The sequence below is a fragment of the Bidens hawaiensis genome, unplaced genomic scaffold (genome assembly GCF_021521415.1).
Source record: "Bidens hawaiensis isolate Kalapana, Puna unplaced genomic scaffold, B.hawaiensis_p1.1 tig00052942_1, whole genome shotgun sequence".
Lineage (NCBI taxonomy): Eukaryota > Viridiplantae > Streptophyta > Magnoliopsida > Asterales > Asteraceae > Bidens > Bidens hawaiensis.
The window spans coordinates 20,991-93,079 of NW_027506236.1; the positions used below are offsets into that span (position 1 = coordinate 20,991).

At 38.8% G+C, this 72,089-nt stretch overlaps 3 protein-coding genes, 1 non-coding gene and 2 pseudogenes across 4 annotated transcripts; 2 read left to right on the forward strand and 4 right to left on the reverse strand.

The window, feature by feature from the left end:
• The first annotated feature begins 8,256 nt into the window (after window positions 1-8,256).
• On the forward strand, window positions 8,257-10,132 carry LOC143617182 (CBL-interacting serine/threonine-protein kinase 4-like; annotated as a pseudogene).
• A 20,859-nt stretch (window positions 10,133-30,991) lies between these two features.
• LOC143617188 (U6 spliceosomal RNA) lies at window positions 30,992-31,084 on the reverse strand (annotated as a pseudogene).
• A 1,212-nt stretch (window positions 31,085-32,296) lies between these two features.
• Window positions 32,297-32,399, reverse strand: LOC143617187 (U6 spliceosomal RNA). Its single transcript, XR_013150788.1, has one exon. It is a non-coding gene; the product is annotated as a U6 spliceosomal RNA (small nuclear RNA).
• A 749-nt stretch (window positions 32,400-33,148) lies between these two features.
• Window positions 33,149-35,401, reverse strand: LOC143617186 (protein GAMETE EXPRESSED 1-like). The gene is made up of 6 exons (XM_077089824.1): window positions 34,935-35,401; window positions 34,265-34,852; window positions 34,063-34,189; window positions 33,790-33,976; window positions 33,563-33,707; window positions 33,149-33,485 (listed from the first exon to the last, which is right to left on the reverse strand). The coding sequence occupies exons 1-6, from the start codon at window positions 35,399-35,401 to the stop codon at window positions 33,233-33,235; spliced, it is 1,767 nt and encodes a 588-aa protein (XP_076945939.1). The 3' UTR covers window positions 33,149-33,232.
• A 9,184-nt stretch (window positions 35,402-44,585) lies between these two features.
• On the forward strand, window positions 44,586-48,451 carry LOC143617185 (serine/threonine receptor-like kinase NFP). Its single transcript, XM_077089823.1, has 2 exons — window positions 44,586-45,836; window positions 47,681-48,451. Exons 1-2 carry the CDS (start codon window positions 44,754-44,756, stop codon window positions 48,413-48,415), a joined length of 1,818 nt encoding a protein of 605 aa, XP_076945938.1. The 5' UTR covers window positions 44,586-44,753; the 3' UTR covers window positions 48,416-48,451.
• A 2,456-nt stretch (window positions 48,452-50,907) lies between these two features.
• LOC143617184 (protein FAR-RED ELONGATED HYPOCOTYL 3-like) lies at window positions 50,908-52,817 on the reverse strand. The gene is made up of 5 exons (XM_077089821.1): window positions 52,725-52,817; window positions 52,552-52,650; window positions 52,332-52,406; window positions 51,575-52,077; window positions 50,908-51,523 (listed from the first exon to the last, which is right to left on the reverse strand). Exons 1-5 carry the CDS (start codon window positions 52,815-52,817, stop codon window positions 50,908-50,910), a joined length of 1,386 nt encoding a protein of 461 aa, XP_076945936.1.
• Between the last annotated feature and the right edge of the window lie 19,272 nt (window positions 52,818-72,089).

Genomic DNA, 72,089 nt, shown 5'->3' on the forward strand with positions numbered 1-72,089 from the left:
CATAAATCGGTGAGGTCACCATAGAACCTCACCGATTTCTTTCCTCTCCTCCCTTTCATTGCTGTCGGTTTCTCTCCATCTTTCGTTTTAACGCCTCTCATTCCAACCTTTCTTCTCACTGCTACCCTTCAGGTTGTTTCTGTCAGTTACAAAACATCCCTATCTTGTATGATTTGTGCACGATGGTACGCACTTGTCAACAAGAGGGTTAGTAGCATTTTCAAACAATAATAACCGCTTAACACGGTTCCCACACTTAATGCCCAAAAATCCCTCAGCACAATCAATTACTGCATGTGTTGTGGCAAGGAACGGCCTGCACAGTATGACTTCATATTGTTTAATATTACCCTTAGCATAATCAAGTACCAGGAAGTTAACTGGGTAGCTAAAATCATCCAATTGAACCATTACATTAGTGACCATGCCTCGGGGGTGTGTATGAGTTTGATTCGCCAACACCACGGTGGTGTTTACACTCTCTAACGGGCCAATCTCATACTGATCATATAAACTGCCGGGCATGACACTAACACATGCTCCAAGATTTAGAAGTGCCCGATCAGTTTTGAAATCTCCAATTTAAATTGATAAAAGTGGCACTCCCGGGTCTTGGAGTTTACTTGAGGTGGTATTATCCTCCATCTCCTCATCATCCGTGTTGGTCAATTCAAAATTTAAACATTTTTCACAAATGCAATTTTCACAAAAAGTTGATTCATTAGAGTTCGATTTCAATTCATTTTGAGAAATTGTTTCCTTTTGACCAACACATTCATTATCATCATTAACATCATTCACCACCGCCTCTACAAACTGCGGTGGTGACTCAACTTCAACACAAGTAATTTCAAAATGAGGTACAAGACTTACCGCGTTGATGTGGACACTGTTACTCTTCTTCGAGCTTGAGCTGGCATGTTGCGGGTTTACTGTGGTATCGCTTGGTAGCTGACCCGCGTTCTTCTGAAATCTCGCCACGTTTGCTGCGAGCTGACCAATCTGCTTTGACATCGCTTCTGCTGACTTGTCTCTCAACTCGAACTGTCTCTGCGTTTCCTTCTGATTATCAGTCACGAGCTTCAACAACGCATCGAGTTTTGAATGAATTGACTCGTCTGAATTTCCTGAACTACCCTTCTATTGGTCTTGATTCTGATTACCCGACGAACTGTTACCCCGGTAACCGTCTCTGTTATACCCCCGACTGTTATACTGACTGTTCGAACCACCCTGTCGGTAGCTGCTCTGCTGTCAGTTCTGACTGGACCCCTGAAAGTTCGGGTTCGACGCGTTCCCGTATTTGAAATTCGGGTGATTCTTTAGGCCCGAGTGATAAGTGTTCGAATTGAAACCTTGGCCCTTGGACTCCCCGTACGCGTAACTGACTTCCTCTTCATCGGTATACTCGTCATCATCAAACCCGGGGCAATCTTCAACCTTATGCCCCAATCCACCACAATCTGAACAAACCGGGAATTTCACCCCGACTTTACCAACCTCCTTCTTTTTCTCTTTCCGATAACCCGTGAGTTCCCGTTCCAACTCTGCAATTCTGTCTAACTTGATCGAAGCTGATTTAACTGTTCGGGTGACCCCGACTTTTCGTCTTCGTTCAGCTGCTGCTTCTGACTTGGAATCCTCACACATAAACTCAAGGAAATCCCAATCATCCTCTTATGGTTGGTTCAATAACATTCCATTACATGACGATTTCAAATACTTTCGGTCCTCGTAAGTCAACCCGTCAACGAAACATTTCATTAACTCCCACAACTCAATCTGGTGGTGCGGGTATTTCCTGATCATCTCCTTATAACGAATAAATGCCTCATGAAATAACTCACCCGGTGACTGTGCAAAATGTCGAATCTCCATCCGGGCTTCATTAGTCTTCGACTGCGAATAATACTCGTTAAGGAAAACCTGCTGCATCTCCGCCCAGCTCTCAATACTGTGCATCGGTAGCGAGTTGAACCAGTGTTTTGCTTTGTCTTTTAATGAAAACTGGAACAACCACAACCGAACCTCATCTTGATCATAAGTACCATCACCAATAGACCCGCAAATAGCTGAAAAATCTGACAAGTGTGAATACGGGTCTTTTAATCCCAGTCCGTCAAAATGGGAAACTATGTTGATGTAGGACGAACGAGATTTAAATGTCGGTTGTCCCTGAACACGTACCTGAGGGACAATCGGTGATGCACCATCTGAAATAGCCGGTCTGAACCGACTGTTAACACCCTGAACCGAAGGCCTATAATTCCTTTGTCTGGCCCTTGGTTCCTCAAAACCTCCCCGATTAACCTGAATCGGCTGTCTCTGTTCCTCCCGATATCTTCCTTTACCACCTCGATCAAGATTCCTGTTCCTCCACCTGTTACCTCTCACCCTAACTAGTTCCTCAACCTCATCAACCTCTTCAACACGCAAACTCGCATTTTCATTTCTCGGGCCAAATTCCTCATCATCTCCCTCTTCTTCGTCTTCAGTGTGAATACTGACATGGTCAAAATCTTGAATAACCGGCTGTCGGTGACGAGGGGTATTGTTCGGGGCTGATGGCCCAGGTCTGTCATGGTTTCGGTTTCAGTTTTTGGAGTGTTGAGCTGAATTTTGGGGTTGTTGATTAGTGTGTATTGGTGGTGGTAGGTCATTATTTGGTGGGTTTTGATTATTCGGTGGGTTTGGTTCGGGTTGGAAAACATTAATTTCGGGTGGTGGGTCTTGGTTTTGGTTTTGGTTCTGGTTCTGACCTTCCATATCTGGCTGTCTGATCTGAGCTCGGTTCTGCCGAGCTAACCGTTCGATTTTTGGCTCGTAAATCAGTGGAGACCGTCTCCCTGAATAGCAGGTGTGCATAAACCTGCTACCTGCACAAATAACACACCCCACGTAAAATGGGAAAATAAAACTAAACTAAAATTAAAAACAAAAACTAAATTAAACTAAGAAATCAATTAACACAAAACACTAAGCGCACTAACTCCCTGGCAACGGCGCCATTTTGATGCTAGACTGTCGCTATCTAGTCAAAAACAATAATCAAGGTCCTAATCACCTAAGCAAGCTAGGGTAAGTAGAGTGTCGAACCACGAGGAGTATGTGGTCAGTGTAAAGTGTAAACGATTCCTAACATTGTGAAGTAATTCAATTAAAGTGCTGATCACACTAGCAAACAATTTGGTTTTATAATAGCTAAACAAATAATCAAAGATTCAATCAATCAACAAAGCAAATCACACCCGGGAATCCAAGTACGTAACCTAACAGTAAACTCATGCAACTTAACAGATAAACTATCTTATGTCAACTACAGAATGACTAACCGGTTAAACCTTAGGCATCCACGCTCGCTAACACACGACACTGGTTATCAAACGGTCCCTGCCAGTGTGACTCAACTAAGGGCAAACGTATGCTTTCTTGCAATTAACAAGTCAAAACAATCCTACAAGCAATTATCATAGCAACTGGCACACTAATCGTTCCGATCGAAATAAAACTAAACTGACGTTGTGCACAATAATACTAGACATCAATACTCATAGATTAATATCAAAGATAGTTACAATCAATTTGTTCTTAATACATGAGAAAAACTGAAAGGTACAATACTCTACATCCCGGGTATGACTCGAAGGAACTAGTCGCGCATCGGCATCTCTCGGGCCTCGGTTATGATCTGGTAGGCCATGTATGATGCTTAGAGGTGATTGGAAGTGATGGGGACTCTCTCTTCTGCTCTGAAAATCGCCTCGAAGGTGAAGAATGCCGTTCGTCAAAACGTAATATAAAAACAAACCCTAACTTTCATGATTCTGGGGACCATCGCGTAGCGCGTGGTCTTCTCTCCTGGTCCATCGCGCTACGCGATGGACCAAAGTCAACACAGTCATTTATACGCGATGCCCCACCTTCAACACCCATCGCGCTACGCGATGGGTCACTTCAATAAGCAAGTTCACATGATTGCCTCGGTAAGCGTGCTGGACATCCCGGGTCTTCATTCCATGCTCGTACAGGTCCAAATTAAGCGTGTTAAGTACCTGTGACCTGAAACACAATAAACATGTATGAAGTACCATAGTTCTTAAACTAAACGAGTAAAACGAGTAAGTTAACACACATAAATATGTACAAATAAACCAAACATCAATAGCTGTCAAGAAGTTAGGGACTATATGAAGTAAGTGCTCATCTCTTTAACTCTTTATAATCTGTTAAGTATTTTCTCTTTCCTTATTGGGTTGTCAAGAAGTTAGGGACTACATTCAAGAACCTTGTCGAGGAAACCAAAATAATAACTACCGATGGGTTGTCTAGAATGTTAATCATCGAAAAATTTGGGATCTACCTACATTAAATGATGGCCGCGTTGAAAATGCTCAAAATGTTGACAATGACTTAGTAGAAGATTTTGACGTTGTTCATAACAATTCGTCATCTAATTGTTTACTTTCCATTGACTTTACTCAATACTTGTTAAACACGTCTTCTCATGTCACTGTGGGTGAGAAGTCAAGTGAAGTTAATCTGCCAACGGTTACTGCTAGTACATTGTCTGATGACGAGAGTGATAATGATGAGGATGATTTTAAGTACAACACGGAGGGATTGGAGGCAGACACTGAAGAATCCAAGGGAGAGTTTGATTAAAATAATAGTTGTAATTTGTATTTGTATGTGGTTATAAGAAAATTTTGTATTTTTATATAGCAATAGAAAACTTGAATCGTATTATATATTTGTATTGCATATCTTATAACTTTTCAGATCATGGCGGACGTCATGCCTCGAGGACATGGCGGCGATGGTGCCAAGGATCCGCCACCTCCAGGTGGTTTTCGACGAGGTGTTCACAAGGAGGATGGTAAGGGTTACTATAATTTATTTATTTACTATATTTTATTCATTTATTATAAATAGATATATTGTTATAAATATATATGTTGTGACTAATAAATTTTAATTTTATCTGTAGCATTACCTGCTCGACGTAAGGGACGAGGTCCTGCCAAAAATAAGAAATTGGCAGCTGCATACAAGAAAAATGGGGGGCCTTTGTCTCTCATATTTGACAGGAGTGCTACATTCATTCCGATTGGTGAGGTTGCCGACATGTTTATTCGCGAGATACATGGGGAGGAACATCGCCTTTGACAAGGAAAGTTGGGCGAATGTGTCTGAAGCGGAGAAAAATGCTTTGTTCGAGCATCTTGTTGTTAGTGATTTGTTAATTTGAATATTCTTCATTTAATTATTTGTCGTTTACTTAATTAACTAGTTTCTTTTAATTGCTTCCTAGCGATACTTCAATTTACAAGAGATAGAGCAAGATCCACAAAAAAATCTGTTAAAGGGTGGCATTGACTTTGTGATTTCAAAGCGATATAGAGATCGAAAAAGCAAAGCAAAAAGCCATTATAAGGCTGTGGGTGGAAAGACTAATATAGACTTAACAAAGAGCAAACCCCCCACAGAGATGAGTGAAGAAAACTGGAAGAAATCTGTCGACCTTTCCCAGATCATGTCACATGAAAACCGGTCGTCTGTCAACACGGCAAACCGACAAAAGCAGCAATACACAAACCGGGGGGGGGGGGGGACGGCATCCTATATCAGCTATGGCTACAAAAATTTAATGATTTGTATTTTTACACACATACAAAAATTATATATATATATATATATATATTTATTGTTTGCATATTAATATTTAATGTTATACAGCACCTGAACGAGCTCCAAGTTTTAGAGAAAGCTCATTGTCGACGTGATGACACTTTTGATAGTGAGGTGACGGAGCGTCAATATGTATATATTTATTAAAGTATATTTTTCACATATATTTATTAAAGTATATTTTTCAATTATATTAATCATCTTTTGTGTTGTTGTAAAATATAGAATGAATTAAAGAAAGAGATCGAGGAGCAAACTGAGCCTAATAGCGAAGGCGAATTTGAAGAAACTGATGAGCCGATTTCAAATGCGGTCGGAATATTTGAAACGGTGTTGGGTCGTCGACGCGGGTGTACGAGAGGTATCGGGCCTAAACCTTCTATAGCCGCATCTTCGAGTGTCGCGAATCAATGTGATAAGGAGCCGACACCACAGACATTCTTTACACCGGTAAAAATATATATATATTTTTAATATTGGTAATTTGATTTTTGGTAATTTTGACCCATACATGTTAGTAATTAATTATTCTTTTTTACTTATAGGCTCAACTAGATCGAATTTTTAGCGACCCGGAGTTTCTAGCTCGTATGTTAGAACATAATGCCTCGGCTTCATCGAACAAGGTATCAAGGAATCATGATGATCTATTCGACCAAGACGACATGGATGAGGAAGAGTGAGAGTATTTTGGACGATGTTTTATTTAGACGATTGTAATGTTTAATACGGTTGTTTTCGTGTTTTATCTTAACTACTTAGACGATGTTTTATGTTTATGATATATGCGTATGAAATTTTTTGGATTTGTGTTGTTTTGAAAATCTGAAAATTATCATGAAATGCAGGAAAACGAATTAGGAAAGGAACCGAAAATAGAGCAGTGCTGGACCGCATGCCTGCTACTATTAGCGGCGACATATGTCGCCGCTAAAACCTTACTTATTAGCGACGAAAGAGTATTAGCGGCGACTGGCACTTATCAGCGGCGACATGTGACTATTAGCGACAAAAATTATCAGCGGCAACTTATTAGCGGCGACATGTCGTCGCCAATACTATAGCGGCGATTTTTACTACTATTAGTGGCGACATATGTCGCCGCTAATACGCAGTTTTCTTGTAGTGATACGACAAAAGGTTGATCTGCTATATGAGATAACAGATCGAGGAACTCATAGGAATCTAACACATACAACAAAAAGTGGACTACATCAACATCCACACACTCTCACAAAAAGTGGATCTGATATAGCAGATCCTACATCAACATCCACACGCTCCCATCGCTTACATGACATGCCACTTGGATAAATTGCTGAGTTGGAATTGAGATCAGCTATCTCAGATAGCAGGATACATAATTTTCAAAGCACAACATGTTAGAACCTAGAAACTATTCATTTTCTTTGAACCACCTAAAACAAAAAAAAAAGGATCTTTTTTGTTTTGGGTTACCGTTAATTTAAAGTGTATTTCATATTGGTTTATGTTCTAGTATGACTTAATAAGTCCTAATTAAGAATAGGATGTAAATTAATGACTCTTTTGATCTCTTTTAATTGGGTTATTTTTGACCAGTTTTAATGGCCTTTTTTTTATCACAACTAACAAAAAAAATCCTTAATTTGTCACTGTCAGAGTCGTCATATTATTGATATTAATTATTTGCCTATGGTTTAATTGTGAATTAAATAGTTAATTAAATTTATTATTTATCAATTTTAAAATCAATGCCACAATTCTTATGTAAATAGCTAAATAGTAACTAAATTTTTATTATCGAATAACTATTTGTTTCTCAAAAACATCTGGTTTTCAGATAACCATACTAGGATACAATATATCCATATGCCTATAGTTAGAGCGACTAGCCACCTACAATGGTAAGACGAAACCGGTCCACCAGGCCAAACCCCCAACCCCTCCTTTCTCTCTCATCCTCACACCTCTTGCTTGTCCAACAGAACGGCCTGACTTCTCACCCTCTCTCTTTCGCTCCATGGATGAGTAAAGCACCGGCTATTGTCGGTGCTCTTCATGTATTAACCCGTTATAAATTTAATTAATGATTAGATTACATGAGTCAATAGTTAGGATCATGTGAGAGTAACTTTATGATTTTATAAATTTATGACTTTATATATATGTATGCAAATATGTATGTATGTATATGTATGCATGATTGTATTTGTAGATCATGTGAGATTTTTCACGAATCCAAGAAACTTGTATCAAATTAAGGTGTAAGGCATGATGTGATTGAGTTCTCACCATCATCACTTTAAGATCATATTCTTCTCACACTAATAATTTCTATTAATATATTTTGTGACTCTGAAATTAACATACCTCTATGCTTAAACTATCTAAAACATCCAACAAAATGACAAATCATAACATATAACTCTTAAGAAAAACATGTCGATCGAGGGCAAAAATGTAAATCCACACCACCAAAAATATCTGAGATTATATTGTAGCACCAACTATGCTTAGTGTGTAATGATCACACTATAAAGCATTATTAAACAACTTCCCCTTACCACTAAATTAAACCTACTTTAATTCTCCAAATACTTTCTTATTATTCGCCGGCCGGTTAATATGTCACCGTCAACCACCACCATCAACCGAACCACCAGCGACGGCGGAACCATCATCCTCAACAAATACCAACTCACACACCTCTTGGGCCGTGGCAGTTTCGCCAAAGTCTACCACGGCCGCTCTCTCATCGACAACTCCTCCGTGGCCATCAAAGTCATCGACAAACCCTCAACCGCCGATCCCACACTCGAACCACGACTCATCCGTGAAGTCAATGCCATGCGCAGACTCAACCACAAAAACATCCTTAAACTCCACGAAGTCATGGCCACAAAAACCAAAATTTACCTGGTCATGGAACTCGCAGCCGGCGGCGAACTGTTCACCCAGCTCATCCGTCGCCGACGGATGAAAGAACCCACCGCCCGTTTCTACTTCCAACAACTCGTATCGGCTCTCAACTTCTGCCACGAAAACGGTGTCACGCATCGCGATCTGAAGCCTCAAAACATATTACTTGACAAAGACGGAAGCCTTAAGCTCTCTGACTTCGGACTCTCCGCTTTGCCGGAGTCGAGAACTAACGGTCTCCTCCACACCGCTTGTGGAACTCCGGCGTTCACCGCGCCGGAGATTGTTTGGGGGAAAGGGTACGACGGTGCAAAGGCGGATGCATGGTCGTGTGGGGTTATATTATTTAACCTCCTCTCTGGATATTTACCGTTCGACGACAGTAACTTACCCAACATGTACCGTAAAATTTACAGCCGTGAAGTTAACTTTCCCGAATGGATCACAAAGCAACCCCGGATTATAATTAAAAAACTACTTGACCCGAATCCGGAAACCCGGATGAGCATTGAGAAGTTGATGGATCTTGCATGGTATAAGAAATCGTTGAAACCCGATCCGGCGGTTGACTTACACATGGATAAATTTAAGTACGAGGTAAAATTTTTGAACGGCTTAAGTTTTATTATTCTAAAAAAGGCTAGAGTAAGCCTGTAAACGAATTAAATTGTCAGTGAACCGTCCGTTAAAAGTTCGTTTATGTTCATTCATTTAATGAACGAATGAACTTGAACAAAAAATTTGTGTTTATTTAATTAAACAAAAGAGTAGGAACACATGTTTCGTTCGTTTATTTATGTTCCTAAATGTTCGTTTATGTTCGCTTGTGTTCATTTATCTTTGTTTTGTTTGCTAAATTTATGTATGTTCATATTATATCTTTATTTATGTTCGTTTATCTTTGTTTTATTATGGTCAATTATGTTTGTTTATGTTCATGAATTGTCCTTTTAGAATTTAGAATTTAAATGAACGAATATGAACACAAATATTTGTCCAATTAAGTGATCATGTTCGTTTAAAGTTAAATAAACGAACACGAACATGCTCTTGTTCGTGCTCGTTCAGTTTGTTACATACAGCAGCACAGCTTGTTCCATGCTTACCTTCATTTCGATGTAAACACTACTCCTTAATGAGAATTATGCAATTAATTGCATGCTTCAGGTAAATTACAAAACGAAAAACTCGATGAATGCATTTGATATAATATCAATGTCATCCGGGTTAAACTTGTCGGGTATTTTTGAAGAGAAGGGGACGAAGAAAGAGCGGCGGTTTACGTCAACGGCGAAGGCGGAGGAGATCAAGAAGACGGTGGTGGAAGTTGGGGAGAGGTTAGGGTTTGGGTTGAAAAAGATGAAGGATGATGGTGTTGTTGGGTTGGTGAAAGGGAAGGTTTTTGTGTTGGCTACGGTGATGGAGGTGGTGCCGGAGTTGTTGCTGGTGGAGATGACGGTGGTTGATGGTGGAGATGGGTTTAGTGAGGTTGAATGGGATGCGTTGAAAGTGGGTTCTTTCATGGCATAGTGATGTACAGTGAACCACCTTTTTTGTATTTGGGATAATTAATTAGCAAATGCTTAAAGTTGTTACCATTAGTTTTTTTTATTACTTTTTTTATTTTTTTATTTTTGTATAACGACGACTTTGTTATATATAGGCTATCGTACTTTTTAAATTTGGAAAGTCTCGATTACTTATTCTGGTCAGACTATTTTGTTTTAACCAGGACTCACACTGGCTTCAGAGTTTGGCTTAAGCGTTCCCCCAGAAAACCATACCACCGACGGCCACTTAACCATTGGCGAAGCTTTATTGGGGCCGGGACACTGGCTTCAGAGTTTGGCTTAAGCGTTCCCCCAGAAAACCATACCACCGACGGCCACTTAACCATTGGCGAAGCTTTATTGGGGCCGGGGGAGGCCTCGGCCCCCCCGGTTTTTTCGCGTAGTAGTGTAAATTTACCTGTTTTCGTCAGAAATTTTTTATGTGTAGTGTAAATTTAGGCGTTTTCGGCCGAAAATTTGAGTCCGGCCCCCCATCGTTTGTGAATTTTTGTATACATTTTGAGCCCCCCCTGGTGTCTTAATCCAAGCTTCGCCACTGCACTTGACAGTCGTTGTGCCACCACAAGAGCAGAAGTCTCTGGCATAACACATGGTAGGATGAAAACCCGGGTGAGCTCAGCGTTCGAACTGACAACCTTTGCACAAGGCCTAGCTCAAATCTTTTATTACCAATATCCATCTAAAAGTGACACCAGTGGGATTCAAACTTGAGTCTCCACTGGTTAACCAATTCTCCTACCACTAAGTCACAAGTGACCTTCTAGTTAGTCTTTAAAGTATTCATGAATCATGAAAATAAATAAAATCCGATGCAGATATTATGCTATTTTATGGTTGTTATTAGGGTGTTTTTTATTTGGTTGAAATAAAAAACCGAATCAAATCAGATGTTTAAAATTACCGAACTGAAAGCAGGATGTGAAGTTAGTTGAGTTTGAGTTTCGATCAAATAAACCAAGTAAAGTTTCTTTTTATCATTACTCGTTAATATTGAACCGGATATAATAAGATTAAACTTAAATCATAAATTATTAAGGTAAACTAAGAAATTCGAATAACCATTATTTGTTAGGTTGTTAATGTGATTTGTTCGGTTGAATCGAATTCAGATTTTTATAATGTACCGAAACCTTATCCAGCTTCAAACATTGAATATGTAATTCATTATGGCTTCAAACAACTTTGTTTCTCGGTTTAATTGATTTGAAGTTGGATAATGGACACAACCATATTTGAACAAACTTAAAAATTAATACACCACCACAATTAGGTATGATTAGTTATCACGTAAACAGTTAGGTAAATCACTCAAATCATTTACAAAATTTGAAAAGACGTTGTCTAGCCATATTTGTACAATTTATGATTTGTGGGATTTGAAAAAAAAATGAAAAACGATTATTGAAGAGGTAGGTCCCAGCAGAGACCAGTTGGTCCCGCAAGACTCACCTTGAACAGGGTTGTCTGCGCAAAGGCCATCTGCTCCCGCAGGACCCACCATGCTCATAGAATCTTACGCGCAGTACGCAAGCTGTACACGCAGGGAAAGCCTCCCAATGGTGAAGTACCCCGCCTGTTCCCGCAGTTGCGGATACAAGCCATCAGGGAAGGCTACCCGCAGACAGCAGGGCTACACGTACAAGACTAGCTACTTCAGCAGTCACATGAAGGCATGAGCAAGGCGGGAACAATCCCGCCCAAATGAGCCAGTCTGATTCTGAAAGATCTTTTGTACCATACCTACCAAGGTATGGATAGGACAGACGATCTGACCAGAACAGCCCATGAGCCAATCACAGGGTGACAGCTCACCGACAACAGTGCGAGGAGGAGCACCCTCTAGTACTGTTTGTCACTATTAGCCGCTGCCTACTCACCAACCCTCACTGTGGAGCAGGCGCAGCCTACAGTTGGTGGAATAGTATTACTGTTGGCCGTAACCTATTCACCAACCAGCATGGCCTGCGTACAATCCACAGTCAGTGGGACGTGCATGGTCTACAGTTGGTGGAATAGTGCAGCCGACTTTATTACTGTTGGCTGTAACCTACCCACCAACCAGTATGGCCTGTGCGTAATCCACTGTTGGTTGAACAGGAATACTATTCAGCCGGCTGTACCTTCTAGAAAACCTACCTTCGGCTATAAATACTCCAATATCTTGGAATGGTAAGATCATCTACTATCTCGTATAACTTACTTGATAATTGCTCTAATAGTATTCATATACTTTTATATTCAAAGAGCAATATAGACTGATTCTCACGCCGGAGGGTGGTCACAAGGAGGAACCCCCCCCTTCTCAGTGACGAGCTTACGGTGTCTGTTTTGCAGGTTCCCTAAAGTACAACTTACTCTGCTGGACCTAACCTTCGTGGGAAACATTATCTAGCCCCCAGATTATCCATAATCTGCCCGGGGTCACTTAGTGTTTCTTCATTGGCGCCATCCGTGCATAAAGCTAGAACTACATCTTTCTCCAGTTTTTCAAAACTTCCAAGATGACTAGAGAAATTCCGGTAACCACAACCCCAGCCACTGGGGTTAACACCGGCAACACAATGTTTACAAACACTACCCCAGCCACCCAAGCTGGGGCAAGTGAAATACATTTTACGAACACTACCCCAGTCACTCATGTAGGGGCAAGTGGAGTAAATATTCCACTGGGATTCACTGATGCCCAGCTGGAAAAACGACCTCGAGCCCCTCGCCAAACACTTGATCAAGTGAAGGCATGGGCCGAGGCACGTCAAAGAGAATTTCAGGCTGAGTTGGACGAACGCTTGCGTTCAGTCCAACAAGCTGAGGAATTCGGTAGTACTCGCCAGCACCTCAACATGAGTAGTGAGTACGAGTACTCAGACGGCGAGGGGGAAGACTCCGACACCGACGCGAACCCTCGCCATAGGGCGAAAGGGAAGCGTAAGGAAACGGATCCCCAGCCAAAAAGGAACTTTGGGGAAGCATTCCAACCAGTCACGGAAAAAAGCTCTCGCGACTTCTCCAAGGCCTTTAGACCTACTGCTACAAACGCAGGAAGGTCAAAATTTGCAAGGGACATTGCAGAAGCAATCGCCCCGAGGAGTGCCAAACAAATGTCCAACGTTGGCACATACGATGGTCTATCCGACCCAGATGACCATCTGAACAGGTTCATTGCGGGGGCAACCGTCAGTAACTGGACGGAACCCACGTGGTGCTACATGTTCCAGATGACTCTGGTAGGAGCAGCCAGAGCATGGTTCGACCGTTTACCGGTCCACCACATTTATGACTGGGCAGACTTCCAGAACAAGTTCAGTCAACAGTTTAGTCAACAGAGGAAACACACTGAGGAGCAGTGGACGATCCTCAACTGTGTCAGAGAAGAGGATGAATCCTTACTAGACTTCATCACCCGCTTCAACTCCAAGAAGGTGAGTCTGGGCAACATCAGTGAAGACCTCGTTCGCGCCGCTTTCATTCAGGGCGCTGAATACCCAGAACTCATCCGCACTCTGACGGGTAAAGACGGTATGCCATCCACGTGGGATGCCATAATGACGGCAGCCAAGCGCTTTGCCGAAACAGAGAAACAGCTGGGAAGAGATCTCCCCCACAATACAAACCTCTACACGCAGAGGACAAGGGAGAATAATGTAAGAACCGCCCGGCTAAACAAAAAGAGGCGGCAAGGTATTTGGCAGTCAAGGATAAACTTTGACGCCCCCTCAAGCTCTCGCCCTCTGGTTGGCGGAAGGGACAAAACGCACCCTTTGAACCGAAAAAACCGCTGGACGCCACTCACCAAGAGCGTCACGGAGATATTTGCCACGGAAAAACTGCCATGGCCAAAAGCTCCAGTGATCCGACAGAAACCCAATGCGGATCAAAGCAAGTCTTGTGACTTCCATGGGACAAAGGGCCATAGCACTGAGGAGTGCACATCCTTGAGGGACATCGTCGAGACATTCGTCAAGGATGGGAGGCTCGCACACCTCGTGGCATCTATCAAGAAGGGAGGAAGGAACGACAACAGGTACAGGGGGTAACGGACGGAAGCCCGTCGACATTAGCATCAACATGGTCCATGGTAAGGTCAGAGGAAGAAAGAGACCAATGACCGAACCATGCGCATGGAAGGAAGCAGAAGTGCGCTTCCCGCGAGTGCCGGGAGGCCCAAACAAAGAAGGCCCCATTGTCATTAAAAGCCAGCTGGGGGCACTACATCACCTCCCGCACCCTCGTTGACAATGGCGCATCGTCGACAGTGATGTACAGGCAGTTCTTCGACAAGCTCGATGATGAAGACAAGGAACGCCTGGAGACGGTCTACGCTTCAATGGAAGGGTTTGACGGCAGCATGAACACTCCCTTGGGCATCCTATCTTTCCCCGTCACTCTCACTGATGGGAATTATTCACGCACGGAGGATGTGGATTTTGTTGTGATGAAAAAACCACATCATACGTATGACATCCTATTCGGGAGAGACGGGATGGCAAGATTCAACGCTGTGGTATCCTCAGTCCACGGCATGATGGGATGGCCAACAACTGAAGGCGTAGCGATGATCACGGGCATTCCCCAGGTATGCATCGCATCTGTCTCCTCTAAACCCAAACCGAAGATGGCCAAACAAACCATCACTGAGCCTGAACAGTGGGCATTCAATGGGAAATATCCCGATCAGGCCGTTACCATTGGCCCGACAATTGTTGATCCAACACGCACCTTACTCAAGCGCTTACTGCAGCGAAACGCAGACATCTTCGCGTGGACACCAGCCGACATGACTGGTGTACCCCGGGGAAAGGCAGAGCATAAGCTCAAATGCGATCCGGCCGTAACGCCGATCGTACAAAAGCGCAGAGTAATGGGGCCCGAGCAAACCAACGCGTGCAGAACCCAAGTCAAGGAACTCCTTGATGCGGGCATCGTGCGCGTTAGCAAATATCAAACATGGGTTGCAAATCCCGTAATGGTACCGAAGAATAACAAACAATGGCGCATGTGCATAGATTTCAAAGATTTGAATAAAGCATGCCCCAAAGATTGTTATCCGTTGCCAGAAATTGATCTCAAGGTGGATTCGGTGGCACCATTTCGCCTTAAATGCTTCTTGGATGCGTATAAGGGGTACCATCAAATCCACATGGCTGTGGATGACCAGGACAAAACCGCCTTTCGGACGCCCGATGGCACATTTTGTTATAAAATGATGCCGTTCGGACTTAAGAACGCGGGGTCCACGTACCAACGACTAATGGACAAAGAGTTTCACGCCCAAATTGGGAGAAACTTGGAAGTCTATATGGATGATTTGGTCATCAAAAGCCCCGAGCCAGAGACGATGTTGAAAGACATTGAGGAAACTTTCAACACGCTCAGAAAGATAAACATGAAGCTCAACCCGAGCAAGTGTTCATTTGGGGTGGAAGAAGGGAAGTTCTTAGGGGTCATTATTACTAAAGATGGCTTCAGAGCGAACCCTGAAAAGGTCGAAGCCATTGTCAAAATGGAATCACCTACCACCATAAAACAGGCTCAAACACTTAATGGACGACTAGTCGCGCTTAACCGCTTTTTGGCAAACCATGCGGATAGGTCGTTCCCTTTTGTGTCAACACTAAGAAATTGTTTAAAGAAAACGCACTTCCGCTGGACACCAGAAGCGGAAGCAGCTTTCCAGGAGATTCGATCACGCCTGATCGAACTCCCAACACTCACAGCACCACAAGCGGGAGAGGAGTTAATCCTATACCTCTCCGCAACAGATAGAGCAACCGGGGCAGTCCTGCTTGTAGAACGAAAAGGCATCCAGATGCCAATCTATTATGTTAGCCGCGTGCTGGCAGACGCGGAAACCCGGTACTCTACCCTGGAAAAACTGGTCTTGGCACTTATACACGCTTCACGCAGGTTGAGACGATATTTCCAGGGTCACCCAATCACTATTCTCACCAACTTCAAACTCTCAAATGTTCTAGGCAAACCCGAGTTATCGGGACGCCTAGCCAAATGGGCAATTGAATTGGGAGAATATGCGATTCAATACAAGCCGAGACCAGCCATTAAAGGCCAGGTCCTGGCTGATTTTATTGCCGAAGTCCCCGCTGCGCGGGAGAAAGAGTGCCAGGAGGAGGTTCAACCCTCCCCAGCACACGAAATCGATGAGGTCTGGCGACTCTATACTGATGGAGCAGCTAGTAACGAGGGTTCAGGCGCAGGGTTAAAATTAACAAACCCAGCAGGCCAGGAATATACTTATGCTATTCGGCTGGATTTCCCAAGTACGAATAACGAAGCTGAATATGAAGCATTCCTGGCCGGATTGAGGATTGCGCGTAAAATGGGTGTAAAAAATTTGGAAGCCCATGTAGATTCCATGCTAGTGGCAAACCAAATAAACGGGACGTACACGGCTGTAAATGACACAATGGCCCTGTACCTTGCCCAGGCCAAAGCCATCATGCGCGATTTTAATGATTGTAAAGTGATACATGTCAAGCGCAGCGAAAACAAATCTGCGGATGCGTTAAGCAAGCTTGCATCACTGGCCTTCACCCACTTGGGTAAGGACATCCGCGTGGAACTCCTCGAAACACCATCAGTCCCGCACAAGGAAATTTGTGTCATCCAAACCGGTACAGAAACATGGATGACCCCAATAATAAAATACCTTGAAGCAGGAACGTTACCAGAGTCGAAGTCACAGGCAAGAAAACTACGCTGTAAAGCACTGAATTATCAGCTGGTCAATGACACCCTTTACAGACGTAACTTTCTTGGCCCATTGTTAAGATGCGTGGACAACCAAGATGCTGACTACCTCCTAAGGGAGGTTCACGAAGGCATCTGTGGAGTACACGCAGGCCCCCGCGCTGTGGTAGCCAAGCTAAACAACGCGGGATACTTCTGGCCGGGTATGCATATGGACGCGTTGGCATACATCAGAAAATGCAGATCTTGTCAGCTTTACGCACCCAACACGCATCGCCCGAAAAATGAACTTGTTCCTGTCACTTCCTCATGGCCATTTCAGAAGTGGGCCATTGACGTGACAGGCCCATTTCCAACAGCAGCTGGGAATGTTCAGTTCCTAGTGGTGGCCATTGACTACTTCACCAAATGGATAGAAGCGAAACCTTTAGCCCAAACAACCGCAAAGCATATCAAAAAATTTATTTGGGAATTTATTATTTGTCGTTTTGGACTTCCACAGAATTTGGTAAGCGACAATGGCACCAACTTTGCTGACAAGAAGCTACAGCAGTGGCTGAAAGAACTTCAAATCACCCACACCTTTACCTCAGTGGCACACCCGCAAGGTAACGGTGAGGTAGAAAGAGCAAACAAGAGCATCGTCGAAGGCATCAAGAAAAGACTCTTGGAACACAGATCCGGCTGGGTGGACGAGCTTCCGCACGTCCTTTGGGCAAACAGAACGCTGAAGAAGACCAGTACGGGAGAAACCCCGTTCAGTCTCACTTATGGCACTGAAGCCATGATCCCAGTCGAAATCGGTTTACCCTCACCAAGGGTCTTAATCCAACCAGAAGACAATGATGCGGAAAGACGGTTAGACCTTATGCTAACCGAAGAGCGCAGAGACTTAGCCGCCGTGCGTGAAGAAAACTACAAACGACAAATGCAAAAGTACTACAACACGCGGGTAAAACTCTGCAACTTCAAGGAAGGAGACTACATACTGCGTAACAACGAGGCTTCGAACCAACAACGCCCAGGAAAGTTGGCCCCGATTTGGGAAGGGCCATACATCATCAAAGAAGTTCTGGGAAAGGGCGCGTACCGGCTCGAAAGGCTCGATGGCACTCCCATCCCTAGAACATGGAATGGAGCTCAATTACGCAAATGTTATATGTAGATCAATTCCAACTTGTAAAGAAAAGGCCTAGAGCCACTTCTAATGGAAATGATTCTCCTTTCACGATGTATTGATAGCTTGTAACCTATGAACTTCCCTTACGGGAAGAAGTAGTTGCGTGTGGAAGGCGGCAATACCCGCATAAACACAACGCCAAAATGTTAAAAAAGTTCCTAAGGAAAACCTACACGCAGGTCAGATGTAGGTAAAGTTTAGCCATCCTTGGAAGTGCAAGTGACGGTCTTACCCGCACAATCACGAACAAGGAAGCCAAACTTAACTTACCGTCTACCACGTTATAAGGTTAACTTATGAACACTTAAAAAAAAGGACAAGAAAAACCTACACGCAGGTCAGATATAGGTCTAAAGTTAAAGCCATCCTAGTAAGTGCAAGTGACGGTTACACCCGCACAATCACGAAAGAGGGAGCGAAAACTTTAGTCCATTATCAACCACGTTCAAAGGTTTAACTTAATGCCTTAGAAATTTTGAAAAACCTACACGCAGGTCAGATAAAGGGTAAAGATTAGCCATCCTACCAAGTGCAAGTGACGGTTTTACCCGCACAATCACGAAGGAGGAGGCGAAACTTTAACCCATTATCAACCACGTTCAAAGGTTCTTATTCTAAGCACTTGGGAAATTGCTAATTTAAACTAAGTATGCAAGTCATAAGTTTATAAAGCAAAGAACCCAAGGAAATAACAATCTTATACGCAAAGAGATTAATATTTCACAATCAATTACAAGAAGGGCTGGGTAACTACCCGCCTAAAAGAAATCTATACAAAGCTAAGTCTATCCTAGCAGCGGGAAGGGATCTTCAGGATCAGGCTTCAGGGCCACCTCCGCTTGGGCCAGCACCATCAGAGCGCGGCTGCCCAAGGAAAGCCTTAAGGATGTTTAGCCCATCATCAGCAGCAGCGACTTCATTCACCTTCTCCACCACTGGATGCGGGAAGGCAGCATACTGATTCACAGCTTGGTCATAAGCAGCTTCAGTATTAACATTGAATAAAGGGAAGTTGGAGGGCGGAAAGCCTCTCTCAGCAAACCCTAGACCAAGCAGGAAGCCAGTCTTCTGCCCATCCTCATGAGAAGCGTTGAGGGCTGCGCTCATTGCATCGTCGTAAGAGGTCTCTGAGAGGACCTGACGCACAACCTACAAAAGAATACTTAGAACATTTTCTAATTACGAGCAGAAAGCGTAAAGAAAAAGAGGATACCTGAGGCAACGCTTCTCGAAGCAACCATTGGAGGGTAGCTTGACTTTCTTTACAAGCACGTTCGGCTCCGCTTTTATCAAGGTTGGCAAGTTGAACTTCCTTGGCGGCAGCTTCTTCGACGCTTTTGAGTTTCCTTTCAGTACGGTCAAGCACCCCCCTCTGGTCTAGGATCTCCTGCAGCTTCTTGGCATCTTCCATTGCCAAGGCGTCATGAGCATGCTGAAGAGCCTTTAATTTGCATTTAAGCTGCTCATTCTCTTCGCGAAGTGGCTCAGCAACAGCTTCAGCCTTGGCAGCCCTCTCAGTTGAGTTTCGCGCAGTCTCCTTGGCCAGCCGAAGCTGTTCATTCACAGCTTGGGCAGCCTTGGAGCGGGCCTCGAGTCGCGCCTGGACTTCAACCTCAAGGGCCTTGAATGCCTTCTCCTTCTCGGCTGCGGCAGCGGCCAACTGCCGGTTCTCCTCCCGAAGAGCCCGCGCTTCAGATATATCTTTGGCGCGAGCTGCTTTTAACTTGTCGTTTTCACGACAAAGCAGCTCGACGCGGGGCTGCGTTCGGGCCTGGAGAACCCGAAGCTCATTGGTTAGCCTACCCTCTTGGTAGCTAGCCATGGCTTCCCCCAACGCACCATGAGGAGCAGCGTGGCGAGCCCAGTCCACGCACTCCACAGGGGTGCGAAGGGTTGTTCCTCGGCGTATGTTCCATCTTGGAACATACACTTCATTGGAATCCGACACTGCAAAAGAAACAAAGGCAGTTAGGAAAAGATGATAAAAATATGTAAAGGAAAAAGAACCCTACGTACCTGTAGGGTCAATAACAGGCCGATAGCCGCCAAACCCATCACCTGAACCTAAAGGAAATCCATCCAACAGGTCAGGCAGACGGGAAGGTGGCATAGATCGGCGGGAAGCCTGGCGCATACCTGAAGGTCCGGCCGTCGGTGCCGGTGGCGCAGGTATAGTGGCAGCCGCTGTGGTAGCCATGGTTGGCGCCACCTCCTCAGCAACAGTAACCGCCGGCTCCGTGAAAGATGCTGTAAAAATTGCACTCACGGCCGGCGGAGACACCTTCTCAGCTGGAACAGCCTCAGGAAGGCTGGAACCAGCGGAAGCAGGCGTAGACGCCTGGGTCGATGCCTCGGGAAGGCTGACCGAGCCTACCGTCATTGGCGGGGGAATACTTGCTCCAACTCCACCCTGGAATGCGTCAACATCCACACCTACACAAGCAAAAGTGTTAGAAAAATTTATTTTAAACAACAAATCTAGACAAGAATTATGGGGGGTACTTACGGGGTTTCTTGAGCTTGAACGCACGGACGAGCGGGGGCGAACCCGATGGAGCCGGCCTCTTGCCACCGGTAACCGTCGTTGCCGCTGCCTCCTCGGAGGTGACACCTGCAGCCTCCGGAGCGGTGGTCTCTTCACCACCGGGCTTCCCCGCCACCTCTGCATTATCTGACTCCGAGTCAGATAGGACTACCGGGTCGGCCGTAGAGGCCACCTTCTCCTTGCCCTTCGCGACGGCAGCCTTTCTCTTCCGCACCAGTGGAGGACCTTCTGCGGATTCCTCAGAAGAAGAAATGTCATGAACTCCAGCAGCAGGCACAGCTTTGAGAGGTTCAGGGTAGAAGATAGGCTTACCTGGCCGACGGTGGCTCAGGATCTCTTGGCCTGGCGGGTAAACCTCCACAAACCGACCCGCAGTCTGCTCGAGGATGGGCAACTCGTTCTCGTCCAGAGCACGAGTACCCATCCGCGCAGGACCATCTTCCTCCCGCGGATTCAGGAGCGACTGAAGATCGTTACCCTCTGAAATCAACAAGAAAGTTAGAAAAAATCGTAGTCAGCAAAAAAGAAACAAGACATACCATAAGGGGTAGAGTTCGAACCATATTCAAGGACGATCGGAACCTTATCCGCATTCGCCGCCTTCCACACCCGGCTCATCCCCAGCATCACCATCGCCGACTCCGGAAAACGGAAAACCGGGGACTGGACCCGGGATATCTTCGAAAACCATTCCGCCTCCTCGTAGTTAAGGGCGGGAAGGTTCGGAAGCGCCTGGCCATTCTTAAACTTCATGGCGATGGGGACGGCGCGAGCGGATATGAAGAAGAACTCTCTTCTCCATGAGCGAAGACTCCGCTCGGTGGTACAAATCTTTAAACCCTTTATACGGGTTGTAAGAGTGTACCACCCCTGGATGCACCTCCAAGTGTAGAAGGTCATCAGACGGTCAACAAAGGGCTCAAGGCCCAGTATCCGGCACACCCACTCAAAGTGCCGGACCTTGGCAATGGCCATGGGGTGCACCTCTGTCAGGTGCACACCGTGCCTCTCCAGGACACGGTACACAAACTTTGTCAACGGAAACCTAAGGTTTCCGTAGACAAAGAATGCAGCATAAACCCCGATCTTGCCACTAGGGGCATCGTACACAGTATGGTGGGGTTCAGGAAACTCAGGCTCGAGAGACTCGAGCATGAACTTCCTGACGATATACTGGTACAGATCGACAGGAAGAGAACACTGGCATTCGCCAGCAGTCTTCTGATCATCAGTATCATGAGAAGACATGGTGGAAAAAAGAAAAAGATTTCAGAGTAAGGCTTTACTGAACAGAAAAATTTGCCGGAAATTACTTGAGAAGAAGAAGAAAGGTGAAAGTGTGAATTACAGATAACTCTCTTCCCCTTTATATAGTAATCGCAATTAATGCGGTGAATTTAATGCGGAGGAGAGAGAAATCAAAGGTGCAATGAAACTATGACACGTGGCAAAAAGCAGGCTGGCAACAGCTGTTGAAAGGACGTGTGCCAGTAATTTCGCGGCCACGCGCCAGAAAAATCACGCCCACGCGCCTGAAAAAGCGACTGGAATGACCATGTTCTGTCACGTCACCATAACTTCCTGCACGTCCTGACAGTCAGAAGAAACTGTCGCGCGACGTTTCAGAGGTTTGGACTGTTCTTATCTTTTCACCAACTCTTCGAATTTCAAAATTCAAAATTCGAAAATATTAAAAAGTAAGCGGGAAAATCCCCCCTTACCTTGGCAAACAAGTAACCGTAAGACGGATGCGGGTACAGTGTTAAGGCGAAACCCTTCACACACCTAGCACCCGCAGGGAATTGAAGCCAAGAAAACCTTGGCAAACAAGTAACCATAAGACGGATGCGGGTACAGTGTTAAGGCGAAACCCTTCACATACCTAGCACCCGCAGGGAATTGAAGCCAAGTATTCCTCGGCAACCAAGTAACTATAAGACGGGTGCGGGTACAGTGTAAAGGCAAAATCCTTCACATACCTAGCACCCGCAGGGAATTAACGCCAGGAATACCTTGGAAGTAAAGTAACCGTAAGACGAGCGCAGGTACAGTGTTAAGGCAAAACCCTTCACATACCTAGCGCTCCGCTGGGAATTGAAACCAAGAAGGATCTTCTGGGCAATGCTTGCGGAAACGGAAATAACATCCCCGCATAGCGGGAGCGTCGAGAACTACGTTGTTTGAAGCTCCAAGATGGAATTGGTGGTCTTAACATAATTGATCACTATGTTCGAAACTACCAAAACCTCATGGAAAATACATACAACTGGGACTCAATGCTCCTGACTTGCGAGGAGGTTACAGACCTACCCGCATCATACCCAAAGACCAAGCAGGAAACTCGGGCATTTCTGCAAGTGACAAGGACTTCCCATGGAAAACCTTACAAAACCCTTTTCAAAACCCTTTGCTTAAGTCCAAAAGTTCACCTCACTTTATTAAACACGCATGAGAAGAACATTGGACTGGGGGGACTTGAAGAGGTAGGTCCCAGCAGAGACCAGTTGGTCCCGCAAGACTCACCTTGAACAGGGTTGTCTGCGCAAAGGCCATCTGCTCCCGCAGGACCCACCATGCTCATAGAATCTTACGCGCAGTACGCAAGCTGTACACGCAGGGAAAGCCTCCCAATGGTGAAGTACCCCGCCTGTTCCCGCAGTTGCGGATACAAGCCATCAGGGAAGGCTACCCGCAGACAGCAGGGCTACACGTACAAGACTAGCTACTTCAGCAGTCACATGAAGGCATGAGCAAGGCGGGAACAATCCCGCCCAAATGAGCCAGTCTGATTCTGAAAGATCTTTTGTACCATACCTACCAAGGTATGGATAGGACAGACGATCTGACCAGAACAGCCCATGAGCCAATCACAGGGTGACAGCTCACCGACAACAGTGCGAGGAGGAGCACCCTCTAGTACTGTTTGTCACTATTAGCCGCTGCCTACTCACCAACCCTCACTGTGGAGCAGGCGCAGCCTACAGTTGGTGGAATAGTATTACTGTTGGCCGTAACCTATTCACCAACCAGCATGGCCTGCGTACAATCCACAGTCAGTGGGACGTGCATGGTCTACAGTTGGTGGAATAGTGCAGCCGACTTTATTACTGTTGGCTGTAACCTACCCACCAACCAGTATGGCCTGTGCGTAATCCACTGTTGGTTGAACAGGAATACTATTCAGCCGGCTGTACCTTCTAGAAAACCTACCTTCGGCTATAAATACTCCAATATCTTGGAATGGTAAGATCATCTACTATCTCGTATAACTTACTTGATAATTGCTCTAATAGTATTCATATACTTTTATATTCAAAGAGCAATATAGACTGATTCTCACGCCGGAGGGTGGTCACAAGGAGGAACCCCCCCCTTCTCAGTGACGAGCTTACGGTGTCTGTTTTGCAGGTTCCCTAAAGTACAACTTACTCTGCTGGACCTAACCTTCGTGGGAAACATTATCTAGCCCCCAGATTATCCATAATCTGCCCGGGGTCACTTAGTGTTTCTTCAATTATCATGCTTGCCCAAAAAAAAAAAACACCTATATATTTTATGAGGTGAACCCCATTGCAAAATGAGAAACCGCCTTAGTGGAAAGGAAGTCTTTGTTTCATACTAGAAGTATTTGGTTTGATTCTTATCTTGACTTGTTTTTTTAACTATTTTTTAATGTCAAATAGATTTAAAAACCAAATTAGGGTTTCACATGAACAGTAACACACAACCAAAGAACGCAAGCATCAGAGACTAGACGGATGCCCTTCACTCCATCCCATCTAAGGATAGCATATAGCAATGGGTTAGGTTTGGGACATGTTTAGGCATTTCCAAACCCATTCATTGTTAATAAAGCTCTTCCCAAACCAATCGGTATTTTTCGCCTGTTGGGTGTTGGGCAAGTCTAAGGATTTCGACTATACCCGACCGAAAACTAGTCGGGTATCTGTTGGGTTTTGACAATTTATAACTAGTCAATTACTTCGGGTAAGTAATTAGTAATCAATTACAAAAAATAATTACCACAAAATGTTGCCAAATCTTAGGATATTTTGAGAATTCTTATGAGTCGTGAGAACTTTATGAATTACTCAAAAATAAAAAAAAATAAAAACACACACAGTTTATTTTTTTTAAATAGAAGAGTTTATATACAGTTTTAGGAGTATTTTCGTCAAGAAAAAAAATGCGATGAGAATTTTTTTTAATCAACAAAAATTACTATTATCGCATGTTACATATATTACATGCATTTACGTTATGCATCTACGGCAAACTATAAATGCTCGTTACACATGTTTCAATGGTTGGCTTGTGTAATTTAAAGAAAAAAAATTGTAGTAAATCTAACTTACATATGCTACTTATGAATTTTTGTTTTAATGCTTTTACATGTTTTTTGTGTGGTTCTCAAAGTCCTCACGATTTATAGTGGTTCTCAAAAGAACCTGATCCATGTTGACAATTACTAATCACTTATAACAAATGGTTGTTATAACATATAAACTTTTGACGTATAAGTAATGCAACAAATTCATACATATTTTAAATCTACCTATACTAATAAAAAAAAATAATGAGGATAATATGTCAGTCCCATATTCCTTCTTGGCTAATTATTCTCACTAAAATTCTTAATTTTTTTATAGGCATTCTAGAAACTTTCCATATAAATAAAAATGATATATTCTAAAATTGAACAATTCCTAATAAAACAAATAATGTTTATTGCAATTTACATGAGAAAATATAAAACTAAAAATGGAATTGAAATATTTAGTCAATCTCAATTTTAATTTATAATATATATAATAATGTCATGCATAATAATATAAAAAGAATGTACCAATAATAATAATAATAACAATAATAATAACAACAACAACAACAACATACGATTTCTTAGATTACCTGTTTATTTAAAAATTAAATCACTCTCCTTAGTATCTCAACTTTTCTAAATATCTATATTTTGTAACGTTACAACAAAAATGTGTATACATGCATATTTTCTAATTTAAAAAATATTTTCATATGTGAAAAACGGATTTAAATCACAAAAGAAAAAAAAATGAATTTAATGGATTTTGTGACATTAATAGGTAATTAACCTAATATTTATTTCATATAACAAAATCCGAATTGTTTTACATACTATTCTCTAATCCGCCTTATATATATTAATACTAGGTTAATCCGTGTTCAACACGAGTTTAACAAATTTAATTTTATATATCCAAAAAATTCAAAACATCAATAACAAAAAACCACAATAAATAATTTTGCTTATTAAATTTAAAAAGTACAAAACATATGTTACAATTAACCTAGAAGTTCCAATACACACAAACAAAAAAAGTCACAGAAAAACAGAGCACTGAAATTAAATGTTTCTTTTTATATAAACATAGGCTACCCACTAAGGTTGTTCATTATGAAGGGGCTTTAAAGCCCCTCCATGTAGAAAACGGGATTTCGAAGCATTTCTCCATAACACCCCATTGTAGTTTAAAGCCCCTTTGCCGCCACAATATATATATACATACGTATGTGTGTGTAAGAGAGAGAGAGATTGAAAAGCATGATGTCCCCACCAAAACAAACCTTTACAGCCGATCTTTGTAAGCCCCTCCCCCCCTCGACGGTGTTCCCTTCCAATACCGCCCCAAATTCGCCCCCCTTACTGCCCATAGCGTCACGCCTAATAGATTACCATTCAAAATAAATAAATCTCAAAATACATTTCAAAATAAATAAATGTCTAAACATAGTATTTCATGCTTACAACATCAAATGTTTGAATAAGTAAAATTCTAAAGAAGAGAGCACATTTTATGAAACAATCATACCATTTCATCAATAAAAACAATCTTGATAAAGTCACAGGTCTGATAAAAAGATGAGGGTCTATGAAATGATCACCCTTCCTCATCAAACACTCTATGCCGAGTATGGTATTCAGTTTAACATTAAGGAATGTTAATTTGAAAGCATTAATTATAATATAAGAGAAATTTAATTAAAAGTACATCAAGAAGATTAAGAAAACAATAATCAAATTTAAAAAAGCAAGAAAATTGACGGAAATAGATCACTTGAATCTGGTCTCCATTACAGAATAAAATTTCCCAGGAATATCCACGAATAATTTAGGTGCTGCAATAACATCTTCGTAGTCATCAATTGGAAGTGGATAAGTGACTTAGTAACGCATGCATATAATCTACCCATTAAAACCAACATCACATATTGAATCACAAAGAAATACATAGGCCAATTTGTTTCTCATTATTTGCAGACTCCTTTTGTAAAGAAGAATCAAGCAGCAATCATGGCGAATCAAATAAAATGCATTACAAATATATGTTCAGAATGATAAAAACTGAACACTATTATGAAACCAAAGAAAATGTTATTAAGATTTAAGCAATTTATGGATCATGTAAGAAAATCAATCAGAGGCATGAGCACGAACAGATTCATGGTTTATCATAATGCAAATAATATTCGAGTTTAAATAATTAATCTTCCAGAATCTACATCTCAATAGATATAAATTCATTTGTAGGTATATAAACCAAGATATTCAAGTTTAAAATTATAACTATGGCTTATTAATTAATTGATTTCACTCAAATTACAATCCAACGCCGTAAAAGGGTTCCACCGCCCAAATTTCCAACTAATTTATTCTTCAAGTTCTTCAATCATATGAGTTATCACACACATCTCGTAGTCATAATTCCATATTCTGGATGTAACATCGATATTAAAAAAACTAATTATAATTAGTAATGGAATTTGGACGTGATGTTTTGGCTAAACAGTAGGTTGAAATGGGTTGCAGTTTGACATTATGTTATATTGTATGTTTTCTAAATACTAATTATACTTTAATAACAATATATGTAAATAACAATTAATCTAGAAGTTGAACACAATAACTAATGAATTTGACAATTTACTTGTAAGCTTCAGAACACCAATTGTTTAGATTAGCAATTGCGTCATCAAGTTGAGCATCAATATTTAACTTTATGAAACAAAAGTACATAAAACATCACTTAAAAATAAACCAATACAATGATGTATAGAAACAAAAATCGCTAAAGCATGTACAATTACTAATGAATTTGACTCTTTACCTGAACGGTTTGAGTTTTGAGGATACCAACTGTTTCATCAAGTTGACCGGCCATAATTAGTTTCAAGAAACTTGGCTGTTATGGTTCAACCATTATTGTCTATAAAAAAATACAGATTTGTGCACACAGCTAAACCAATAACGATTGTTAAAAAGTCCTTTAGAGTTTACACTTTACACAATAAATTAAATTAAATAATCCAGAAATATAACGAATCAAATGATTTTTAGTTATAATGGTAGAAAAAAAAGTTAAACGTTATCCAAAACACCATCCCGATGCCACACACTTAGCAGTAAGCCTATGCTTAGTAATTACCTAACGGGCTGAGGTTTACAAATTAGCAAGAGTTTTAAACAGATACTTCTATAGCATAAGAATTTTTGAAATGATAAAAAACAATTTGATCACTATCCTTTCTCTAATTTCGTCCTTAACATCACAAACCAGAGCAATAAACCAAAAAAGAAACACTCAAAACATAATTTTCAGGAAAGTATGTAAAAGAAATATTAACAATAAATCTGGTGAGTTAAGACACTAATTGAAAAAACTTAACTGCACATAACACCAAGCACCAATTCAATCTTCGTCGAACAACTTCAAAACACAAAAACAAAATCTCCAAAATTAATAACAAACTAATAAAAATCAAATACACATCTGTAAACAAACTAAGAACATAGATGTGAGGAAAATAACAAAGATTTAATTGTTATAATTCAAGCACTATTGTATACAAAAAATGCATATTTGTGAACACACACTAATCAAAATTGGCAAACCAATAATGGTTTTTACACAATCGTTTTACAATAGATTAAATTAAACAATTCAGAAATATGATAGTAATCGAAGATTCCGATCAGTAACATACCGTCTGAAATAAGATTTCAATTGAATAGTCACCGAAGTCGAGGACCCGTGTACTTTGACGGCGATGGAGATGAAACTGGAAAACTTGGTCGCCGGTGATTTTAGAGTTTGGGAATAAGGTTTGACAGATCTGAAACATTAAAAAAGAGGCACAATTGATTTAAGGTTTCCCAAACATGATGATGACGAATCTAATTGTTTGGGTGATAACATTATATTCGGGTTGGGTAAGGGATCCGAACCGTCATTGTGAAAGGAGAATTGCGGGAGGCGGGAATTCTAGAGCGAGGAGAGGCTAGGAATTGCACCCGTGTCAAAAAAAGAAACTTTTATTTATTAAATAGCATAAATACAATTTTAATTGAGAATATTACTATTGTAATTGATGAATGTTTTTTTAGATTATATTAAGTGTATCACACCTTTATTATTGTAATTTTTTCTATTCAGGTCTATTCTTTTGATTTATTATGCAATCATATATCAAACATTCCAACGAAAATCAATGTCTCAGTGGACTCATAATCAACTTCTTTTGTTTTCAAACTTTTAAAACTTTAACGCCAAAATGGCATTGGTCGCGGGTGAGCTCTTTTATTTATAACTTTTTTACTAAAGTGATAAATAATAATAATAATAATAATAATAATAAATTGTCATATGTTTTTAATTATGACTTATGGTTTGCAATAATGGGTAAAAACGTGAAGGCACTGGATGTGATAATTTGGGTACTGCCACTGATGAGATTGAAGTGCTATTATTTACAAATTTGTAACTATAGACTTGCCACATCTTGTAAGTTAACTTCGTACATTTATATATTGCTTTAATATTGACCTTTGTGTTTGCGTTATCTTACAACTTATTTTTATTAACAATAGACAACCAAAAAAAATGTGTGTTTGGCCCAATGTCAGAGAAAATGCATTGTGGTTAGAATCATTAGTCTTTTCGGTAGCTTATTTTATTTAACGGAATGTTTACTTTGAAAGACTAATTACATATACAGTAAATATACTTTACTTTCATGCTTATTACAATTTCCTTCAAAAAGTTGTAAAGTAATCCTTTTTACTTTTCTCAACTTTGTAAATTTTAAATTTTTTAGTACTTGTAGTATATATATTTGAATATATTTGTAATACATTTTTTACATAATTATGTTTTATGTTTAACATTTAGTTTTTTTTTTATTTCAAACAATTCATTGTATTAATTTGTACATTGACAAATCCCGTATAATACATGAGTTCTAAATAAAATACAAAATTAAAATATCCCACCAACAAATAAAAAGTAATTTTTAAGGTATACTTTAGGTCGGATTACTCGAGTATATAATCGGATAAATGAGGCTATGCTATCAGGTAATCTAGCATATTAAAAATCTTATGCACGCCCTGAACCAGCAAAAATTTCAACAATAATCTCAAACTGTCCTGTATCCTAATGGGACGGGTATTACCCTACCCGTCCCAACTATTCGAGTTTTGGGTTTTGCTATCAGGACTGGCTTTCATTGTAATCCGTAATCCCATCGTCAATGCTATCGGATGGTGATGGTGGAACCCTACCCGATGGCAATGCCCGCATTTTGTCCTCCCTCCCTTTCGATAAAGTTGGGCCGTTAATTTCTAACCTATGCCTACCAAATGCTCGACGTAATGCCAGATCCTGGTTTTATATATTTTGGTCATAGTAACCATCATTTAACAAAAAATAGCTATAGTATTGATGCCTATCAAGTGCTCGACGTAACGCCAGTAAAACCAATTTGGTCAGTAAAGTTCATGCTACACACTATAGAAATTAACTTCTTTTTAAGGAGTGTTACTGACCTCCATGTTCAAGCTGGTTGCTATTTGTCATTTCATACATTTAAAATATAACTTAATGCTACTTTGCTCTTGTTAGCAGAATACATCTAACAATGAATATGTTGGTATGTTTTCTGCCTTTTATTTGTTTCAAACTTGCAGCATATATATTTTGTAAAGGGCCCTGGACTTTAGTTCGCTTTAGGCCCTAAAATGGTTGAGCCGCCCCTGCCCGACTCTAATTTGGAGCATTTATATTCGCTACTCATCAATAGAACAACCAGTCTTCTTCTGGTTGATGTAGCAAGGCAAGATTTGATTACCCTTGTAACTCAGGAAGAGATTCAGTCCTGTCTAAAACAGGCCTAAAATATCATGAAGTAGAACGGACAAAGTATGCCAATACAACAGAGTTAAAACAATAGCAATAAAAGTAATCAATACGGATTCATAAAATCATCGACTCAAATGATCGTCAGTTTTCATCCGACGAACAAGTTTAAAAGTAAATTGATGAAGTAAGGTACTGGTTTGTTCGAATTCTATGGATTGTAGTAAAAAAAAATCTGAACCATTTCTTGGTTTGGGCGTCACAAGGGCCATGCTAACATTCTCTGTATCATTCCAATTTTATCGGATGTCCCCGAGGGGACGGTCATAACACCTCAGCTGCGTCTTAATTCAAAACCTAATTCTGGTCGATGTGGGACGAAATATGCTATTCTAACCGAACTAATCACAGTGAATCTGTAGTATATTCTTTTTTATCTGTTCTTATATGAATGATATGCTTGTTTTTCTTATCATAACGATTTTGGAACAACTACCAGTGATATATGTGCAGGTTAATTATATGTATTATATTGAAGTGATTTTTAATTTAAAAATATTCTTTTGTAAAAACCATACATTAACTTTTTATGAGATCCTTATGAATAAAACGGTTTATTACTAGCTTATTTTAAGTAATAAACTATTATTCTAGTTCTATGATCACAACCAAGTGCAGTAAAGACTAAAGAGGTCAATCAACCACAATCATCAAGTTGTGTCATCAGCTTTGAGTTTTAGTTCCGAAGGTTAGTGATTATAAATTTTGTTAAGGTATGTAACTACCCTAATTTACGGTATTGTGATTTTGTATTTTCATATTCATAAAACTGGACACATTGATTTTAAAAATATGTTATTTTTGTATATTATGTATCTAGTGTCAAATATTATGAAAATATAAAATTTATACCAAAAGTCTATATTCATTTTGTCATATAGGATCCTAGATAAAATCTACAATTAGTGTGATGTGTCACAATCTATCCAACTTGCTATCTTATTAAATTGAACTAAAATGCCAAAGATTTTTTCAATAGGGCTAAAAACATATGTATGAGTTTGATATTTGCAGCACTATATTTGAAAGCTTATGCACTTGCCATTTGGTAGCCACTAAAATTGATTAAAGTCAGTACTAGAGACAAGATAATATGCATAAGGAGTAATATACAAGCCCATATCTTAACTAAGCAAGCAAAGTTACAGACAATGAAAGTGATAAGCTTGCAAAAATAAGATGATCACCAAGTCACATTATCCAATTTTCTGCAGTCACAAAACCATTAAAACTATTAAGGTTCCAGAGGTCTAAAATTTTCAAAAAATCCATCACTTTTCCATTTACAAGAAATCTGAACATACCTGAGTGTAAACATTATCCAGTTTTTTGCACGAGCCGGATCAACATTCCAGAGTGTAGATTTTCATAAACGTTATCAAGTTCTAGATGACGAACATGATTAAAACACAACCCAAGTACAAAAATTAGACAGTACCTGCGTACTGATGTAACTGATCGATAAAAAATAGGTCAAATTTTGAACCATTTCTCAATTTGTGCATGTCATCCTTGCACATGGGCAATGCTAATCTTCTTTGTATTGTTCCAATTTTATCAGATGTCGCCTAGGGGACGTTTGGTGTACCTCACCTACGTCTTATGTACCAATCCCAAAACCTGTTTCTGGTCGATGTGGGATGAGCTACACTATTCTAACCCAACTAAATAAGTTAATCTCTATGTATTTTTATCTTTTCATATATGGATAATGTGTTTTTTAATCATGAAACTCAAAACATCTATTCACGATATATCGTAGGTTGATTATATGTATTACTATTATTATTATTATTATTATTATTATTATTATTATTTGAGTGTTTTTCAACTTAAAAAGTATTATTTGGAAAAAAAAAACTATACATAACTTTTTTGAGATTTTTATGGTTTGAAACAGTTTATTAATAGCTTTAATTTTAACTAATAAACTTTTTCTACGTCTGAATTCAGTGTAGTAAAAAGATTAAAGAAGTCAATCAACCAGGATCATCAAGTTGTGTTATCGGCTTAGAGTTTTGGTACAAAGGTTAGGGGTTACGAATTTTCTTAGAGGGTATATAACTACTCTAACTTACGGTTTTACAATTTTGTATTGCCGTAAAACTTGACACACTGATGATAGAAATATAACTATTAAAACCAACTGCTGCAACTTTAGGTGAACTTTTAGTGGTAATCTGTAATCATTTATAGTTTCACGTATGGAGAACCTTGAGAATATGAGTTTTACAATAATAAATACAAGCCATCTGCAGGATGAATAACAAGTTTGTTGGTGGCTAAATACAATTAATATTGATCGTATATATCCGTGTATGTGTATGCAAATATATATATGAAACTGAATAATCTCAAAAGAACAGATTAACATGCTCCTAGCATCAAAATTAGCATAACGTTAACCCTATTAGCTGCGGCGACGAAGATTATATTCTCTAGAACCTAAAGCAGAAACTGAAGCCACCATGACTCCTTCAGAGAGTGTATTATAGTCAAGGTCTTCTGGTTCATCTTCAGGTAAATCTGAGTCAAGCCATGAAGACCAGTCAACATCGTCATCTTCATCATCATTACCGTATACCAACTGTTTATTTCCTTGCATTCCATTAACTTTATCAATTAGTGATTGTAGCATCTGGTGGTTCAATGTCTCATAGTCCCTGCATAAGTTCAAAATGATGCAAAGTTTGTAAAAAAATATGTAATTTGCAAAAAATGAAATAAGTTTTATGTTTACCTGTAAGTGTAAATGGCATACAAAAGTTGACATGATGCAAGAATCACGAATGTTAACCGCACAATGCTGATGATCCATGATTGTTGTTCAATGTCGTTTCCACATCGAAGCACCGTAAATTCAATCAGGAATGTCACACATAACCCTGCATCAAAAACAAAATGATTAATGTAAGATAAAAATCAAACAAAATAACATAAAAATTGAAAAAAATAGTGCTTACTTACCTATATTCAGCCTAGGTCTCATACTGTAGGTTTGCTTTGTGCTTGTAAACATGTAGAGAATGAAGATTAACATACAATATACAAGCAAAGCTTTAACGACTCGCGATTCCAGAAAGATTGCATTGTGCAGATTGAAAAGCTTCTCCATAGCAACAAACATGCTAGCTTGCTTTGACTCAAAACTTTCCTATCCAACATGAAGAAATATATTTAGAATAATAAAACACACGACTATTTAAACATAGGAAAAACATAAAAACAAAATAGGCGAACCTGAGCAGCCAATATTATTTTGGAATTCTCGATTAGATTATCAAGAGCTTGTTTAAGTTGTTCTTGTCTTTCTATGAGTTCCTGCTGTTGACTTTGACCAAGTAAAATCAACTGTTGCAGAGTTCCCCTGCACTCAAAACATATATCAGTATAAATGATAAATATGCATACATACATGGATAGATATACACGTATATATTACCTGCTTTCTTCGAGTGCTTGGGATTGAAAAGTTGTGACATCCCGGAGAACCTCAAGAAACGCTCTCTGGCTTTCAACAAGTTCTTTTTGTTGGTCTAAAGAAGTTTCTGTTATGTTTTCAATATCATCGGCTTTACTTTTTAAAGCATCCATCTTCATGAACATCGCGTCTCCAACTTTACCAACTTCTTTCTCAATCTCAACCGCTTCATTCCTTAATTTACTCATTTCTTCACCCAACTTATTTGCAGACTCATTGAGCATTGCCATCCCTTCATCCAGCCTCACATTCATATTCATATGTCCAATTTGCAGCTCCGTTTGAGCGTCCGCTATCTTCACGGACTGCTCATAAACCGACTTTGAACGCGCTAACACAGTATTAACACTTTCTTCAGCATTCTTTGATGTTTGAGCCAGTTGTTGAGTTTGCACATCAATAGAAGATAAAGAGGTATGAATATCATCCGAAGTATGCAACACGCGTTCTGCTTGTTCTTCTATGGTATCCAACTTGTTCTCTGCATATTCGGCTGACCTTTTGAGTTCATTCACCAATCTTTCTGTTTGTCTCTTGAACGCATCACTCCTACAAGTGAAATTATAACTCAAACTTAAAAAAAAACAAAAACATCATATTATAAAATTTCTTAAAAATTTTAAATACTTACTGTAACTGATGACAGATGGCATTGGTCTCAAGATAAAACTCAAGATAAACCCTATGAGCATCTTCATCCAACTTTTTAAGACAACTCACTATCGGATACTTCACGTCACAATACGGAAACTGAGGCCTCCCAGTGTCTTTCTGAAAGCAATCACTAAGATGCCATGCCAGCCTGGACCGTTGTTCTTCGGCTGCTAGAATCTCCGAGCATCCTGCAAACAAATTCTGATACGCGTTTTGCCAACAAGAATTCGACAAAGCAGCCTTTCTCTTCGCCTTTTCAACCAACATCACTCCCTTGTTGCTGTTTGATGACTCCAAGGAGAATTCAGCAGCCATATCATTAGAAGTTTCAATAAATTCTGATGGTTTTTTACTCTTGAATAACCAACCAAACGATCCCGTGCTGCACGAAAGCAACACGAGAACCAACAGGATACCGAGAATAGAAGGCTTATGATGGTTCATTGGATTTAATTAACAATGACTATAACTGCACAAAAATTGGTGAAATTTATTTAGATGATCAAAGGACAGTTAAAAGTATGCAAACTTCCAGGGAAAGATTCTTAAACTCTCAATGATTAAAATATATGAAAGTGGTCAAAAGAAGAAACAAATTGTTGTAGATAGCGATGATGAATATATAATATTTAGAGGGCCCTCCATCAAAATACCATGAAGCTTTGGCGTGAAGAAAACGGACATAAGGCATAAGGAGCAGCATATATCCTCATATGTAAAGGGTTCATTACATAATATGGAATATACATGGTAACAATATATATGAAATTATACATGTTATAATAAGATTATTAAAAGAAACACTTGATATGGTGAATAAAGATCCGTATTTATGCAATAAATAAAAAAACTGAACATTGCTACAAATTCTAACCGTGGTTGCCTCTTGAGTTTCCAAAAAGAATAATAATAATAATTTTGTAAGCTTTCCAAGAAAATTGCATAAACTATTTACCTATTTAAGTTAAGGTTGGCCATTCCGTCTACTTTGAATTCTATATTTTTCATCATATCATGACTTCAAGTTGGTGCAAAAAAAAACCCGAACATGGAACCGTACCCGAAAAAACCCGGAATTGGGTTTTTTTAAACCCAGGTTTTTAGCATCCGAACCCGACCCTACCCGTAGGGTACGGATAGGGTATGACTTTTAGTGCTGAAACCCGAACCCGAACCCGTACCCGATATAAACCCGATTATACCCGAAATCCGGTTCTAGTTATACCCTAAGCCCGAAGCCTAGTTCTAGTTATACCCGAAACCCGATTCTAGTTAAACCCGAAACCGGGTTTTTTGCATGCCCAGAATATAAACGTTTGTGACTGCATGGCTGCCCATAGATGATCTTCCGTTCTCCAAAGTCCAAAAGATCTTTTTTGGGGAAATATATCTAGATAATTGTTTAGAGCCAACACCTTTTGTCTTTTTAGTTCATTTCGAGTTATGTAAAATGTCGTCCGGTACAACGAAAGCTTGATGTGTTCATTGTGGTTCTATGTCAAGGTCGGATTCAATAACGATTTTGAATCAACATGTGAAATCATGTCGAGCGGCTCGAGTCGAAGACTTTTTGAAAAGACAATTGGAACTCAGGACCCGCAGGACTAAATGAAGACGATCAACTTCATCGAAAACGATTTAGTGGTTTAACTTTTATCCGAAAGGATCGGAACTATCTATGTTTTCGTGCCATCTTGAATTAAAAAAATATATATAAATCTATGTTTTTATATCATTGTTTAGTTGTTTATATATGTTTGAATGAACTTTGAAGTTTGTATGAAAAAATGAAGTTAGGATATTCAAATACCTGGAAATAGGGTATTCAAATACCTGGAAAACGGGTTTTTTTAATATCCGCAAATAGGGTATTCAAATACCAGGAAAACGAGTTTTTTCAATACCCGAAAATAGGGTATTCAAATACTCAGGTATTAAAGACCCGGCTCAATACCCGACCTGGACCCGGTACATAGGGTATGATTTTCAAGCCAATACCCGAGCCCGACCACAACTCGGGTATTGCTAATACCTGATTTTCCAATACCCAATCATACCTGAACCCGGGTTTTTCTAATACCCGATTTATGCACCTCTACTTCAAGTTTTAAATTTGTAACCACTTGAGTCCTTTTAGCTAACGTCGTTAGATTATTCTGTTAAAAAAAAGGGTATTTAAGTCCTTTTACACCTAAGGGCCTACACGTACACGTGTATGTAATTTACTTTAACTAATTAAAAAACAATATTTTAAAATATAATTAGATGTAAATAAATCTTAACTATTTGTTTATTAAGGCCCCATCACTTCACCTCCCTCCTTTATGGTTGGGATTGATCATTTTAATCATGATAACATGTTATAGGAAAACTTATTGGACTATGTTAGTACACTACTAATCATGTGGTCTTGAGGAGGCTATGGTGGGAAATTGGTATAAGAAACAGAGCCGGTTGAGGCATAAGGCGACGTGGGCGTCCGGCCGGGGCACTTAATTTTCGATGGCACAAATTTTTTTTATATTTGTACTTTTATTCTTTTATGAATATATATAATTTTTTTTTTGCTTATATTATTTTGTTATTTTTAGGGTCTACGGGTCTTTTTATTTCGGTTCGGCCGAGGCATATAAATTTTCGGAGATGGCCCTGATAAGAAAGATTCGACCATGCCAGTAACACTACATCATCTCTTGACAATTTTTGGAATTGACTTGTATATTCATCTTATTTGACACCCGTGATATACGAGCTTAACCATAGAAGAAGAGAACTAACCAATGCTAGATTTGAACTTGCAATCCTAGTTATTACATATGGCAAAAGTGAATAGACTTCTATACGGGTTTTGTATTTTGACACCTGATATATAATCTGTACAAAACTTTTATTATGTTTATACTCTGGAACCTTTGGAACCAAAAGTCTTAAGTTGTTAGCAAAATAACATGATGAACGTGACTGATTGACATTTCTAAAAGTCCAATCTCTGCTACAAGATAGAATACCCAATTACACTTGGACCAGAAAAACCTGTGCTAAAAAATAATCTATTTTTGAGCACAGGTTTTTGCGGTAAAAAAATGGACTCAAGTAGGGGTTTCTGTAACGTATTAATAAGCTATACCCATGCTGCGGGTTGTTTCATACCATAAATAAACTCGAAAACTCAAGAAATCTGTTGGGCAGGCGGATTCACATCTCTTAAACAAAGGTTTAGAAACCCTGATTTGATAAACAAAACATAGACATTTGAAAATAAGCACAGAACATGTTACAAATACTAATCCTAATTAGCGCTTATTAAACCGCTCCACTACTCCTACTTTTACGAATTATATAAATAACTGGTTTCATATCAGAACGTTAATGGTTTTATGACTGCAGCAAGTGGGATAATGTGCTGCTGATCATCTTAGTATTGCAAGCTTATCACTTTCATTCTGTAACTTTGCTTGCTTAGTTAAGATATGAACTTGTATATTACTCCTTATGCATATTATCTTGTCTCTAGTACTGACTTTAATCATTTTTAGCTGTTCGGGAATCTGCAACGTACAAGCTTTCAACATCGTGCTGCATTCATTGTGTTTTGAGTTCAACGCATATATTTTTTAACCAAAACATACTTTTGACTAATTTGTGCAGTCCTTTTATGATTGTAAACAACTTTTTATTTGCTTGTAAACAACTGGCTAATTTGTGCTGTCCTTTTATGCTTGAAAATAGTATTTTGTGTTTACTGACAATTCAAAGTTTTTGTTTTTGACTAATTGTGATTGATTAGTTCACAGTGCAGAGGGTTGTGAATTACTGGGAGCTGTGCATTCGTGTCGGCAGGACGTGCAGGCACGCACAAGTTTGAAGAAAACGGAAACCCAATTTTGCAACCCCCCCCCCCCCCCGCCCCGGGGTAGGACTTGTGGTAAAACATGTCATGAAGATTTAATGGAGTAGTAAAAGCTATATCTTTATGATCTTCATATTTTTAGGATAAATGTGTATTCTTATAGTTAAATAATAAGGATAAGGATAAGAAGTTTATTGTGAATTGTTGATTAGAGGCTGCTTTTCTTTGTTAACTTTTGATTACAGTGATTATTCATAGTTTTACCATTTTCATTTTTTTAATAAAGTTTGGAGCGTTGGGTGTCCCCAATGAATATTGACTACAAGAAGAAAGTTATGATGTTCAAGCTCTTTTGTATTCGCATACTGCATGATATTTTAGGCCTTTTTAGTATCAAATGTAGCAATAAAATCTTACCTTGCTACATCAACTGGAAGTCTGAATCTTTTATTTGTGCAAAATAAAGTGTTCTCAAAATCATCATATCTGGCTTTCTGTATTGGCACTTGATTAATATACTGATTTGGGTATTGGTGTAGGATGACTTTTAGCTGAGTGACCCAAGTCCTATCAATGAACCGGTTTAAACTGGTTTGAAGGCTTAACTGAGACTGTAGTACCCGCACACCACTAGCGTTCCAGTTCTCGGGCTTAACTGAAACTCCATGGGCCTGTACAAGGATGACTGTGAGAAATCAACCTCATATTGTCTTGAGGATTGCATTAACTTATATAGACAAAATGTACAACAATTACTCCATGATTCAAGGAGTGTTGACCAAGTAAATAAAGAAACAATTAAATACAATGAATGACAAGATTATTTCTTTTATTCTCTAATACCCCCCTTTAACCGAAATGGTGGTGGTCCAAGACGTAACATATTACGAAAGGCTTCAAACAATGCACGTGGAAGGCTCTTAGTAAATATATCTGCCACTTGAAGATTGGTGGGAACAAGACGTGTATATAATTTGCCCGAGGTAACAAGCTCACGTATAAAGTGGTAATCCAGATCAATGTGTTTAGAACGCTTATGAGAAACTGGATTTTGAGTCATGAAGAGAGCACTTTTATTATCACAAAGAAGAGTAGGGTGATCGGGTGGTAAGGCATTCAATTCTTGTAGTAAGTGAGTGATCCAAACGATTTCAGCAGCCGTGTTTGCCATTGCCCTATACTCAGATTTACAGCTAGATCGTGAAACAGTCGGCTGTTTCTTTGCACTCCAAGAGACAAGATTACCACCCAAAAAAATGGAGTAGCCATAGGTCGATCGTCGTGTTTCAAGACATCGGGCCCAGTCAGCATCAGAATACCCGACTAAAGAGGATTTGTGAGGTTTGGTAAAAGTGAGACCAAACGAGAGAGTACCTTTCACATAACGGAGTATTCTCTTTACTGATTGAAAATGATCAACAGTAGGAGCGTGTAAAAATTGGCACACCTGATTGACAGCATATGACAAATCCGGTCGGGTAATGGTTAAATATTGCAAGGCGCGCCAACAAGAGACCGATACAATGTTGGGTCCGAAAACGGTTCTCCGGTGGTGAGAAAAGTTTCATGGGGTGCTAGTGGTGTTCCAATTGGTTTGGAATCATAAAGACCGGCACGTTTCAGAATATCCGTGGCATAGTTAGATTGAGTAAGAAAAAGACCGGTGTCCGTATAGGCCACCTCAAGACCTAGAAAATAGTTTAAATCTCCAAGATCTTTGATTGCAAATTCAGTGTTGAGCCATGAGATAAATGCTCCAATAGTTGATTCATTTTTACCAGTGAGAATAAGATCATCAACATAGACAAGCAAGTACATGGTACAATTTTCTTGTCGGTACACAAATAAGGAAGTATCGGCACGGCTGCAAGTAAAACCATATGGCAAAAGAAACGAGCTCAATCGTTGGAACCATGCTCGTGGAGCTTGTTTCAGACCGTACAAGGCTTTTGAAAGTTTGCACACATGATTCGGAAAGTTGGGATTAACAAATCCCGGTGGTTGTTCCATGAAGACGGTCATTCAAGTTGCCATTGAGAAATGCATTTTTTACATCGAGTTGATGCAACTTCCATTGATTTAAGACCGCTAAAGAAAGAACTATTCGAACGGCGGATGCTTTAACTACGAGGCTAAAAGTGTGCGAATAATCGAGACCCGGTATTTGTGTATACCCTTGCGCCACTAAGCATGCCTTGTATCGTTCAATAGACCCATCCGAGTGATATTTTATTCTATAAACCCATTTGGACCCAACAACATTGGTGGATGGAGGGCGCGGAACCAACGTCCATGTTTGATTGTGGTGTAAAGCATCGAGTTCTTCATGCATGGCGGCTAACCATTTTTGATCTTTTGCGGCAGTTTTGAAACCGCGTGGTTCAATGATAGAGGCTAGGGCCACATGAAGGGAGTGAGTACTAAGCGAGGCTAAATCGGCTATGTGGTTTGGTTTAAAGATACCTGCTTTAGACCTAGTGGTCATAGGATGAGTAGAAGTGGAATGCATGGTTTCAGAGGTGGTGTGGGAAGTTAAAATGGATGACTCATTAGTGGTTTGGTCGGAATGATTATTTGCCACCGTATGTGAAATTTGGATGGAAGAGGTTGGACTTGATGGTTGGTTATTATTGGATGTGGGTGTGGCAGATTGTGGAGATGTAGCCGTGAGGTGGCTTGGTATTGGTGAGGGAATATGTTGTGATAAATTTGGATCACATAGGGTAAATGAGCTGTTAACATTGGTGGTCGTTGGGCTTGTAGGTGAGGGTGAGGTTGTTTTGGACAAAGTTAGGCTAGTTGGTGATGGTGAAGTTGGGTTTGGTGAAGGTGGCTGGCACATGTTATGAGAATATGAAGATGGTGCTGTTGAACCAATTTGGCACTTAAAGTCTTCTAAAAGAGTTGTCATATCAAGCTCCGATAAAGCAGCAACATTTGCTGCCCCTTGAAATGGAAATACTTTTTCGTTAAAACGCGCGTGCCGGGTAATATAAACGCGAGAGGTGGATGGGTCAAGGCACCGATATCCTTTGTGTTGTGAGCTATACCCAATAAAAACACACGGAATGCTTCGTGGAGCGAGCTTGTGTTTCGTGTAGTCCCGTAAGTACAGAAACACTTGACAACCAAAGGCACGAAAATTTGAATATTGCAGATCATGGTCAAACATTAATTGAAATGGTGACTTGTTGTCCAATAAAGTAGTCGGCAAACAATTAATAATATATGTTGCCGAAGTAAAGGCATCCACCCAATAAGAAGCAGGAATATGGGCATTAAACAACATTGCAAGACCAGTTTCAACAATATGCTTATGTTTGCGTTTAGCTCGACCATTTTGTTGAGGTGTATATGGACACGAATAACGATGAAAAGTGCCATTATCCTCAAAAATTTTGCGAACCTTGTGGTTTACAAATTCTGTGCCACCATCACTTTGAAAAACTTTGATCTTCCTTGCGCATTGAGTTTGAACAAGATTTATAAAAGTGGGCAGGATAGTATAAAAACCTGTTTTGGTTTCGAGCGGATAAAACCATGTAAACCGAGAATAATCATCAACAAAAATAACATAATACAAATAGCCATCTTTAGAGCTAATAGGTGTCGGGCCCCATAAGTCACAATGCACAAGATCCAATGGACGCAAATATCGTTTTAAATTAAAATCAAAGGAAATTCTTTGTCCTTTTGCATGTTGACAAGAAGTGCAAATATATGGTTTGGGCAAAACCGAAGTAACAAATAGAGCTCCTAATTTATTCAAAATGGAGATAACATCAAAAGAAACGTGACCTAAACGAGCATTCCATAACTCATAGGAAGCTCGGTTTGAAATAGTAGAAACCAAAGCTTGTGGAACTTCTTTTAATACGTAGAGGCCATTTTCACAACTTCCTTTAGCCAGTACTCTTTTTGTTTTCTGATCCTGAATATGAAAGAATGGTTGTGATAAAAGTACATCAACCGGATAATCAAATGTTAATTTGCTTACTGATAATAACAAGAACATCACATAATTTAATATGATCGAAAATAATAGAGGTACCCGTATGAGTGATAGGAAGCGTTTTACCATTACCAAAAATAACATGAGTATTACCTTGGAAAGGAGCAGATTGATTTAGGGAGTCAAAATCGGGAGTCATATGCGCGGTTGCAGCGGAATCAACGTTCCAATCTGGAGTATTACTAGTAACATGGCATTGAGCGTGAAACGCTTTTGCCAATGACTCATCCAATGTAGGTTGCTGTTTTGCATAAGTGACATACCCAGGACACGATGAAGCATAATGCCCATAAGTGTTACAAAGTTGACACTTAGGTGGGTCTTTCTCATATGACCGTCCCCAACCACTGTTGGATCCCCCACGAGAGTTTTTGCCCCTATAGTTAGAAGAGGAGCGACCTCGAGAGGAACGAGTGTGCTGAGCATGAAAAGCAGCCGTTGGTGTAGAACTGCCATGAAGGGACTGAAGGAATGACTCGTGACTTTCGGCTTGGGTTACAAGGTCACGGAACATGGGCGCTGGTTTGATAGCCCATATGGCAACGGAAAAATTTTCAAACGAAGCTTGTCATGTTCTACAACCGGCTCATCAATGGCTGCTAATTGGTCACAAATAGCTTTGAAACGTCGACTGTAATCGGTAACAGATGTTGTACCTTTGGTGAGTTGACGGAGAGTGTCACGCAAGGAGTGTACCCGCTCAATAGAAGAGTTGCAGTATGCCGTCTCAAGGGCCAGCCAAATCCGATGAGCCCCGGAGATTCCGAGTACTTCCGCGGCAGCTTCTTCCGTCAATGAAGCGTTCAAAATAATCACCGCCTTTTGATCAGCAGTATGCCAAGAGGCTGCTTCAGGATTGGAGACGATCTTGTCATCAACCGTAATTGTTGCGGGAGATGAGCCATCTATGTGACATAGTAAGTTTTGGAAGGTAAAGATGGGAAGCATGTGGTTTTTCCATAGTAAGTAGTTGGTAGAAGTAAGTTTCATGATGATTAGATGTAGCAGGGTGCTCATGGGAAGTAAATCTGTGTTGTCGGCCATAAGAAAATTGGAGAAGAGGGAAAAGTAATATTAGGGTTTAGAAGAGAGAAATGAGCGACTGTGTGGCTGATACCATGTGAGAAATCAACCTCATATTGTCTTGAGGATTGCATTAACTTATATAGACAAAATGTACAACAATTACTCCATGATTCAAGGAGTGTTGACCAAGTAAATAAAGAAACAATTAAATACAATGAATGACAAGATTATTTCTTTTATTCTCTAATAACATGCAAGGATGGCCCACACAAATTGAGAAATGTTCATCATGAGTTTTCATCTATATAAAACTAAGTTAATTTAAACAGTTAAAAGTTGATTAATCGTGCTAAAAGTTGCACACCATAACCACTATGAGGTTTAAGATGAGTACTTGAATATATAGGTGACATGTTTTGTTATTTTTATTAGCTACGTGACCGTATATATGACATGTCATATTAAATATTTATGTGAAGATACACGTGACATGTCACATATACATAATTTGTTAAATATGCCATAACATATAAACATATTGTGATTTAAAAATTTTAAAAACTCTTTTATAATCAATTCTATATAATAATTCTATATAAAAATAATTTAAACTAAAATCGATATCTTCGTTAACTATAAAATTTAATTAAGTACCTCCGAATTGAAATCTATTTAAAAATCAATTTACTTTGTCCAATATTGTATTGTATTATATATAAAAACATCATAGTTGAAGTAATGTGGATTTTAATACATTTGAATTTATCAACTTTCAAAACAAGATGTAATTATTTAAAAAAAAAAACTTTGTTTGATAGCAACCAACTAATTGACTTGACTCTCAAGTTGATAGCATCCTTTCTTAAAACAACATCATCTCCAAATCCCAATTCCCAAACCCAAAAACAATGAAACTCCTCTTATTTTTCTTCATACTGCACCTTCACAACTTCTTCCAAATTTCATCACCACAAACCCTGCCTGGAAACACCACTGGCTATGCTTGCAATCTTAACCAAACCGCGTCCTCTTGCCAAACCTATGCCTTCTTTAGAGCCATGGGTCCGGACCAACTCGACTTAGCCTCTATAAGCGATCTCTTCTCCGTGAGCCGTGCAATGATCGCCAAACCGAGCAACTTAACATCTTTAACTTCACCTCTTGTCCCTAACCAAGCCCTCTTCATTCCACTCACTTGCACTTGCAACTCAGTCAATACCACCACAAATCTCTCTTATGCTAAACTCAACTACAGAATCAAGAAAGATGACACCTTTTATATTGTATCCACAAACCTCTCTCACAACCTCACAACCTACCAATCAGTGGAAGCTGTCAATCCTACCCTTGTCCCTATAAACCTCACCATAGGCCAAGATGTAATCTTTCCAATCTTTTGTAAGTGCCCAACAAAAACCCAACTACAAAACCAAGTAAATTATCTCATTTCATATGTTTTTCAACCATTTGACACCATATCTTCCATTGCTTCAAGATTCGGGTCAACTGCAACTTCAATAGTTGAAGTAAACGGTGATGATATTCGCCCTTGGGACACTGTTTTCGTGCCTGTTTCGCAGCTTCCTGAGCTCACACAACCTTCTCCTAATAGCCTTTCATCTGACAAGGTGAGTGCAAGAAGAGGAGAGGTTTTTGAATTGGCAATGGGACTTGGAGTTTGTGGAGTTCTTTTGATTTGGATTGGTGGTTTGTGGGCATATAGAGAATATTCATGGAAGAAGAAGAAGAAGAATAAAATTGGTGCACAAAGCAAGAAACTTGAAGTGGAAGTTAGTCTTATGGCTGATGTTTCAGATTGTTTAGATAAATATAAAGTTTATAAACTTGAAGAGTTGAGTGAAGCAACAAATGGGTTTGATGAAAGATGGGTGATCCAAGGGTCTGTTTTTAAGGGTTATATTGATGGGAAGTGGTATGCAATCAAGAAGATGAAGCGGAATGCCTGTGAAGAACTCAAGATCTTGCAAAAGGTACATACCTCAGGCTTTCCTTACTCATTCTTTACATTATCTAAGAAAACATATATTTTACAAGTTTAAAAGGGGATATATCTTCCTTTAAACTTCCAAAATGTCATATTATTCAAAACACAAGATGGCATTAAACCGTAGTTTAGGGAAATATGATATTTTGCAAGTTAACAACGATATACGAAATTTTCTGGATAAAAAGTAACAACATATTATATACACTTTATATATTTCCAAAGGTCTTTACTTTGCTCAATTGCACCTTGCACAAGGAAGCTACAACTTTTTTTTGGATATTTGAAATCAAATGCAATGTTTTTTTTTTTCTTTTACAAATTTTAATACACCGTCACTTCATTACCTATTGATGAATATTAAAAAAAAAGAAATATATATGATGTAATCATGCTATAGTAATCTGTATTCAATGAATTATATAAGTTAGTATGTGGGGCACAAATCTTAAATAAAGGAAAGCCAACAAAAACCTTTCTGCAAGTAGGAACATTAGAGAATATATTATTAATAAAACACAGGTTAGGTAGTTTGGGATGTCTTATTCAATATTTCAATTAGTGTGATTAGGTTTGATTCCTCTACAAATATTTATAGTTACAATCATAAAGAGCTTTTTGTCTTAACTCTTACATAAACCAAAGAGTGTTCATTATTTTACATATCCACGTACCCATTACGCCTAATTTAATTATTGACTTGTTATGATTTCCATTATTCCATATTTGAGTTATTGGAAATATAATTAAAATCCTGAGCAAATCTCTAACGGGGACATCCATGGAGATCCTTGAGCCGTTCTAGAAGAGAGATGGTAGGATATATAAGATGTTATGATGAGAGAGATGGTGAGAAATCTGTCTTCTTAGGCAACATCAGGTGAGCTCTTTGAGAGGGGGCACCTTTAAAGATTTCGGCGTGGAGGGATGGCATTTGTTAAGGGTGTTCATGTAAGTGTTGGTTTTGTGCGTAAACTGAAACTTCAGTTTTTTAGGTTACAATGGGTTCAGTTCGTTTTGGTTTCATGCATGTCCCTAATTAACATCTTCCATTATGATGGGGATGGTCTTTAGTCGTAATTCTTATTAAGCATATACATGAGCACCATTATCTTTAAATTTAAATAATTCAACTAGCATTTTAAGTTTTCTTGTTTTTTAGAGGTGAAGGCCGAAGTTTGACATAAGAGGTTATATTTAAATACAATTTTTAAACATGTTTGATGACAATGAAATCGCCTCTTAATATATAGTTATAGTACAATCAGTTAATTATTTGATAGTAAAGTTCTACAAAATAATTTCATATAAATTAGATACACTAAAGACGTGCTCACGCGATGCTATAGGAAAAGCATACATCATTAATCGCATACCATGCTATTATTTTTTTAAATAACCGAAAGTTGGGTAAATAACCGAAAGTTGGGTAAAGATAAACGAGAAAAAGGCCAAGTAGTCTTTAAATAGCCTAAAGATATTGCGAAGAAAGGCTATTTTGGCCCCTTAAACTATTAATCAATTGCATTAACTATTATACAATATAAAGAAATATATAATTTTCTTAACATTATTTGGTTACAATTTTATCATAACTTAGTCACCAAGCTAGGTTTTCGGTTTAAATACTTTGTAATTCCGAATCAGTTGAATCAAATCAATACACAAACCTTTCAATAATTTTCACAATAAAGATTAAAAGTTGTAACTCTTCACTTTTAAGATACACTTCTTTTGGTGCATTATTATGCGGTATAAATATACAACTTAATAAGTAAAAGCAAAAATTAAAGTTTATAACGATTAATGTTATTTTCCTCCCTTTTGAAGGTAAACCATGGCAATTTAGTGATGTTGGAAGGATTTTGTATAGATCCAGACAATTCAAATTGTTATTTAGTTTACGAGTATCTTGAAAATGGGTCTGTTTATACAAGGTTGCATGATAGCAAGGCGTTATGGTTAAGTTGGAGAAAAAGACTAAGAATCGCAGTTGATATAGCTAATGGTCTTCAGTATATCCATGAACACACTATCCCACGAGTTGTACACAAAGATGTCAAGAGTAGCAATATCCTTCTTGATGCACACATGAGAGCCAAGATTGCCAATTTTGGACTAGCTAAATCGGGATGCAATGCTATAACAAGACATATTGTTGGAACGCAAGGATATGTCGCTCCTGAATATACATATGATGGAATTGTATCTACTAAAATGGATGTTTTCTCATTTGGGGTTATTTTACTTGAGCTTGTTTCAAGGAGAGAAGCTGTCAACGAAGAGGGGAAGGCTTTGTGGGTAGAAGTCTGTGAAAACTTCAATGGGAATGGCGAGAAACTGAATCACAAACTTACAGAGTTTATTGATGACACTATTTTAAGAGAACAATGTGCAATTGATAGTGTTAAGAATGTCATGTCAATTGCCATCGCTAGCTTACATAGAGATCCTTCAAGGAGACCTAGTATGGTGGATATTGTGTATGCGTTGTGTAAAAATGATGACTTGTTTACCGATCTCTCAGAAGATGGCTTTTCACCACTCCAAGTTATTGCAAGATAGGTTTAGTTTGGTTATTTGTGAATATTAGAAGCTTGTAAACATAGATATACAATTTTCTTATCATCGTACCTCTTTTATAACCATGAATGATATATGATTTTGTGATATTTTCAAGTCATCGTCTCAACATGTTTTTTTTTCTCTCGAGATTATATATAGTAGTCCATCTTCTAATATTGGAAGCAGGTTGCTACAAATTGTTTGTGTTTGAATCTTTGTTTATAATACATAAGTTGATTAGGTAATCGTACAATCGTCCCTCTTTCTCTCTCACACTATATTTGATCAATAACGACGCACAAATGCTCGTATGATTACTTATTTAGAATTAGTTATAAATTTATATATGCATATTTGTGAAAGCGAATGAATTGAAGCTGGAGTTCAAGTCTACGTCAGGTCACTTTTAATTGGAGACTTAATCGAATATATGTATATAAGTTGACTTTGATACTTATCTTCCCCTTTTTATCACATGTGAGTTATTGTCATGACATCTATCTAAAAAGTTTTGACATGACCGGTTTCCTATAAAATAACACAAATTTAAATATAGTCGATAGTTGTAACTTGTAAGGACCCGTTCATTTATTAATAATATAAGTTTGGTTTATGTTCAACAATATATTAATTAAATTTATAAACAAAGCAGGCCATAAACTGTATATATAAATCTCAAGATTGCGTAATAGAGCTCATTTTTTTTTATCTTTACTTAAATTAATTTTTTATGTGGTTCTCTAAGATCAAATTATATGTGTTTACTTGACAATAAATTTTATATTTCAATTTGTTTTCTTAAACCTGGCATATATTCTCAAAATTAAAATAGTGAATACGCAGTATTACTCATGTATGTTCATGACCAGACTTGCTCTTCTATATTTCTATAACTTTGGAAAATTGATAACCAACCATTAGTCTATTTTACGTGTGGTTCCAGACAGGCTGCTTGCTTATATAAATATCAAATTCTTGTGTTTGTTTGACACATGCACTACTAGAATACTGATGTTTATTACACAGAAATAGGTTTGAAATGATTAAAAAACATCATTTTTTTTACATTCTTCTGACAAAAATGATTGTCGGAAAGAGATTCGCAGAAAAAAAATTTCATATGATATTTTGATACGGATTTTCTAGGAACATCGCCCAATTGCTAAAACACCGGCCTATACGTCGCGTATAGGCTGGTGCTCCTAGAAAATCCAACCAATTTTGTCTTATTATGTTTTTTTTTATTTTTTTCTTTGTTATTTTGTTACTATTATTATTATTATCATTATATATCCTTTTTCTTATTTAATATCCTTTCGGTGAAAAACAGTTAACACATATATATACCAAAAATCATTGTTAAATCTGTACAAATAAAAGAAAATACGACAACTAAAACATAAAATCTACGTGAAGTCCCCCAACTAAAACCGCAGTTACCGTCTGGGCGTACGTTTTTGATGTCTGCGACGAACGGCAGGGCCCAGCTAGGAATGACGCTCATAAACGTTTCTATCGCCGGTACTTGCGCAGGCGAAACCATAAAAGGAAACCCGAGGTGAGCTCCCATAGGTCGTCCACGAGGAGTTTTAAACCGCGACGCTGACTGGGACAACGAACGATTTAGCGAGGATGGGGTGGGGTTTTCTTGGCTGGGCCCCTGTGACGACGATGGGTTGTAGGAGCTGTGTCAGGGGAGATCTAGAGCGGGGGTGTATACACCTCGGGGGATTTGGTTTTTTGGGACGCCCCCGAGGATCCTCTCTTTTTTCTGGCTCTTTCTTTTTAGATCTCCCTGGAATAGCAGACAAGAGCCTGGCGAAAAAACTTTTCTTTTGATTAGGGTCATCTATGGACGATAGCGTATCTGTGATGTCCCGTAGACCTGCTACGTGGTCTGGCTCTTCGTTCGGCGGACAGGCTGGATCAAAATTAAGCCTCCTCCAGAATTGGTCAACATCCTCTATTGGGATACACGTGTCGTTAACTATGTATCCCTCAATCCGACAGGCACATGGCAGTCCCGAAGATGAATACAAATAGTGGTCGCATGAAGCGCCGCCGTCACGCACCTTGTGTATCAACCCATACTCGTTCACAAGTAGACCCAGAGCGTGAATCGACACCCTGTTTATTAGCTTCTTCAACCAGACGTGCTGTCGATGTCCTTCCATGACCTTCGAGCGGGAGGCTTCAAAAGATTTACCGATTTCTTTCTGCGAGTTGACCATTTTAAGGATTTGCCTGACAATTGTGTCGAGCGAGTTGTTGCTTCCATTGAGGTACATTTTCAGATTTGCGTGCTGGCTCTCAACTCGGTTCGTCGTAGTTTCGGCGTTCGTCGATCCAATAGGCTACAAACTTGTGTTTGTATGGATCCAGCCAGCTCTTGCGAATGTATTGCCAGACCTCTAGAAAATAAAAGGAAACGTTATTAACACGTATGTTTAGGCTATTAAAAGGAAACGTTATTAACACGTATGTTTTGGCTATTAAAAACTATCAGGTGATACGAAGTACTCACTGGCTCTATCATCCCGTATCAAATGACGCTCCATGTTGAGGCGACGGTGGTCGTACTCCTGAATCGTCGGTGACTGATACAGGACCTTCCACCAGTACGCAAAGTCCGTCCCCATTTCCGTGCTATATAGGTCCTTAAATTTTCTCCTTATATTCTCAGATATGTGCCACTTGCATAAATTTTTGGTGGCATTAGAGAAGACCGCGTCACATGCGTTCATGAGGGCCTGGTCCGCATCAGTCAGGATCACGCGTGGCTCCATACAGTCGTAGAGCATTTGTTTAAGTTTCTCCAGAGCCCAGCCGAAGTTCCTCTGCCATTCCCTGATCACAAACGCGGCGGTGATACAAAACGACTGTGATGTCGAGGTCACACCGATAAACTGAACCAACGGCCAGTCGTACATGTTGGTGTTGTACGTCGTGTCAACCATCAGCACCTCAGGGAACGCACGCCACATCTTTTGCGACTTACTATGACAGAAGAAAATTTCCTCCGTCCTGTCATCGGTATCACTCTCCCGGGTATAGAACGTGAAACTGTTGCCTGCGAGAAAGTTTTCCAGCGCGAAAGTTTTCCAGTGCCTGCATTGGATGAAATAAAACTTTGCTAAATATTACAAGCAAGACAAGTACACATTAAAACTACAAGTGTTTTGAACTACTTTCATAGAGGTGTCGCCTAGTAGCCCATCCCTCCTAATCTTGGCGGTGTGGTTGTATATATCTTTTAATACAGGTTGCACATCGGGAAACTTTTCGCGGAGGGCTGCTTCGATTTCTTGCGGCTTCACGCCAGCCCTGTGTAAACTCTCAACCATATCCAGCTGGTCGGTGTTCATTTTTATAAAAGACGCACACCCCTCCTCGAATTCAACGGGATCGTGGTTGTGAGTCTCGTTTACCACTTGAACCCTCCAACATGCACCCCTCGAGTCGTACCTGCCCAGGATCTTAAACGGACAACATTTTTTGATGCAGCCGGTACGTCTCACCGTTGCCTTTATTTTGGGTTCGCCTCCACGATTACATGCAAGGTCCACAGCGTTTTTCCTTGACCGCTGGACCACAACAACAAACCCATGCTCTCGTCCTCTAACTTTTACCCATTTCTCCAGCTCCTCGCGGCTCTCAAAAATCTGAAACAGTTTTACGCTAATTCTTAAGCCGTTTATTAAATAACATACAAACAAATAATATTAACTTAAACAAAACACATGGTGTCTTACAACATTTGTTTTATACGAAACCTTCACCTCGCGTATGTAGTCGTCATCGTACCCATCTTCGTTATTTGGATTTGGCCTGGCATAATCATTTCGCCCGTGGTGCGATGAAGACTCGGTTCCATAAAACGGATCATTTGCTACTGGTGGCTGGTACGATGACTAACCTGACCTCCGTAATCCGACCAGGCGACAGATGACGGGTACGGAAGCTGTCTACCGTAATCCGACACGAAGTACTCCTCCATACATAAATTAGAAATTCAAACAACAGTGCTAGTTGTAATAATTAATAATAATAATAATACCTATAATAATATAAAATATAATATTTTAATAATAAATAAGAATATTAAAATAATAATAATAAGATAACCGTATATTTACAAAAAGACTGTATAACAAAACCTGGTTCAAGTTTGGCAAGCCCGGCGAGCCAGTGTTACCATAAAACTGTTCGGGCTGGGTATCATACCCGACATACTCCTAACAAAACGTAATGCAGCATGTGTTAATAAAAAAAACTACCAAATTCATACTAAATAAATATATAACGAAACCTGGTTCAAGTCGGGTAACCACGATGTGCCAGGCTGATCGTTAGCAGCGTAATCCGGGTCCTCCTCTGGAAATAAATGGTTAAACCAAGACATTCTGGGTATATATAGTACAAATGTTTTATTGTTTTTCGTTGAACGATGAAACATGGGTGTCCAACAACAACATTTATAATAAAGAAAGGAAAGGAGGGAAAGGAGGGGAGCCGGCCTCCAATAATTCAGCAACATCAAGACGCCACCTATAGACCTATACGTGGCGTCTAAGGTACGAGTTGATAACCTAGTCCAGCCTTTGCAGGGCAGGTTGTAATCCAACTAAGACGCCACGTATAGGCCTATACGTGGCGTCTTAGTCATAAAAAGACGCCGCGGAAAGGTCTATACGTGGCCGATAGGGGAGCTTTTCTAGAAAAACCCACCGCTTGTCTTGTTATGTTTTATTTTCTTTTCTTTTTTCTTTTTTTTTTGTTATTTATAATAATTATTATTAATATTATTTTAATTATGAATAATATATTATTATTCACAATTCGGCAAAGCGTGTTCGGTAGCAGGCCTTATATGGGAAAATTGACATTGCAAAACGACCCTTCAATTTATTGGCTGCTATCGTTATGGACATCTTGAATCAGTTACGGTGATTACTTTGGGAAAAACTGACAGTGCCAAACGAATCCTTTCTTGGATGCTCTCGGTATCGGCACCTCAAATCCGCCTCTTCTATATCTTCAAACTCCAACGATCTTGACCTTCGGCCACCACCGACAACCGTAGTTGTGCTCACTCAAACACATATCAGTCGTCACTAAGCTTAAGCTTAGGCTTGTTATTAGTTTTATTTTTAGTTATGGGTATTCTAAGTTGGTCATGTTGCGTATATTAAAGAATTATCGGCTTTTATATATACGTATACATATATAGTAGATGTGCGTTATAAGAATTCATTGCGTCGATATAACCAGCACCAGATCGAGATGCTAGTTTGATGAGTTTCAATCTCTCGGATCCGCGGTATACATTAACGGCAGCGAGAACGCGAGCCCATACTTTGGACATATAAGTGGAAATTCGGTCATTGCTCCAGCTCAACGAGCACCAGACTGAGATATTAGTCGGGACGTACCTGAACCGGTTGACATGTATGCTGACGTGGATTTAGGCTCCGTGCTGCCGCTGATATTAACACGTTTGCATAATACACAATGAAAGCACAAACTCAAACAACAATCCATACAATAGCAATTCTCTTCAACGACCATTCAAACAAGAAGAACAGAAAAATAACGAAGACAATTGGTACTGTATGGATTGTTGTTTGAGTTTGTGCTTTCATTGTGTATTATGCAAACGTGTCAACGAATGCTGTAAACATACGTGTTAATATCCGGGTCAGCAGCGAACCTAAACCCACGTCTGCATACGTGTCAACCGGTTCAGCTAAGTGCTAACTAATATCTCAATCTGGTGCTCGTTGAGCTGGAGCAATGACCGAATTTTCACCTATCTGTCCAAAGTAGGGGCTCCCGTTCTCGCTTCCATTAGCGGATACCGCGGATCCGAGAGATTCAAACTCATCAAACTAGCGTCTCGATCTGGTGCTGGTTATCTCGACGCAATGAATTCTTATACCGCACATCTACTATATATATATACGTATATATAAAAGCCGATAATTCTTTAATGTACGCAACATGAACAACTTAGAATACCCCCAACTAAAAATAAAACTAATAACAAGCCTAAGCTTAAGCTTAGTGACGACTGATATGTGTTCGAGTGAACACAACTACGGTTGTCAGTGGTGACCAGCGGTCAAGACCGTTGGAGTTCGAAGAAATCGAAGAGCCAGATTTGAGATGTCGATAACGAAAGCAGCCAAGAAATTGAAAGTTCGTTTGGAAATGCCAGTTTTCCCAAGTAAGCCACTGTAACTGATTGAAGATGCCCATAACGAAAGCAGCCAATAATTTAAAAGTTCGTTTCGCACTGTCAATTTTCCCAAATAAGTCATGCTACTAAACGCCCTTTATCGAATTTCCAATAATAATATGTTATTGATAATTAAATATTATTAATATTAATAATAATCATAAATAACATTAATAATAACAAAAGAAAAGAAAAGAAATAAAAAAAAGGAAAAAAAAACCATAATAAGACAACAGTGGTGGGCTTTTCTAGAAAAACTCACTAACATAAATATAACATAATATAATATAATATAATATAATATAATAATATAATATAATAATATAATAATATTATTATATTATATTATATTATACAATACGCTATACAAACGTACCTCCAAAAGTCTTGCGTCGCCGCCTAACCTCGACATCTGACTCTCCGGCGTACAGCAGGTACCTAATAATAATCCGAAACTAAATGCTTTAATACTAATAGTTATATGTTTAGAATAAAAATAATAATAATAATATAATAATTAATATTTTAATAGTATTTTACTATAATTATTTTAATAATAATAAAAATATAATAGTTTATATTCAAATATTATTATTTTAATAATAATAATAATAATAATACTATTTTAATAAATACAATAATAGTATTTTATTTTACTAACAATGATATTTTCATAACAACAATATCTTAATAATAATATTAATATTTTAATAGTAATAATATAATAAAAATTTTAGCGCTAACGGTAACAATACGGAAAATCTATTTAAGTTTAGGAGGCCCGGCGAACTAGGGTTACCGTCAAACGGTCGGTGCCTAGACAAATTTCTAAAGTAAACCATTCACCAAATCTCTGTCCTAATATCTACAACTATGTCCTGACATGTAAAAAATAAAGATAAAACGAAACCCGATTTAACTCCGACAGACCGTTAGCGCTGTCTGGCATCTCCTCGTCCGACTCTAGAAACATACATGGTTTAACTCCGACTGACCGTTACCCGTCCGACATCTTCTCGTCCGACTCCGGAAACATATATGGTTTTTGGTGTTGGTTGAATGAAGAGGGTGAGGATTAAGAAAAAAAAATAAAGGAAAAAAGAAATGGTAGAGAGGGAGGGGAGGGAGCCGGGCTTCAAAAATATACAAAAGTCAATACGCCACGTATAGGGCTATACGCGGCGTATAGCCCGTACGATCCGACAACCCCATGACAGGCCAGGCTAGGACGTCAAATCGTACCCTAAAACGCCGCGTATAGGCCTATACACGGCGCCTAGGGTGGTGGTGGGGCGGTGTCCCTAGCAGGGCCCATTTTGATAAGCAAGTGTCAGAAGTTTCTGTGCATTTTCGACCAATATTTTATATATTATTTTTTCATAGTTTCCTATGTATTTCTAACCATAATTTATTATTATTATTATTATTATTATTATTATCTTATTATTATTATATATTAACTAGGTTTTATCCTCCGTATTATGGGGGTTATTTTACATTATTCGTTTTTAATATTTATATATGTATATTTGGATTTTAATTTTATTTATTGTAAGAATAGTTTATAATTAATATACATGAGGTTTGATGATTAAATGGTTTCACAAATAAATGTTATGTTATAATCCAATATTTGATGAGATTATTTTTTTAATATAATGAGATGTTATAACCCGTTTAAGAGCTATCTTGGTTTGGTGAGACATTTACCCATGAATTCGTTTAAAAGCTATCTGGATTTTGTGACCCATGATCCGCTAATGTTTTTTTACCATAAAATTGTTTATTAATTATAAATAATATCTTTTTCTTTTTAAATTAAATATTAAATTTTAGTATATCCCTATTTTATAGGATTTTCATATCAAATAATTGGTAAGATTAATTTTTAATTTAATGAGATGTTATAACTCGTTTAAGAGTTATCTGGTTTTGGTAAGACCCATACCCATGAATTTGGATTAAATCAATAAGAAACCTCCATTTAAAAATCAAGAAATCTGGTGGCTTTCATAAAAAGTAGGAGCTACCACATCGTGACACATAGGATTTTAGGGTTTTTGTTTATATGTATTATAGATTGGTAGAGTTCTTTTGTGTGGGCAAATTACTATTCAAATGTGTTGGTATATTTATTAAATATCATATTCACTTAGAGTATCACCAATAAGGAGCTCAAAAAACACTAAAAAAACATGCCTTGTTAGCTTCCACATCATAAAAACATTCATTCTTCAAAAGTTCTCAAAACCTTTCCAATAAGGAAACCCAAAAACTTTGCCACATCATCCCTTCCATTTATATTTATTTTAATTATCAATCTTTTTATTTTAATAAACTACGTCAAAGAATATTTATATGTTATTCGTTATAAAATTTAAGGTTCAAAATTAATTATTGTAAGTAACAAATTAATTTTAACGTAGAATAGGTCCAGATTAAACTGTGTTCATCAATAAAAGAAAAATTATATTAAAAATATTAAACTATCTAACTTAAATATTAAATTAATTAGCTGTATTAGTTTAAAATATTTACGTTTTTTATTTATAAATAGATTTGTATTTTATAGCTATATGCATATATACATTAAACTAGTTTTTTTCTCGGCGCGTTGCGTCGGGGCAACTGGGATTTGGTTATGTATCCATCACGAACTCGGTCGGTTTCGGTTACGTTCATCGCAGTACCGGAACTAAAAAACTCGTATAGCTTACGATACAAAAAATAACATGTTTAAAATGACATTTATACGGTCAGAAAAACCTGGAAGTTGCGGTGGCGACTCGATATGAATTCGGTTGGTCTTGGTTATGACGCATTTCAAACGAAGTTTATTCGGTCGGTAAAACCTGAGTGTTGCAGCGCGGTGGTAGCTAAACATGAATTCAATTCAATCGGTCTCAATTACAACACATTTCAAACAACGTTTGTTCGGTAGGTAAAACTTGGGCATCGTGAATTCAATCGGTTTTGGTTACATTCGTTACAGTACCATAACTTAAAAAGAGTTGCATATTAAAAGCAACAAAAGAGAAATAAATTTCATTGCAATATTCAAAAAAAATCTTGAGAATGGCCTAAAAGTAAAACTGGGCCCATGAGAAATTAAAAAAAAAAACAAATAAAAGTGGACATATCACGAGATGAGATTCGAGCATGCACACAAAAAAATATCAAGATTAAAGTCACAACACAAGCCATCAAGCCACATATAAATCTTTGGTGCAAGCATCAACTGAATTATTTAAAGAAGCAGGCAATTTTTAAAGAAAGGCAATGAAAAAGTGACTCAAGAAAGAAAGGCAATGAAAAAAGAAATATCTGCCCTCAGGGAAGAATTGAACCCGGAACCATGTCAAGAAAACTAAGCTTCTCACCATAACCAAAGCCAATGGAGCAAAGACACTTGATTGTCTTACTTTCACAAATATCTAACATATTTGAAACTTCAGGAGCCTATTTCAATATTATGGCACTAAAAGTCTCTTTTACTATATATAGATAATAGATAATCATATAGAAACAATATGATTTTAATTACCCCCTGGCCCACCACCTTTGCAGCAAACGTGTTTTTACAAGTTCTTGTACAACAACTTTACTCCAAGAATTAGACTACCACAATAGGATTGATAACCAAGAATGTCCAAATAGGACTCATGAATATAAATAAATCTCCTATTGAAGATGATCTTATCATCCCTTACTTGATCTTCTGTGTTACACGTGTTCCCTGAGGTTTCTTAATTCTTAATTTTAGCATTCATTTTTTATACAAGATTCAAGCATTTCATAAAACATTGTAATGTATAGTCTCTTTGTTCACACACCTAGGCTTGATAGAAATTACCAACAAAATCAAATCTTCAACAATACTGTTACATTTTTACCCCTCAGATTTTATACTTCACCCCTCAAGTTACCTATAGTTTTTTTATGACACAATTTCATTTCTTTGTTTTTTTTTTCTCTTATAACTTTATAACTTTTGATGTTTTATTAAATTCAAAATATACCATTGCGACAAACTTATATTTATCTACATTTTGATGTAAATTTCATTCAAAGCGGAGATATTGTAACAATCCCGAATTTTCGAAACCCCAAAAATGACCTGCTTAAAATTTTATTATTATTCGGGCGTTTATTATTTATTAGACCCGATAGTTATTATTTTGTTTGGTCATTGATCATTTATTTCATTTCGACACACGTATTAGTTTCGTTTATATTTAATAAAATATTGAAACCATTAAGCATGCACAATTTGACCCCTTAACTATGTTTTGCCCTAACTTGCATAACCAAACAAAGACCAAGGACCAATTAGCAAATAATATTCAAATTTCTTTTCTTCTTCTTCTTCCCCATTTCCCTCCATTGACCGACAACCCTTTTTCCATTTCTTGATCCCCAATAAACGCATAATAAACAAATTTAACATTACCAAATCGTTTAGTTACCAAAAACGCTTTACACCTACAGATTAATTTAGGTATTGATGCTAAATTAACAACTAATAACTCGTTTTACAAACCGCGGCTAACCTAGGATGGATGCCCTACAAATACCAAGCCAAAGAACGATTAAACGATACCACACCATCCTCATAGCAGCGCAACCCTAACCCCTAAAGGGGTGTTTGGCCTAGCTTTTTCAACAAGGCTTTTAACTTTTTTAGCTTTTTTTACCAATAAGCTTAATTTGGTGTTTGTTTTAGCGTTTTAAGCTTATGCGCTTATAAGTTTATATTAGTGATGTTAGACTGTCACTATCTAGTCAAAAACTATTAATTCAGTGTTCCTAATCACCTTAAGCTAGTCAGGGTAAGTAGGGTGTCGAACCACGAGGAGTATGTGGTCAGTGTGCAGTGAAACTGATTCCTAACATTATGAAGTAGTTCAAATAAAGTGCTGATCACACTAGCAAACAGTTTATATTTTTATAATAAGCAACCAAGCAATCACGTATTCAATCGATTAACAAAGACAAATCACACCCGGGAATCCAAGTACGTAACCTAACAGCAAACTCATGCAACTTAACAGATAAACTATCCTGTGTCAACTACAGACTAACTAACCGGTTAAACCTTAGGCATCCATGCTCACAAACACACGGCACTAGTTATCAAACGGTCCCTGCCAGTGTGACTCAACTTAGGGCAAACGTATGCTTTCTTGCAATTAACAGGTCAAAACAATCCTACAAGCAATTATCATAGCAACTGGCACACTAATCGTTCTGATCGAAATAAACCTAAACTGACGTTGTGCACAATCATGCTAGACATCAATACTCATAGATTAACGTCAAAGATAGTTACAATCAATTCGTTCTTAATACATGAGAAAAACTGAAAGATACAATACTCTACATCCCGGGCATGACTCGAAGGAACTAGCCGCGCATCGGCATCTCCCGGGCTTCGGTTATGATATGGTACGACATGTGTGATGCTTGGGGATGATTGGAAGTGATGGTGGCTCTCCTTGCTGCTCTGAAAATCGCCTGGAAGGTGAAGAATCCCGTCTAGGGTCGTCAAGATGTAATATAAAACAGAACCCTAACTTTCACGATTTTGGGGACCATCGCGTAGCGCGATGGTCTCCTCTCCTGGTCCATCGCGCTACGCGATGGACCAAAGTCAACGCAGAACATAATGAAGGGCATCGCATAGCGCGATGCCCTGTCTTCCACACCCATCGCGCTACGTGATGGGTCACTTCACTCAGCAAGTCCATATTAATGTCTCGGTTTGCGTGCTGGACATCCCGGGTGTTCATTCCATGCTCGTACAGGCCCAAATTAAGCGTGTTAAGTACCTGTGACATGAAACACAATAAACATGTATGAAGTACCAAAGTTCCTAAACTAAACGATTAAAACGACTAAGTTAGCAAACTAAAATATGTACAAATAGACCGAACATCACATCCCCACACTTATCTTTTGCTTGCTCTCAAGCAAAACTCTAAAGTAAACATTAACCGCCATCATAGGTCAACCAATTATCACCATTAATACTAGCAAGGTTTAAGGTCATACCCAGTTTCCCAGACTGACACTTTTTAGATTGACAACCCACAAATCAAGTTAATGCTACAATAAAACTATAGAATCGCCTAGACAAGTGTACTTTGTTTCCGGTTAGGGCATACATGTTCACACCCCTTACACTATCAACACTCCACTCGGTTTAATATCTGGACTAACAAAAGATGTGCTAGTATATGTCTCTGCCTCAAAATACCTAATATGAGTTACAACTTAATATGCTTGCAGGTCAGTCTTATCTCCACCCATTAACCACCGGTTGCATAAAGACTCGGACTAAGGTTTTGCTGAGGCTTAGGTTCGGGTGCGGATTAGGTATATTTATTGACTCAGGTGGATGAAACCCAGTTAAACAAACCAATATATAGACTCACGAATACAAACGAACTAAATACAAAATCAACTGCTATTTACATACTCAACTGCTAATAACAACTGAAATACTGAATTGATAACTTCTTTTTGTCTTTTTGCTGATTTTGGGAATTTTATTTATTATTTTTTTTGCATCAATAATAACTGAAATGACTGATAATTACAACTCAGAACTTGACAACTTTACAACTAGTCTGACTAAGTACAACTCGATATATATACAACTCGATAACGAACTGGATTTTTTCATCACACGGGTAAAAATAAAATAAAGGTCAAGGCTGAAATGGTGTGTAATGTTCCGTTTAACAAACGAAAAAGGAATATGGTCCAGACGGGCTCCTAGGGGATAATGTCGGGTAAGAAATTTATTTAGTGAGGAAAATATGTACGGAATGGGTTTTCTAAAGTCCTAATCTCCATACAGGTGGTGGTATTAAGATCTCGAAAAGCATGTGACAAACAAGTTCTAATTCTGTAAAACATACCGGTTTCTCTCAATAAATGATAAGACATGTTTTATATCTATTATATAATATGTGTATTAAGTATAGGGGCTAATTTCATAATATGTCTGGAAATATGGGCTGCCGATATGAAACATGTATAACCGTCCCCTTGACTCGTTATCCCGGCCTAAACGATTCCATTTTCAACTTCTCATTTTAAAAACATTTGTCGGGAAAACTATCGTGAAGCTGAAAAACCAACCATGACCAAAAACCTCTAACTTGGCACTAATAGCAATAAGTGACAGTTAACAACTTAAGTTTCTGAATAATGTTCGAGGTACTATCGGGCTAAAAATTTTCAATTTTCCCCCATCCCCACACTTGAGGTTGACATTGTCCTCAATGTTAAAATAATAAAATAATTAATAACCATTTGGGGGACGGGGTTGAACTGACAGTTTGACTACTTAAAAACTCTGGGAACAAATGTGATTACTAAAGCAAATTATACAATTACAATTCTAAAAACTATATACAAATAACAAAATAGTTTATGAAACCGAAATCACCTGATAATAATGATAATGCAATGCAAACTCGGCCCACAACTCTCAACACACTCGTGACACACGTCTCCACCCTGACCAATACCGTCTAACCAAATCTGCACAATTCTCGAGACATGTATAGCAACCACTCACAAGTATAAGACTTAGGTCTTTCGAGAGTTAATATTATTATATTATAAAAATCATTACCGAGCCGAGTTAGTCAGTTTCATAAAAAATTTTGTTAACCAATTAAAAATAATAAAAGACCTAACTTACTTTCGTAGGAATCACGGTTGCATTTAGCGTATGCAACAAGCTCTTTAAACCCTCCGGTAGCCTGGGTGGATGAGTGAGGTCTCGTGAGGGTTGGTAGTGAACACACCCACAAAGTTCCAAAAGCAACACAAACAAATATACAAATATATACAAATATATAGATCAAATATAGCAGACAAGGTGGGAGGGCTGTTATATATAAATATTATTATATTATTATTACTTATTTATTTTAAATATTTTTTTTTGATTTTTTAGAGATCCGAGGACCCATCGCGTAGCGCGATGGGTCAGGTAAGCACACGTCACGCTACGCGGCCCAATTAATTCAAATTAGGGTTTGGACCCCATTGCGTAGCGCGATGGGGTTGGTCTTGGCGTCATCGCGCTACGCGAGGACGTCAGATGTCTGGGAAGTCCCAGCCACCATCGCGTAGCACGATGGTGAGCTGTCCCGGGCCATCGCGTAGCGCGATGGTCCCCAGTGAACAGAAAGTTTTTGCCGATTTGGGGTCGGGCATTTTCCGACCCAATCACTTTTCGACATCCCGACAACACCCTGAACATGTTTCCGAAGTCGGAATTTGCAATACTTACCTGGAAAGCCGTGAAATTAACCAATTACTTACCGAACCTCCAAGAAGCACACTGCACCAAAAGCCTCCCCACACTTGAGATATGCTGCACAGAACTCGAGACCAAAGTCAAACAACGACTCAACGAAAAGAAAATAAAATGGAACACACCTACAACCCCGGGTTGCCTCCCGGTCAGCGCTGAATTGCATGTCTACAGGTCGACAATGCCTCGAATGTTTCAAGTATTTTCATCAACCGATGAGGTCACAATGAGGTTCACCGATTCTTTGTCAACCTTTCCTTTCCCTGTTACTGATTTCTCATCATCTTTCATCTTACTCACTCTCTCCTTCCAACCTTTCTTCTTCATGCTACTTTTCAGCTCGTTCCTGTCAGTTACAAAACATCCCTCTCTTGTATGATTTGTGCATGATGGTACACACTTGTCAACAAGAGGGTTAGTAGCATTTTCAAACAATAATAGCCGCTTAACACGGTTCCCACACTTAATGCCCAAAAATCCCTTAGCACAATCAATTACCGCATGTGCTATTGCAAGGAATGGCCTGCCCAGTATGACTTCAGATTGTTTAATATTACCCTTAGCATAATCAAGTACAAGGAAGTCAACTGGGTAACTAAATTCATCCACTTGAACCATTACATTAGTGACCATACCCCAGGCTTGTGTATGAGTTTAATTCGCCAACATCACAGTGGTGTTTACACTTTCTAGCGTGCCAAACTCATTTTGATCATATAAACTGTCGAGCATGACACTAACGCAAGCTCCAAGATCAAGAAGTGCCCGATCAGTTTTAAAATCACCAATTTGAATTGATAAAAATGGCACTCCCGGGTCTTGGAGTTTACTTGAAGTGGTATTATCCTCCACCTCCTCATCTCCCGTGTTGGTCAAATTGGCATTTATACATTTTTCACAAGTGCAATTTTCACAAAAAAGTTGATTCATCTGTTTTTAATTTCACTTCATTTTGGAAAACCATTTCATTTTGACCAACACATTCATTCTCATTACTAACATCATTTACCACCGCCTCAACAAACTACGGTGGTGACTCAACTTCAACACAGGTAATTTCAAAATGAGGTACAAGACTTACCGCGTTGATGTGCACACTATTACCTTTCTTAGAGCTTGAACTAGCATGTTGCGGGTTTACTGTAGTATCACTCGGTAACTGGCCCGCATTCTTCTGAAATCTCGCCACGTCTGTTGCGAGCTTACCAATCTGCTTTAACATTGCCTCTGAAGACTTATCGCTTAACTCGAACTGTCTTTGCGTTTCCTTCTGATTATCTGACACAAGCTTCAACAACGCATCGAGTTTTGAATGTATTGACTCGTCTGAATTTCCTGAACTACCCTTCTGCTGGTCCTGATTCTGATTACCCGACGAACTGTTACCCCGGTAACCATCTCTGTTATAACCCCGACTGTTATACTGACTGTTCGAACCACCCTGTCGGTAGTTGTTCTGCTATCGGTTCTGACCGGACCCCTGAAAGTTCGGGTTCGACTGGTTCGACGCGTTCCCGTATTTGAAGTTCGGGTGATTCCTTAGGCCCGGGTGATAAGTGTTCGAATTGAATCCTTGGCCCTTGGACTCCCCGTACGAGTAACTGACTTCCTCCTCATCGGTATACTCGTCATCTTCAACCCCGGGGCAATCTTCAACCTTATGCCCCAACTCGCCACAATTTGAACAAACCGGGAATTTAACCCCGACTTTACCAACCTCTTTCTTCTTCTCTTTCCGATAACTCGCGAGTTCGCATTCCAATTCTGCAATTCTGACTGACTCGCTCGAAGCTGATTTAACTGTTCGGGTAACCCCGACTTTTCGTCTTCGTTCAGCTGCTGCTTCTGACTTGGAATCCTCACACATAAACTCAAGGAAATCCCAATCATCCTCTTTTGGTTGGTTCAACAACATCCCATTACATGACAATTTCAAATACTTTCTGTCCTCGTAAGTCAACCCGTCAACAAAACACTTCACTAACTCCCACAACTCAATCTGGTGATGCGGGCATTTCCTGATCATCTTCTTATAACGAATAAATGCCTCATGAAATAACCCACCCTGTGACTGTGCAAAATATCGAATCTCCATCCGGGCTTCGTTAGTCTTCGACTGTGAATAATACTCGTTAAGGAAAACCTGCTGCATCTCCGCCCAGTTCTCAATACTGTGCATCGGTAGCGAGTTGAACCAGTGTTTTGCCTTGTCTTTTAATGAAAACTGGAACAACCGCAACCGAACCTCATCCTGATCATAAGTACCATCACCAATAGACCCGCAAATAGCTGAAAAATCTGACAAGTGTGAATACGGGTCTTCTGATCCCAGTCCGTTAAAATGGGGAACTATGTTGATGTAGGACGGACAGGATTTAAATGTTGGTTATCCCTGAACACGCACCTGTGGGACAATCGGTGATGCACCATCTGAAATAGCCGGTCTGAACCGACTGTTAACACCCTGAACCGGAGGCCTGTAATTCCTTTGTCTGGCCCTTGGTTCCTCAAAACCTCCCCGATTAACCTGAATCGGCTGTCTCTGTTCCTCCCGATATCTTCCGATACCACCTCGATCAAGATACCTGTTCCTCCACCTGTTACCTCTCACCCTAACCGGTTCCTCAACCTCTTCAACACGCAAACGCGCATTGTCATTTCTCGGCCCAAATTCCTCCTCATCTCCCTTTTTTCGTCTTCTGTGTGAATACTGACATGGTCAAAATCTTGAATAATCGGCGGTCGGTGACGAGGGGTATTTTTCGGGGCTGATGTCCCGGGTCTGTCATGATTTCGGTTTCGGTTTCTGGATTTTCGGGCTGAATTTTGGGCTTGTTGGTTGGTGTTTATTGGTGGTGGTAGGTCATTGTTTGGTGGATTTTGATTATTTACTGGATTCGGTTCGGTTTGGAAAACATTAATTTTGGGTGGTGGGTTTTGGTTTTGGTTTTGGTTCTGGTTCTGACCTTCCATATCTGGCTGTCTGATCTGAGCTCGGTTCTGCCGAGCTAACCGTTCGATTTCTGGCTCGTAAATCAGTGGGGACCGTCTCCTTGAATGGCGGGTGTGCATAAACCTGCTACCTGCACAAATAACACACCCCGCGTTAAATGGGAAAATAAAACTAAACTAAAATTAAAAACAAAAACTAAATTAAACTAAAAATCAAGTAACACAAAACACTAAGCGCACTTACTCCCCAGCAACGGCGCCATTTTGATGCTAGACTGTCGTTATCTAGTCAAAAACTATTAATTCAGTGTTCCTAATCACCTTAAGCTAGTTAGGGTAAGTAGGGTGTCAAACCACGAGGAGTATGTGGTCAGTGTGTAGTGAAACTGATTCCTAACATTATAAAGTAGTTCAAATAAAGTGCTGATCACACTAGCAAACATTTTATATTTTTATAATAAGCAACCAAGCAATCACGTGTTCAACCGATACAAAGACAAATCACACCCGGGAATCCAAGTACGTAACCTAACAGCAAACTCATGCAACTTAACAGATAAACTATCCTGTGTCAACTACAGACTGACTAACTGGTTAAACCTTAGGCATCCACGCTCGCAAACACACGGCACTGGTTATCAAACGGTCCCTGCCAGTGTGACTCAACTTAGGGCAAACGTATGCTTTCTTGCAATTAACAGGTCAAAACAATCCTACAAGCAATTATCATAGCAACTGGCACACTAATCGTTCTGATCGAAATAAACCTAAACTGACGTTGTGCACAATCATGCTAGACATCAATACTCATAGATTAACATCAAAGATAGTTACAATCAATTCGTTCTTAATACATGAGAAAAACTGAAAGATACAATACTCTACATCCCGGGCATGACTCGAAGGAACTAGCCGCGCATCGGCATCTCCCGGGCTTCGGTTATGATATGGTAGGACATGTATGATGCTTGGGGATGATTGGAAGTGATGGTGGCTCTCCTTGCTGCTCTGAAAATCGCCTGGAAGGTGAAGAATCCCGTCTAGGGTTGTCAAGATGTAATATAAAACAAAACCCTAACTTTCACGATTTTGGGGACCATCGCGTAGCGCGATGGTCTCCTCTCCCGGTCCATTGCGCTACACGATGGACTAAAGTCAACGCAGAACATAATGAAGGGCATCGCGTAGCGCGATGCCCTGTCTTCCAGACCCATCGCGCTACTCGATGGGTCACTTCACTCAGCAAGTCCATATTAATGTCTCGGTTTGCGTGCTGGACATCCCGGGTGTTCATTCCATGCTCGTACAGGCCCAAATTAAGCGCGTTAAGTACCTATGACCTGAAACACAATAAACATGTATGAAGTACCAAAGTTCCTAAACTAAACGATTAAAACGAATAAGTTAGCAAACTAAAATATGTAAAAATAGACCGAACATCAATAAGCTATTTTGAAGAAGCTTATTTGAAGATGGTTTTTTAGTTTATTTGAAGAAGCTTATATGTGTAAGTGTGTAAATTACTCATTTGCCCTCAAATGGTGATGGATTAATAATTATTGAAGCAATTTATTACTAACAAAATAAAGAATGGTGAATTTAATCACTTATAATCAACTTGTAGAATAGAAGCTAATTCAAACACTTAAAAAGAGCTTATCAAATAATAGAAAATAAGCTATAAGTTACTTTAAAATATAAGCATAAGCCAACAAATAAAAGCTAGGCCAAACACCCCCTAAATCAATTCCATCTCAGAAGTTGTTCAAGTCCGAGTTTGAGTTCGTATTTTTGCCGAAACTTTAATTCATCAATCTCCCTCAATTCGTTAACGTTTCGGGTAATGTTTAATGCATTGGGTTCGTTTTTGTCTAGCAAACATTTACCCTAAATCAATTTTAGTAACATTAACCAAATAACCTGATTTGTTATTTTAGGGTTTGATTTAGGGAAGAACATGGCTAATATTATATATCAATGTCAGTTTTCATCTTTTAAACAAGCTAGCACGCTGGCCTGATGGCCAACGCGTGTTTTGTAAGAACTAAGAACCGGCCTGGGGCGCGGGTTCGAGTCCCCCAGGCCCGGTTTTAAAGGTTTATTTTTTTAAACCTTATTCTTGCTAATATATCATTATCACATACCTTTAAGGTTAAATAAACGCTATTTTTGATAAACCGAACCATATTAAAGGTGCCAAATAAATTTTTCGTTTAACTTCTTCATTAATATGGATACATTATTATATATAATATTTATTTTATTTATATATCCAGCATAATAATAATAATAATAATAATAATAACTACTCAAATCCATAAAGTCTCAAAACTCCTTTTAAACCGATTAGTAACCATTTTGTCACGTGGCATTAATTTTTATACTCTCTAGTTATATTTTTACAAATAGTAAACGTAATAATACTATAAAAAAATAAAATAATCTAAACCCTAAAAGGGCCAAATCTTTCAACCCGATTATAAACCGCAATATTGAAAACTAAACTAATAAATTTTCTAAAAATAAACTTGTACTTGAAACCCTATCGAATCCCAAATCCCTCATAATTCTTGTTATTATAATTATTTTATTAATTAATTAATATTCTCGTTAACAACTAGGAACATTTGTTGACATATCCCGAGGAGCTCAACCGCTTTTATCTTAATTATCGTCATCTCGTCTTCGTTAATCCACACGTTAAGGTGAGTTTACATACTCTCTTTTTCCATCTTTTACGTTTTAGGGGTAGCATGTATACCTTATTCACTTTTACTCATGTTTTATTATCGTATTTATACAAAACACAATTCAATATATGTTTATGTATGATTATTGCATGCTCTATGATTATGTTCTATGTGCTTAAATGTTTATTTTATGTTTGGTGGTTGGTATCTCATCCTCATCTATTCTCATCTAGTATGACCATACATTTACCCAAGTGCATTGATTTCATATCAACGGGAATGGGTCAACATCTATTTAGTTGTTTACATTTTCATAAGAATTGTAATGCTCACCATATTCATATGAATTGTGATTTTATCTATATATATCTAAACTCAAACTTGTGTAGTCTCACCAAAATTCGTGTTGACAAACTTTATTTTTATACATACTACAGGTTCAAGTATTTGATGTAATCAAGATCGAAGATAGTTAGTTGGCCTTAGGATATTTATTCAAAATATGAATATGATTCAATTATTGTAATTGTGTACTTGTTTAATGTTAATGAAAGTAAGTAATTATTGTCGCTTTAATTAGTGTCTTTTGAGCTACTGTCCAATCAATACGTTACACCCCAACATGTTCCGCCTTTGGTCGGGGTGTGACAGATGTGTCATCGTAATGTACAAGTCATTGAAGTGCACATCCAAACCCTCAAAGTTACTTCAAGGTTTCGATTTTTATACAGTTTTTTCTGTCTCAATTTAAGAACATGATATTTTATAGTATTCGGATTTTCCATTGCAACATCTTTATTTTTATCAACGTTTCGATATAAATTATGTTAACTTTTTTCAACGCTTAATGCACCGCGGCACGACGGTCTTGCGACAAAGCGCGGGGTCCTAAATACTAGTTATTGTTAACATATATCCATTCAGATTTTTGAAACATTCTTCCCATTCGGATCTTTCCTCAGATGAGCTTAGATTTCTTAACCAGCCCTTCCTCCATTTGATTTGGTTAACTTTACATTGTTTTTGTTTTTTCAACATGTATTAGAGCATTCCCAACAAGTCCTTTGTATTATTGTGAGTGTGTTCTCTATATTACATGGAGTAGTTATAAGTGGCTGTGAGTGGAGGAGATAGAGAAACTTTTGTTGATGAGTAAATTTGGAGAAAAAATTGTTTACCATTTATAATTTTTTAATGTTTTTTGAAAGTTGATGTGATTGGATGAGAGAGAAAAGGTAATGATAAAATTATAAAAAAATATTATTTAATTGAAAATGAGAGAAAATTTAGTGTTTTTTATTGTAAATATAGAGATGAAGATAGACGCTGCTGGGAATGCTCTAAGTTAGGGAAAATAGAGAGATTGTTTCCAATCCAATTATCCAACCAAAACATAAAGATTGAGTTTTCCACCGGTGGGCAAAGACTAAGTTTCCTACAAATAGTAGCCTTTTTTTCAAACACATTAATGATCCCATTTCAATTTTTGATATCATTCATGTTCGCCCCAACCAAAAGCCCGAAATGAATAAACAAGAGCGGACCATTTATGTGGAAAAATAAAAAAAAGAAAAAGGTATAATAAGATTATAGATTTATATTTTGTATGATATGTAGTTAAGTTGATGTTGCGTTCGCTGAATTGTAGTTAATTTGATGTTACATTTGCTGAGTTGTCATTATTATGTGGACAAAAAAGATGTGCACAAATCACAACGAATCCATACCTAAATTCAGTTGCAATAATATTATGGGTGTCCAAACGAAATTCCCCTACACCTAGTCAGCGGAGTTCAAGCGAGTAACGGTGACATGAGGACTATACCTGAAAATCTCTTACAACACACTCTCACTGTATCATTCCATAATAAAAAACACTCACCACTCTCTCGTATCCGCTCGAATATGTTAATGTTATCATGTAAAAGATTTCTTATCTTCAATTTCTAGCTCTGTTTTTTACTTTTTTTTATTTTGAATTTATAGAATAAAATCATCTTCAATTTCTACCTCTATTATCATGAAAATGTAGTGTGGATTTTGTTATATACAATAGCAAAAATTTTTTTTCACAATATTGATGATGATTATGATGAAAGTTTCAGTATTGGTGTTTGGAATTAAATTAAGCCATAATCTCTTTCCCCTTTCTTGCCCGATCGGTTATTTCATCTCAATTATCAAAGCCTCATCAGAGATAGCATTATCACCGGAACGACATGTCAACTCGGGAGGAAGACACCGATTTAAAGAAAAAATATCCTTTCAACCACGAAGGTTTGTGTGCTGGGGGAGGGGGGGTTAGTGGCAAGAATCACGTTGTGTTGTTTCTCAAAAATATACCAGTGACCTGCACAAGATAAGCTAGTAAAAAGCCCTAAATAGGGTAACATATGGAACCCTACCTAAAGAGCGGCAAAGAACATCAAAGTGGGAAACAATATGTAAGGGCTCGGGGATGGCATTGCGAGATGTGTACCTCAAAGAACATCAAGGTCCTCAACAAGAATTTACTAAAGGAATCTGGCAATTGGAAACTCTGAACAAAGCAGAATATACTAAAAAAGTCCTTTGGGAAGGGGATAAATCAGTTTGCCGTGATAAATATTGAATTGATTTTCCTTGCTCTTATTCCATTCCATGATACAATATATAGATACAAGGTTTATCCCATATTTTCGAAAGAGATTTGCATGATCTCTAAACTAACAGAAGAGATAAACATCAATTATAAAACAAGATAAATATAAACAATATATCTCCTATTACACCCCCGCAGTCGAAGCGGGAGGTTGCCGAATGCTGAGACTGGATCGAACATCATCGAAAAGTAACTTTGGAAGTCCTTTGGTGAAGATGTCTGCAATATGGAATCTTGTAGGAACATGAAGAATCCGAACTTTGCCTCGACGAATCTGCTCTCGAACGAAGTGAATGTCTAGCTCGATGTGTTTAGTTCTTTGATGCTGAACCAGATTACCAGAAAATAGATTGCACTGATGTTGTCACAATAGACTAGTGTGGAAACAGACAAAGGGCGATGTAATTCTAGTAATAAATTTCTTAACCAGCAAATTTCGGCCACCACGTTTGCCACTCCCCGATACTCGGCTTCAGTACTTGATCGAGATATCGTGGATTGCCGTTTAGATGACCACGACAATAAGTTGTCCCCAAAATATACACAGTAACCGGATGTTGATCTACGCGTATCCGGGCAACCGGCCCAATCACGAAGACCCGAGACTGTGTTCGGTCCAAGATGTAGGCTGAGATTGGAAGTTCCTTGTAAGTACCACAGTATTCGCTGAAGAGCATTCCAGTGTGATGTTTTCGGCGAGTGCATATGCATGCAAACCTGTTGGACCGCATACGTGATATCCGGTTTGATAAATGTTAGATATTGAAGAGCACCGGCTAAGCTTCGAAATAGGGTTGGGTCTTCAAAAATCCAGTCCA

Coding starts and splice junctions, on each gene's coding strand:
- LOC143617186 (XM_077089824.1), bottom strand. CDS start 35,401: ATGAACCATCATAAGCCTTCTATTCTCGGTATCCTGTTGGTTCTCGTG. Junction 34,853..34,934: donor GCCATCTGTCATCAGTTACA/GTAAGTATTTAA, acceptor TTTCACTTGTAG/GAGTGATGCGTTCAAGAGAC. Junction 34,190..34,264: donor CAAGCACTCGAAGAAAGCAG/GTAATATATACG, acceptor TTTTGAGTGCAG/GGGAACTCTGCAACAGTTGA.
- LOC143617185 (XM_077089823.1), top strand. CDS start 44,754: ATGAAACTCCTCTTATTTTTCTTCATACTGCACCTTCACAACTTCTTC. Junction 45,837..47,680: donor AACTCAAGATCTTGCAAAAG/GTACATACCTCA, acceptor TCCCTTTTGAAG/GTAAACCATGGCAATTTAGT.
- LOC143617184 (XM_077089821.1), bottom strand. CDS start 52,817: ATGTCTTGGTTTAACCATTTATTTCCAGAGGAGGACCCGGATTACGCT. Junction 52,407..52,551: donor TTTTGTTATACAGTCTTTTT/GTAAATATACGG, acceptor TTATGTATGGAG/GAGTACTTCGTGTCGGATTA. Junction 51,524..51,574: donor AACACTTGTAGTTTTAATGT/GTACTTGTCTTG, acceptor CATCCAATGCAG/GCACTGGAAAACTTTCGCGC.